The sequence below is a fragment of the Photinus pyralis genome, unplaced genomic scaffold (genome assembly GCF_008802855.1).
Source record: "Photinus pyralis isolate 1611_PpyrPB1 unplaced genomic scaffold, Ppyr1.3 Ppyr1.4_unclustered_Scaffold6073, whole genome shotgun sequence".
In the NCBI taxonomy this organism is placed as follows: domain Eukaryota; kingdom Metazoa; phylum Arthropoda; class Insecta; order Coleoptera; family Lampyridae; genus Photinus; species Photinus pyralis.
Genome location: NW_022171892.1, coordinates 1 through 58656, shown reverse-complemented (window position 1 = coordinate 58656; position 58656 = coordinate 1). Strand labels below are relative to the sequence as shown.

Below are 58656 nucleotides of genomic sequence, written 5' to 3'. Positions count from 1 at the left end.
GTCAAGGGTTGGAATTCATATGAAATTATATTCCAGTTCTGCTCTTCACCTAACATAACCACTTTTTCTGTTTTACTCTATCCACTCATACGCCTTTCGGATTACAGTATCGTCGGATTTCGTATGCATATGAATCCAGCTTAAGGCAGAAGGCAAAATACTGCAAAACTCTTGGCAAACATTTATTCCGCACACAGTAAATAGAAAAAAAATACTCTAACGTAACTCTACATACTCCACTGAATGATGCTTATTAAGTAACCTATAACCTGCCAAAGCGCCAGGTGCAGTGTAGCAGATATATGTAATAGGCAAACACACCACCTTTTACCACCCTATACATTTTCTTAATTTAGATGCCAGTATAATGGCTATAATTTTTGGCACACCAAGTGATATTCCCTCTATTTTGATACATATATCATACCAATTAGGAATTATTAAAAGCATTCAAAAGTTAAGAAGCAACTGCTTACCATTTTGCACTAATGAAACTATAACATAAAAAATTGAAATTCGTACATTTTAAATAATTATATAATTCATTTTTACATAAAGAAGCAGTCTTAAAAACAAATTCGCGTACATGTGTATGGGAAAAATAAACGAAAATCAAATTCACATATACAAGTGCTGGCAAATACATTGGAATCATTCCTTGTAAGAGGGCATGTGCTTTCTATCCTTTTACTAAAATTGTTAATGACAACACTATATGCATTGTAATTTTAGAAATATGAGATTCTTTTAACATTAAGTTGTATCTAAAATAAAGTATTTACAAAGTACCACTCTCTTATATTAACATCACACTATGATATTGCTAAATTTGAATAACCTGCAATGGCATTAATATTTTGGATCCAGCCGTTTCCAAATTTTTGAAACCTTTGATCTATCATCAAATAAACTTCTAACCATGATTACCTGAATAATTCCTACAGTTACCATAACAATAACTTGAAAGAAGGAAAAAGAGTTGATCGTAAAGTAATTTTCTTCCACAATATTTCGATCTCTCGCTTCAAACGATTTAAACACGTCTTGTAGATGCCTCGCTTTAGTTAGATGTTCACGCACATTTCCGATTGTTTCAATAATGTCTTCAACTTTGAGTTCGTAAACTTCATCCTCGGAAACTACATCTGGTATGTTAAAATCGAAATGTTCATTGTTGCCCCAATAATCTTCACTTTCAGCAAACAAATCAAAAAACACAGTTTTCGTGTTGTAGGAACTAAAGGTGTTATCAAAACAAAATTGATAATCTCCACTTCGTTGAGCTGCCATTTGATAAACATTTTCCGATTTTTTTACATCAAGGTGCAATAGACGACCACCTGGCTCTATGGCACTAAACGTTATATCTAAATCACCATGCCCTCCATCGATAACCTGATATTCCAAATCTAGAGTATCATTTTGTTTAATAAATTGGAAAAAACAATCCTTTTTGCCAGGATCAATATTAATTGTAAGTATTTTTTGTAACGACTTAACTTTTCCCACATACAAAATAAATAGACACAAAAATATGCGCTGCCATTTCATGATTTAGGCCTTCTTCTGAATTTCTCATAACATTTTACACAAGAAAACGCATTTTTCAAACGGTGATTGGCGGTTAAATAATTTGAAGTTGTGTTCAAAACTAGACGATAGTAATACATGAACTGAATTTATTTACCTTAATTCTTAAGTTTATACGGGTTTCATTTTAGTTTGATTTGAGGTTATATTCTGGAAGTGAGCATCGAGTGTGGCAAAAGAAACTACATTTGTCAGTGTCTCATATACCAGCATTTTGATGATGTTGCGTTTGTTCGGCCATAGAAACCGCCACCTATCGGAATGCGAAGAACTCTTGGTGTAGCTTATGAATAGTATCAATGTTTATTCATTAATAGTTATTTCACCGACCGTTAAGCCCATCACACAATGAAAAAAATAAGGAATAAGAAATGGAATAAGGAATAGTGACGCCGTTCACGCAAAACACAACAAACAAATAGCAACAGACTATAAGCCAATGAGAACACTCATGCTGTTTGAAGTAAGTCATTATAATGGCAGCTCATCAAATATAATTCCAACTTCCAATTTCATAACTTCACAAAAACAACACCTCATACTTGTTTTATTTTGGGTTAACAATCTAAAATAATGAAAATAGATAACGCGTGCGCGCCTCTTCTAATGTCATTGGTTCGCAATATGAAATAAGGAATAAAAATGTGACTGAACGAAATTATTATTTCTTATTTCCTAGGCTTATTCCATATTTCAGTGTTGTGTGCAAATCCATAAACATCAGTAGATTGAAAATTGTTATTCCTTATTTTTTATTTCATATTTCTTATTCCTTATTTTTTTCATTGTGTGATGGGTTTAAGTGCAATAAAAAATAAGGGTTGCCATTTAAAATAACAAAGTTACTAGCTACTTCCGGAAATGCAACCATTTTGAAAACATTTTACATTGATTCGGCCTTCAGGGTCACTCCTAGTACAAATTTTTTTAAAACCTACCTATTTCACGTTCCCAGAAACGTTTAACTAAAGCTCCCAACAAAATATCCGTAACATATAGTATATTCGCTGTAGCTTTGCCGGTATGTCGTTGGCGCTTAATTTTTTAAGACACGTTCTTGCCTTTTTCTAACTTATGTATATTATTAGGCATTTAGAACGCCCCCAGCAATTCACAAGCAAGGCTATTAACCATTGAAGATTAGATTTGAACCAATCCACGCTTCAAATGGACATACGTTCCAAACATCGATTCCTAATAGTAAAGAAAAAATAGTTATTTATGGTATAAGTGTGTTATATTACAAATAAGTCACCCGAGAAAAAAGTAAGCCCACGAGGCCGTCAGGCCGAGTGGGGTTATTTTCTCAAGTGACTTATTTGTAATTAACACACGTGCACCATACAAAACTTTATCCAACACCTCCTCAAGCTGGTTTAAAACGTGGAAATCTTAAAAACTGCGTGTCCGCGAAAAGCTAGAGTGCATGGAATACAAAAGCAATAATTCGTTGCTATGGGGAATAATAAACAACAAAAAATGTAGTCAGAAAATTTATATGGATTTACTTATGGTTCCTGTACTTTATCTTGCTAGTGAGTTATTTTACGTCCATAACTCATTAGTGGGTTATATTATACCTTACTCGTTTAATTTCGTCATGATAATGACTGGATAACATAGAGGTGTTGGATAAAGTAATTAATTGGGTTGGATAAGAAATAATCGATGTTTCACTAATTGTCTTGTTATTTTCTTATTTCGTTATTGATTTCGGACATTACGTCAATCATAAGGTGATGTTGTGTAGCAGAAACTTCATTTAATTTAATTCAAAATGTAAAGTTTAAAAATACGCGGGTATTGCCCGAATGTACAAACTTGTTTTGCCGTAGTTAAAGCAGGCGCTGGAAATGTTACCTACTGGAAAGGGAATTTGATTTGGATATTGCAACGTAGTCACATTAAGAGCAAAATTTTACTCTAAAACCTTGTGGTTTTGGTTAAAATAATTTTTAATTATTTCACGCCAGCGCCTGGTTTAGGTATGTTCTTTCAAGTCAGTAGTTACCCTAATGTGTTAAAACTTTTAGTTTGTAAAGTCAAAAATAAAGCCAACTCGTCCTGCCATCTTCTTTCACAACCCAACCCACCTACCAAGCTACCGGTGCAGTAAGTAAACATTACATGATATGTAAATGGATGGACATTAGTTGTAAAGCATATTTACCGTCTATTATAAAAACATTAAAGATGTAGATGGTTTGTAGACCGATTGATGGGTGGGTAATGGTATGGTGGAAATTGTAAGCCAATTAACTGGAAAGCAGAAAAATTATTATACTACACCTACTAACTATAGTTAGTAATTCTGGATGGTGCTGTAGTGTACATTGAAAAGCTAAGTGATATGCGCCACATATGCGCGTCGTACCGCGTACCTACGATGAGGGTTTTGTACAGTGTAGTACAGCTCCTATCTATACAGTGTAGTACTGTTAAGGTGTATAAGTAATTGAGTTCCATTGAGTCGATTCATAGGCATATGTCTATGGGTCGATTGAGTAGGCACATTGATTAAATTGAGCAAATTGCGTACATTGAGTAAAGATTGAGTAGATCGAGTGAATCAAATGAATCGAGTAAATCGAATAAATCCGAATCCTATAAAGAAGCAAAGAAATCTGATTTTATTGCTTTAATCTTTGATAGTAGCCGTACAATCAATTTTCACATCCCGTCTCAAGATATGCAATACCAGCGACTATTTGTTTAAGTCACAAATTGTGGCATGCGGTTGCATTGCCTTATCGTATGTATACATACTAAATAAAGATAAGATATTTAGAACCTATAATAATAGCAATCCTGGATATCCGATATATTACTGGAAACGGATGTTACATTTTATTACACAGTATACATTTATAAATAGGGACCGGCCTTATATGCATGAAAACACGTCAAAAATGCACATATATATGCACAAAAAAGCATGAAGATATGCATGAAAAATTAAAATGACCAAATAATTATTGAAACTTTTTTAATTCTAATTATTTAAACATTAGTTGTATTAAAACAATTAATGACTAAGTATTGTTCCAAGTGGTCCATCTTAAAATTTGTGCGCCTATTACGTGGTTATACACAGAGAAACATCTTTCCGCATCGACACGAGTAATTGGAGCGCACTTTAGCTGAGGTATTAGACGAGGTTCTATATTTAAACGTTCAACATTTTCCCCAGCCAACATTCGTCATCTCATTTGTTGAACTTCAAAATTTGCTTGCATTATAAATTAATGCTGAACTGAACACCACTGATGTTTTATAATTTAACAAACTTGGGGGCCATATTTTTTTGTATTTCATTTATTTTTTTATTCTTTCTATTTTTTTTTATTTTTATTTTTCTTCTATTTTTATTGTTTTCTTTTGTTCTGCTTCTATCTTATAATTTTTATTTTATTTGATTTATTATTTGTTTATCTTTATAGTTTATAAATAAAAATATAATTGTTGCAATTAGTACCACAGGGAACTTGTTTTGTAATAAAAATAGTTCAAAAAATTAATAAAATGCTAATCTATCTTAAATATGCACAAAAACCCCAAAAATGCAAAATATGCACTATTTTCTTTGCGCCAATGTGATTCATTTTTGTTAGTTCGTGTAAATTATTGCTTTATTTTAAGCTACATACAATATTTACGTAATGCATAAAAGCATTAAATCCGGTCTCTATTTATAAATATCCAAGCCCGAACCCGGATTCGAACCAGAGACCCTGAGTACCGCAGTCCAGCTTCAACTGAACTGCGGCACACGCCACACGGGCAGACCGTGATGATGTGGCGATTCCGATATTAATTATTAAGCGGCAGAGCAAAGCGATGCAAGCTTTATAGGGAAGTCGATGGTGTCCGTTTGTCCGTGGACACGATAACTGTTAAACGCTTGAACCGATTTGATGCAAACTTTGCACAGTTGACCTATATGCCACAAGTAATAAGCCTATTGAAAATGGGTCAAATCCAATGAACCCCTAGGGTCACGCCCTCGGTCACGCCTCTCTGCCTCTGGCAAACGTTTGAAGTTATTCGGTTCAAACTTTGCATATATACCACATGTAACAAGCCAATTGAAAATGGGTCAAATCCAATTATGATACCGTGGGGTCACACCGAGGTGATCTGCCCCTTTTTGTTATTTGAAGCAAGTGGGAATGAACAACTTGAATCTAGTTTGACCTAATGAAGATGTTTGTTACAGCATTAAATTCGCGATCTGGAACTTCTCGTTCTTCCGAACGACTTTCGTCTCACAACAAAACAGCAAAAATGTTCATTGAGTTAAATAAAAGTACCTATAAGTACCTATAAACGTGATGGCGAAATATCTAGGTATGCTGATGTGTTTTATTTAATACACCAAAATATATAATTATTTAACAAGCGTTTTTGTTTTCAAACACCCATAAAATCCAAATAAGATTTATGGAATATTTTAAAAAAACATAAATTACTGGTAATTTTTAAAAAATGTTGACACGAGACGTCGGCAACTCCGCACTTAAGCATTTAGCAACAGTGTTATCTCCGTTATAACATAACCTAACCTCTATGTTCATGAAATTTGTTTAATCATGATTTCCTGCACAAATAAACTTCTTTATGTAAGAAGTTTGCTTCAAATACGAAAATTGCATACAAAGAGTGCGAAGACTGCTGTTGTCATGCTTAACATGGGCGGACCGCATTCATTGGACGAAGTGCCTAGTTTTCTGCATAAAATCATGACTGATCGCGATATGATACAATTTCCGATCATGCAAGACCGTTTAGGGCCATGGATTGCAAAAAGACGAACCCCAGAGGTTCAGAAAAAGTATGCGGAGATTGGCGGTGGTTCACCTATTTATAAGTGGACTCAAAAACAGGGCGAACTGCTTTGCAAAAAATTAGATACGTTATCACCTTCGACTGCTCCTCATCAATATTATATAGCATTTCGGTACACAACTCCGTCAACTGAAGATGCATTTTCATCACTAGAGAAAGACGGAGTGGAACGTGTCATTGTTTTTTCACAATATCCTCAGTACAGCTGTGCGACATCGGGTTCCAGCTTCAACGAGATTTTTAAACTTTTTAAGAAAAGAGACTTTCCAAAATCTTTAAAATTTAGTGTGATCGACCGGTGGTCTGCACAGCCTTTGTTAGCAAAAACATTTGCAGACTTAATCATTAAAGAATTACAAAAATTGCCCGAAGATAAACGAAAAGAAGCATTAATTTTATTCAGCGCCCATTCTTTACCACTAGCCGCTGTTAATAGAGGCGATTCTTATCCTTCGGAAGTTGGCACAACGGTTCAACTCGTTATGCAAGAATTAAATTACTGTAATCCTTATCAATTGGTTTGGCAATCTAAAGTAGGTCCGCTACCATGGTTGGGTCCATTCACAGATGAGGCGTTAAAGGGATACGTTGCGCAAGGGAAAAAAACCTTTCTGTTAGTACCAATTGCCTTTGTGAACGAGCACATAGAAACTTTGCACGAATTGGACATTGAATATTGTAAGGACCTGGCCAAAGAGATCAATAACCCTACGATTTTAAGAGTGCCCGCTCCAAATGATCATCCTATGTTCATCGAAGCTCTTGCTAATGTAGTGAAATCACATTTAGATAGTAACCGCAGTGTGAGTGAAAAATTTTTAAACAGGTGTCCTCATTGTGTTAATATCAATTGTTTGCATAGCAAGCAGTGGTATTCAAAAGTATGTAACATTTAAATGTAATCAATCACTTATGGCCGTATGCACTGACAAATTTAAGCGAGGCTTAGCGTAAGCGTAGCTTATAATCCCTGGCAACGATTATTGCTACAATGGTTGTCATGGATTTTTAAATTTGTCAGTGCATACAGCCATTAGGGTTTAGGGAGTAATAATTAAATACAGGAATGGCAATTATACTAGGTGTTTATGGATATTTTTTACATGACTGTAGGTATACAATATCAATTCTGAATCTGGCACAGAATGAAGCAACAAGTAGTAAATGTTAAATCTTTTTCATTGTGAATTTTTTCTTCCTCACTTTAACATATTTGAAGAGTACATTTTTAAACAAACCCCTTCCATTTCTCCATATTTTCCTTAATGGTCTTTTTAGTGCATTTCAATCACAATTGCACTAATTAAGTCTGTCTTTACCATGGCGCGTGTTCTCTTTAACTGGTCTTAAACTGGTCAAGCAACAGTGTAGACCCTCGCCAGGTATAAATAGCCTCCTTATGACCTCATATAGGTACTGGTGATGTAGAATTCTCTTGGGTAGAGAATAAATAGCATTTCAGCAAAAGATATTATTTTTTGTTAGGTTTTTTAAGATCTGATGTACATATCACAATGGAGAGTGGAGAAAGATAAAGCTAGAAAACTGGACTATGTATTGACCTTGGGTCCATTTTGCATTGGGAAGTTACTATCTTGGTCTGTTTGGTACATAAACCACAATAGTTTTAGAAGTGATACTTTTTTTCATGAAATTGAGTTTGATTCATGAGGCCAAAGCCCGAGTTAAACATGCAAATTCCTAAAGAAAGACTCAACTTTCAAATTTGTTTGCATAGTGATCCTAAAACCGATAACTGAATAATTATCATAGTTATCATAGACATTCACGATTTAACTGTCACTCAAAAATGGATGCGATTGTTCATAGACAGGGCTAAACGCCATGGAAACGCATAGTAAAAATCGTTCAAAAAAGTACCACTTTCCATACGATTTGTTGACAAAATAAAGTCTTTATAGTTTAGTAAACTTAAATTAATCATAACGCAGAAGTACAGAGAATTATTTATATCGGGTGATCAAAAAGAACTGCAGACAGTTTAAATTGGGCGCTTTAAGTTTTTAATATTTTTTACTTAAGGAATTGGCAACCATGTTTAGAAGGTAGTTTATTTATGCATTAGTGATTAAATTCATCCACCACTGCTTTTACATACATATATGACATTTGGTATGTTACCAACGTTATAAATGTTTAGTTTTACGGAAAATTCAAATTGTCCGCACTACTTTTCGATCACCCGGTATCGAAATTAATATCCTAATTAAAAAGCGATGCGTTTTCTAAAACTAACAAAAAAATAATTGACAATCCTTTTTTTCCTAGCAACAGCGCGCTAGATTTTTCGACTTAATTAAAATTTAAATTGAGCACATAATATTCTTGCACCGAGATTGTTGGGAAAAAGACCAAGAACATTATCCTATCTTAATGACCAAGACATTTAATTTAATTTAATGCCTTTTTAGCGACCACATTGATTTTGATCAAAATATCTCAAAATCGTTATTTGTACTGTACGCTAAGATCGTTGGGGAAGAGACTAAGTAGTGCATTATCTCAATGCCCATTACATGAATTTGATGCATTTTTGTTGATTATAATATGTATATTGTAAAATTAGAATAAATGGTCATTAAAAACGTGATGGTAATGGTAATACTGACGATATTTCGTTGTAACGGTTTATTAGTGCTCTAAAGCATCGGTATTTTTTTGTTATCTCTTTTGCTTTTAGAGGGAAATCCGGTTTGTAGGTATAGTACATATTATGTTACCCCTAAAATTTTGTTGAGAAGTGTTGGTGTTAAAGACATCATTGATTTAACATTATAGTGGTTACTGGATATTATTAACGATCCTCGAGATCGTGTATAATTTCTGTCTGTCTGTCCGTGTGCACGATAACTTTGTGTAGAAACGTCCGATCGCTTTGAAAACTGATACACAACTTCTTCAGGATATAAGAAAGGGAGCTATTGTTTTTCAGCTACGTAGACTAACGGGCCAAAAGCCCAAACCTCAAAAAAGGGTTTCTTTTATAATTCTTGTTACAAAGAACATATGAATGTTCGATTTTCGGTGTTAGTAAATAATTAAATATTCCGTAAACCTCAGGTACCTAACTATGCAGATGAAAAAAAATTGCGCATGTGCAGCCCAACTTTTGTATTTGCGCAATGGCAATTTTTTTATTTGTTAAGATATTTAAATGAAATTTTTTATGTAGGCACCTCACATAAAAGTAAAACTGATGCCGATCAAAAAATTTGTTTTGCGCATGTGCAATTAGATTTTTTGATATCTCCGTTAGTTTATTTTATGAACCGAATTGCATGAAATTTTATATGTAGGCACCTCAAATAAAAGTAAAATCATGCCGAATCAAATAAATTGTTTTGCGCATGCGCAATTTCAAATTTTTTATTTGTTCGGATATTTAAATAAAATTTTGTGTGTACCTATACGGACCTCGAATACAAATAAAACTAATGCCGATTCAAAAATTGCTTTTACAAGCTATACTGATCTGGTGGGACAGAATCAATCCCTTAAGATGTGTTGTAAAAATGATGTATGTGCGAAGATCAAGAGGATCGTTCGGTATTCAGTTACATCAGATTTTTGTATCAAAAATCATTAAAAAACATTTCAGGAAATCCATGTTTAATTTATATGTATAGTGGCGTGCGGCTACCGAGGCGTCTACAGAACTAAGAGGGCCCGAGGGTCGCTCTGTTTAATGGAAGGAACTATATTTAGAATGAACTTTTTTAAAAATGAGAACATATTTTAACAACATATGTTCAAAGAAGTAAAATTATGAAATTAATTAACAAACCATTTTCCTCAATTTGAGTTTTGTTCTTAAATTTGATTATGTAATATAATAAGTTTGTTGCTATATCACAAAAAGTGTACTCTCTTTAAATATATGCTGTAATGAAAACTAGTGGTTGCTAGTACCTCTTCTGACCATGCAGAAGTGCGCCATTGATCACAAACTGAAGGTATGTAGGTTGGTAGCGAACCGTTTATATTTGTGGATACTATAAAAAGCCTCTTTTAAAAAACTGTTGTTTTGAAGATATTCAGTGTTCCAGACTAAATTTCCACCCTTAACTAGGTAAGTAAAACAAGTATAAATTGTGCACAACTCTAGTGCAGATAAAGCGCATTTTTTAAACCGAAATAGCTTTTGTTTTGTCATCACCAATGGATATATTTCTGGCGGACGTCTCAGTCGCCCTTTGTGAGTACCCTATTCCGACAATCCGTTCTTGAGGTATAAGGGAATATACCCGATCACGATAAGAGGTCGAGGAGGAGGGCTATAGTTAGTAGAAATTAATTCCTTTCGTTGAGACCTTTCATTAGGGTACCATGAAGGCTAAAACTAGTTCCACTCCCCAGGGCAGTAGTTGGTAGAAAACGGTTCCTTTCGTTGAGACCTTTAATTAGAATACAATGAGAGATTAAATTAAAGTAAAAGTTATGCACGTTTCACTTTCAAAAACAGCATTTCAGGAAATAATTCGTGGGGGGGGGGAGGGGCCCTCTTAGGCAGCGAAATTTGATGGCCGTCTGGCACACCTTCAAGGTATAGGCTACCTACTGCAAAAATTCCAGGACTCTAAGACCATTCCCCTAGAAGTAGTTCAAAACGGTAGAAGTGGGTCCGGACGGACAAACGCATACAATAGCACATTTCCTTAATTCTTAAACAAGTTAAAAAGTAATCGTAAACGATTTACATAAAGCGCATTTCCACTTGCATTCATTTCCCATTTGTAAGATGCGACTTCTGTTAAAATCCATTTTTAACGTGCTACTTCAATTTCAGTTTATGTGAAGAATTTTATTTCAATGCTTTTCTAAATAAGAAAGTTGGAACTGCGCATGCGCAAACCTAAATTTTAAAACTAATGTTAGATTTTCCTTTGTTCCAAGCGCCTAAGTATCAAATTTCACTTAAATGGTTCCATAGATAAAAAAGTTGGCACTGCGCATGTGCAAAATAAAATTTTGAAACTGGCGCTAGATTTTCTTTTATTCCAAGTGCATATGTATCACATTTCATTTAAATTCTTCCATAAATAAAAAAGTTGGCACTGCGCATGCGCAAAACCAAATTTTGAAATTGGCGTTTGATTTTCCTTTATCCCAAGTGGCTATGTATCAAATTTCGTTTAAATTCTTCCATAAATAAAAAAGTTGGCACTGCGCATGCGCAAAACCAAATTTTGAAATTTGCGTTTGATTTTCCTTTATCCCAAGTGCCTATGTATCAAATTTCGTTTAAATTCTTCCATAAATAAAAAAGTTGGCACTGCGCATGCGCAAAACCAAAATTTGAAATTGGCGTTTGATTTTCCTTTATTCCAAGTGCCTATGTATCAAATTTCATTCAAATACTTTTATAAGTAAAAAAAGTTTGCAATTCGGTTTATAAATGGTCGAGATGCGAAAAGGGCACTGTGAATTTTGAATCGATTCGATTCAACTTTTTGCATTGCGTATTATATGGCTAAAGCTATGCCCATATTGAATTTCATGCAATTCAGTTCATAACTAACGGAGATGTAAAAGCGATTGAACATTTCTAAACAAAGTTATCGTTCACACGGACAGATAGATGGACAGACAGACAAAGGAACAGACGGACAGACCAACAGGCAGACGACAGATAGTAATGCAAAATTATAAACGATCTCTAGGATCGTTAATAAACGGCAAAAGTGTAAAATTATGGAACATGTAAAAAACGGTTTTTTGTTTTTTTTTACAATAACTTTTTTAGCAATAACCGCAGAAAAAATTCCTTCCTTGGTACAAGACTCGACACCATAACGAACCAAACAGCGCAAAAAGTAGAACAATAGCTCTTAAGATAAAGAACTAGTAGCGTCGCAAAACGAGCGGACGGACGGACGGACGGACAAAGTGGCCACAATAGCGCATTTTTTTTTTATTTTTGTGGAAATGCGCTAAAAATATCGACATAAGCTTTTTTCCTTCATCAACTTAACAACTTGCCCCCTTTGCCCAAAATGTGCGGTCACTAAATATTGATTTAGGTGTATATCAACCGCCCACAAAAAAAACATTTGTTGCAATAATCTCGCAAGTATTGCGTCTTTAAAGGGTACCGCTCACTAGAGCGAAGTGAGCGGTACAAGGATCCCGAAATACCGGAATCCCGCAGAATTTTTGCGAGATTAATCCCGTACGTAAATACAGAGCGAGATCCCGCGGGATTGAGGAATTTGTCGACCAAGGGGACGACTGTTTTTTTGCAAAATAATTGTTAAACTTTTTCGTTTGAAATTTATTATGATTTTCGAGGCACTTTAAAAGTTCACCTTTTTTTGCTTTACAGGTAAGGTTTTTTTGAGTTCTAAGTTAGGCTGAAGGTACTTTTTTGTTGAATATTGTGATAATTAGCGATTTATTTTACTACAGAAGTTAACGGCACAAAATTCCGTGGGATTAACACCTAACGATCCCGCAAATACCGGGATTGAGATTTTGCTGCGGGATTGCATTCCCTAGTCCTGGTATAACAAAGAAATGGAATTCGAAACAGAACGATAATAAATATAGCGGGTTATATACGACACATTTGAAGCAAGCATTTTTGCTTAGAAAAGATATCAGTTTCAGGGGATGATTTATTGGGATTTAAGTTGAACTGCATTTGTATGTCATATCTTGTCATTGTGCGCGGTAAACTTTGCGACTACCAGTTTCGTCATCTTATATTTAAATGTCACTTAATTAATTACATACAGGGTGTCACATATCTCTTGAGACAGTCGATTATTGCGGAAACTAGCGGGGTTATAAGAAATGATTTATATAAAATATTCTTCATATTATGCTATGCACTTTTTCACGTAACTGTCCCTTAAGGGTGAAATGTAGGGCAACTTAATTTTTTCTAATAGAAACCTATACTTTTTTGTGATATTTTGTTTTTTCCCTACGCTTACGATTTTTGGAAGATCATCTTCCAAAAGCGTGATTTTTGGTTTGAGCTAGGAAGGTGTTGTGTTACGAATTTGGCACATTTTTTTTAAACACAACGTAGCTAGAGTAAGGGGTCCTACTTTCTTCGTTACTCATACACAGGTTAGGTAGTTTTGTCTGTAAATGCTGTGGTGTTCATTTAGATGGATTTTAAATTTTCAGGGGCACTCGTCCAGAGTCATTGAATAAAAAATGTATTCAATGCCGAAGTGTACCTATGAGGTAGAGAAATGCTATAAACCCTTGACTTGGAAAAACATGAAAAAAACCTTGCCGAATTGAAAATGTGTGGGTAGATAGTGATGAAAACAAATCACGTTAAATGTTACACGTACGTATCTCACTTGAAAAAAAATTATCAATCTTTATATCAATTTTGAGATAAGCATATAGGTATGTACTTAATATATGTGTTCCTTTAACTAAATAGGACACATCATTGTTTTCATTTTCAAGACATGCTCTAAAAAGAAAACACCGGATTAATAAGAGCTAAACTGTGATAAATCAAGTTAATATGGTACACATTTCTTTACAGTTATTTCTGGCTACCTTTTGGTTTAAAGAAGTCGCAAGTTTTTCGCGTGAGATATTCACGACTTATGTTGAACCCGGCAAAGAGGCGTGTTTCTACCAACATGCCCAAGTAGAAGATATAGTAAACTTATTCTACCATGTGATTGATGGTGGAGACAACGGTTTACTAGATATATCATTAAAAGTAGCTGAACCAGGAGGAAATACGGTATATAACTATGAAAAAAAATTGGAAAACAATATCGAGATAGTGGCTCTACAATCAGGTGACTACAAACTTTGCTTGGATAACCGTTTTAGTTATATAAATGTAAAAAAGGTATTTTTTGATCTAACCATAAGAAGAAATAGCACTATCAAGAATCGCATCAGTTGGAGTGATGATGAGAATCCAGTGACAGGAGTACCGGATAAAGAGATCTACGACGTAAAAGTTAAACATATTAGTGATATTACCCAAAGGCTATTTGAGCAATTAAATGAAATCGTAGAATGGCAACACCACCTTGGCGCAACGATGTCCAGCGATATACATGTGCAAATAGCACATCGTAATTTAGTTGATCAAGTTTCAATTAGGAATATTATACTTATAGCAATAATTGGAATTATACAAGTTGTTACAATTAGAAGCCTCTTTGGCAATCCACCAAATGTTTTTAAGTTTTGGAAACGCTACCAAGACAAAAAATAGGTATCTAAACAAATAAAGTACCTACTCAATTAGATTTAGTTGATTTGTATTTTTAGAATTTTTTTGCAAATTTAAGACTTTGTTGCTGGAACATTTGTAAAGATTTGTAAATTTGTAAAGATCTACGAATAAAGAAAAGATAGAAGCGCATTTCGTTTGCACATCACTTGCTTTCTTTCTGAGCCCATAGAATAGACTAAGTATAATCAAACAAGTAAAAAGGTTTTCGCCCTAAGGCGAGAACTTCAGCGCATTTTTCATGAATGATCAGTACCTACTTCCCAAAAGGCCATAGATATGTGCGCTGTGATTTTCTTTACTAGAGGTATATATGGTTAAAATAAATAAAAAAGTTGGCGTCGCGCGATGAGCACAGTTAATTTATGCTATAGGTATGCGATGTTTGTTTTACTAGAAGCGTTGGCATTTTGCAGTCTGCGCATGCGTGGATTTGATTTTTACTACATGTGATATGTTTTTCTTTACTAGAAGCATCTATGGTTAAAATTTCAAAGAAATATTGATAAATAAAGAAGTTTGCACTATCTAATTTTTGCAATATCAGTTATGTTTCTCTTTAACAGAAGCATCTGTGATTAAAATTTCAAAAAGATATCTCGATAAATAACAGTTTATATTGCTCATCCTGCGCATGCGCGCATTAATCTGATGTTAACAATATGCGATAAGTTTGCTTACACTAATGCCCGTTTGCACCGACAAATTTAAGTGGACCTTAACTTAAGCGTAGCTTAAACTCCATGGCAACGATTATTGAGGCAATGGTTGCCATGGATTTTAAGCTACGTTTAAGCTAAGCTCGGCTTAAATTTGTCGGTGCAAACGGGCATAAAAGCAACTTTGGTTAAAATTTCAAAGAAATATCTCCATAAATAAGAAAGTTGCCATTGTGCAGTCTGCGCATGCGCATAACTGATTTTTACTATATGCGGTATATTTGCCTTCACCAGAAGTATTTATGGTTAAAATTTCAACAAAATATATGATTAAATACGGAAGTTGACATTGCGCAGTTTAATTGTCAAGATTTCGTAGGCTCAGGTGCTAGAGCTTTTACGTTATTTAGTATAGGCAAAATGACGTTTTTGGCAGATAACCTGCGCGTTGTGTAACGTAAGTGATACATCACAGTCAAGGTGAATTCACAACGGTGGCGGCACTCCGACTGTTATTATGGGAAGCGCGTGTACCAAATCCTTAGAAAAGGAAATAGTGAGGAGTGATAATAATGATCGTAAAGTGAAGCCCACATTTGTTTGTTATTTCACCGAAAACTAACCTATAATTTATACCTGTGAAACGATATACTTTCGTGTTTTTTTTGGCTATCACTTCCGTGCACTACAATGTACCATTGTCCAATAATGTTTTTAATCGCACATTTCGAGACTTAAGGATCACATATAATCACGAAAATAAAAAATTAAACAAACTTTGGCTCCGAAAATATGGCCGCCCCAGGTTTCAACGCGCAGCATTGCCTTTGATAGGATTATTATCAGTCCCCTTTCTTTAAAAGTCTAAGACCAAATCTGCCCTCGTATGCATATTGCCTACCTTACTGTGTTATTGTAACTTAATACGATGGGAATATCATAATATAATAATTTTATTTTTGTTTTGCGTTTATGTCTTCTTCAGTTTTCAATGGGCCGATACAATTTTAAATTTTTTTATGGAATCTTTCATCCTTTCTCTTTTATGCGCATCCTCTAATTTGCATTTTTCTGTATTGTTTACATGTAAAAATCATTCGAATTGTGATAAAACTGTAAAATGTGAATTACTTCTTGTGTACCTACTCGTCTTTCACAGCCTACTGGTTTGATGATACGCAAAAAATAATGTTTTAAGGATGAGCGTCGGCAGAATTTGGATTGGTTCTATTTTATGCATTGGTTTTGCAAATTAATGTGAAACCTAATTTGCAAATTCGTTTTTAAATCGTTGAATTATGTTTTGAATTAAATAAGTTAAAGAAAGACACCGTCCGTATTACCATTTGGACAAGGCGAAGTTCCACCTTGGATGATCCCGAAAATGAAAACCTTAAAACTGGCGGAATACGTTAAAGAGGATACCCCATTAACAATATACAGAAGCAACTTTCTTGCCTTTATGGAGCATCGGGACTCAACCATCATCTACACTGATGGATCACGCACAGCATGGCCTAATAAGAATTATTACGCCATGACGCACAGAATCAGAAGTAGGATGCGCTGTATCCGTGGACTACACGTCACACGAGTGGACACTTCCGCCTATGACAACTGTATACGGAGCAGAACTGTATACATTGTGGCAGGCTCTGCTGTATTGTCTAATAAATAGAGGACACATGTTTCTGATTGTTTGCGATAGCCTCAGTGTTATGGCCGGGATACGGGCCATTTTTCCCCGTGATCCTCTTATTCTGAGAATCCAAGCAATGTACACAACTGTGACGAAGTCCGGTAAGGTAGTGGAATTTGCGTGGATACCCAGTCATGTAGGAATACAAGGAAATGAACTGGTTGATGCGGCAGCAAAACGTGCAACAAGAGGAACCCGAGTAGACGTCCAGGACCTAAGACCCACGGATCTTAAAGCAGCCCTGAGGCTGGCCGTGGGAAGGACGGCGGAATGGATTCCGCCACTTAAGCTGGATTCACATGCATACGCAATCCGACGATACTGTAATCCGAAAGGCGAATGATTGGTCAACAATTTCAAATTTGCTTGACATTTGAAATTGTTGATCAATCATACGTCTTTCGGATTACAGTATCATCGGATTTCGTATTCATGTGAATCCAGCTTTAAGCTAACACGAACTGAACGCGTGAAAATACAAAGGCTGCGGATAGGACATACTGGACTCACCCACGCTTATATACTTCGCGGAGAACCTCCTCCGACGTGTCATTGTGGTGAACGGATAACGGTCGTCCATATCGTATGTACGTGTCCAAATTTTGTCCAAACAAGAACAGCGTTGCAAATATCACCAGACCTACAGGAGAACTTGCGGGAGTAGGAGAGTGCTAGATTTTCTGAAAGGAAATAACTTATTCAACATGATTTAACTAACATATTACACATACCTAGAGTAGTGATGATTGGCGATGGCGGTATAAGTAAAAAAAAAGGCCAATGACCAAGGATGTCGACGCCTTGGAGGGGAAAAAAAGAGACCCTGTAACTTGTTAGCAGTAAATATTGAATTGCGTACAAAAGGCGATAGGGAATTCGCAATGATGCCTGCTTCGTTTGGATATGCAAGACTTTGGTCTACTGGGGAACCGGGCACAGCTTATAACAAAATATTCATTACTCAGATAAAAAAAGAAGTATTACCGCAGATTATGTTACGCCGTAATGGTGCGTTTTCACACTCATGCAATTTGCGTAAATTGAATTGTGCATGCCAATTTGTGCAAATTCACTGAACTCATGCATCCATTTTCACGGTTCAAGTTTGGTGCACAAATTTGTCTACAGTACAGTTCAGATTATCATTGTAAACGATGGACTACGAAGAGGAATTAATAGCAATAGTTGGTGTTTGTTTAATTAAAAAGTTCAAAGTGCTAAAAGACAAAAAAGAAGAAGATCGCAGAAGACAAGGAAAGGATTTATAAAGCTCAATAACCTGTATCACGAACTCTTTTTCTTTCTTTGACATTATTATCACAAACAAAACAACGTACAACAAACCATGTGCACTCGGAACAACAATTCTGTTTTCACCCTCTACGCATGCGTCCAATTGGTGTGTCGTTACACGTTCATGCATTTGCATCAACCACATGCAAAATATCTGACCATCCAGATTTTACTCAAACCAAATTTTCTGGCTTGCGCAAGTAAATAATTTTCGTTTTCATGCACCAATTTACTTGCACAAATTGGCATGCACAAGTCAATTTGCGCAAATTGCATGAGCGTGAAAACGCACCAACGGTAATGAGAAAGTAATATACATATACCGGGTGAATATTCCAAAGCCGAACCGATATTCCATATGTCGATTTTTGATGTGTCCATTTATCTGTGTTGAATACATATTATGATTTCAAGTGAGTACAGAAATTCATATTTAAAACGTGATTTCGTCTACATTTAAACGTCTGTTACTCTCTATGTCTGTAAGTGCATTATATAAACTATCTACACATAAAAGCGTTCCTTTATTTGAATACAATTTTTAATTCTCACATCGCTACATGTCCATTAGCCTACAGAACGGTCATCTTTCTTAAAATACAACATCCAAGATAGCGTACCTACATATGAAACGAAAAATATTTTGTTAAACTGTAACATTTATTCTTCGCACATTTTGAGAAGTATGCAAAAAATGTATTGCACAGGTTCCCAGTTTTGAATATTTTTTAGAGCAAAACTTTCCACCACACTTCTCTTATTTTTTCCTAAGATTTCCACTTTTTATTGTTTTGTTATTGCAAAACTTTAATACTAAATGTCAATACAATTTCAAATTACTTAAACAGAAAAACCATACTAGGCATGTAAGTTGTTAGGATAAATCTTTGACGTAAAATACTGGCTACACCACTTACAGTTAGTGTGGTGAGGCACGAATATTTCCAAGCGAATTTCCGGTAATGCTCGCATTGCTAAGAACGAATATTCACCCACCGGAAATTTAAGCAAATAATTCTTGAGGACTTTACGAAACATTCTTCCGAACTTTCCAGTTTATACGTTTTTAATCGACCAACTTCCATTTTCATGAGATTACGCGAACGTTAATAAGTTTTCTTTAATTTGTGTGAATTTTTAGTTTGGTTTTGAAGGTACAGTATTTGTTATGGGCATGGCATATAAACTGAAACTGAAAAGATTTTTCTTTTTAATGCATGTTACATAAGCAATTCAAAACCTCAGATGAGTTTTATTGTAATTAAAAACATCAATTTATTAAAACATTGATTTGGTTTTCGTGTTGTAATTAGTATAGAATAGTCTGAATAGTATGGTATATTTTATAAAATATGGATATTGCCATAAATTTCCGAATATTCGCAAAGATAAATATATTACGCGAATTTTACACTACTTACAACTGTGTGATACTGCACTTCCGTTCTGATTGCACATTTGTATTTGTTTTGATGCAATGTAGCAAAGATCATACTACACTAGATAGCCAATGCAAGAGTTGTTTCGCGTTTAAGTAGTTCCATAAAAATATTTATAGGGGGCTTTCAAAATTAAGAACGTAACTGATTCATCCGAAGCCGTCTTCGTACGAGTTCGAATCACATCATAAATACAAAGAGTGATTATTGTCTAAACACGAGACACATAAACATGACCTACTGAACACTTCTCACTATCATTGGGATAAAATTACATTTGTAAGTGGGCGTCATTCAAGACGAGGTAGATTCTATTAGTCAGGACGTTACAATGAAAGAAATAATTTGAAAGTTGTACACAATATTCCCTTTGCTTTTTTTTAACCAGCGCTAACCAATACATTTTCCAGATTTTTGGATTAAATTAATAATTGCAAAAGCGTCTTTTTTCTTAGCATAATTTCTGAAAACTTTTAGTTTCACGTATCTACGATACTTTAGCAAATCTTCAAATATAATATCACATATTTAAATATGTATACTATAAATCTGTGATAATATGCACCTACTTATCCAGGCATATTTACATTGTAACCACTCATTTATCTAATTTAGATTTCTTGTAATTAAGCATTTTATGATTGGGATAAACGAGATATCCCGCTTAGCCTCCTACATAATAAAATTGTGTCCAGCTAAAGTGAGTCGGAACTAGAAGCGTCTGTGGTTAAAATTTCAAAGAAATATCTCCATAAATATGAAAGTTGCCATTGCGCAGTCTGCGCAAAATATGGAAAATACGAAACTGATCGAAATGGGCAAATATAGACCATAACGGCTATCAATTAGCGAAAACCCGAAGTCGCTAGGTGGCCCAGGGGCCGAGATCTCGATGGAACGGATGGACGGACAGACGGAAACACGAGCACATAAGCTTTACCTCAACTTCGTTGTGTTACGATAAAAAATTTAATTTAAAACAAGATGTGAATACAACACAACACAAGGTTGCGCTGAGAAATGACACTGATATCCCATACAATAGCCCTTTATTCTAAAAATAACTGTGCTTTGCCATTTCGCGCGTCTTCTTACCCCGCCAGGTAGTTTGTACTATTCTCATAAAAACATAGCCGCTGGAGGATGCAGTCGACTTATTTGGCGGGACAAATTATGAGAGTCTAAAATTTATACAGCGCTGTCTATCTAGTGTAGTATGATCTTTGAATGTAGTAAATCAAAAAGTGACAAAACCCATTGTACGAAAATTTTCTGCCAAAAATCACTGCTATAGTCATGATTGTCATTACAAAATGATTGATCTATAATCAAGGTATAGACACTATAAAAAAAAATACCTAACAAAGTAGACGATATGTTGTCAATTTTACATGATTTCTTGTTTTTTAAAATAAATTACAAATAAAAGTAGTAAAAATTTCGATCACTACTTTATTTAAGTGAAACATCGAACATAAATATTTCTTATGGTTATGACAAACTCGGCCTGGCGACTGTTGTTTTCCAATCGTCTTTATGATCAGATTTAGTAAACTTCTTAAATTTGCCTTTCTTTGAGTTGCTCTTTGATGACGGGCGCAGTATGTTGCGCCTTTCAAAACTCTTAAAACGATCCAGTAAAATACTACCCTCTTTTTTTACAGTTCTAAGATTGCCCGAAATATCGCGCGGGGCGTTAAATTCAATTTCTTCCGACTCGAACTTACGTCTGGCCAACCGTTTTGGTTCAAGTTGTGTGTATTCTTTCTTCTTGAGTCGTTTCGATTTTAATATCTCCGCTTTATCAGTTTGTTTTTTAATTTCTTGCATCATATTTCTCAAATTATGTATGTCAGTAATTTTTTTCTTGGCTTTCTTGGCCATTTGTATAGCACTTAGAAGCTTACTATGTTCTCGCTGTTTCCGTCTCTGTTTCAAGTCTTTTTTCTTATTTTTGACAGGTGGATTAATGGATTTGTATTCATTGTCAGAATTTTCAGCCTCTTCCTTTTGTAGTCCTTGACTCATTTCAACCAACCAGTTATTCTAAAAGTAAAATAAAGAATGTCAGTAGGTGCCTATCTATCATTCCATCATAAAATTAGTTTAACATCCAGCAAATAATAGAATAGTGAGATGGCTTAAGGCTCTGCTGTAGTGAAAATTATTATTCAAATTTTCGAAAAAAACAAGTCGCATACGATGTCGGGACAATAAGTGATACTGGGAAAAATAAGTAAACAAGTTGTAAATCAGCATATGCATGATTAAAGCGCATTTTTGGTAATGCAGGTCAGTATTTTATTAGAGAAGTTTAAAATTATCGATCTCACGAGTAATTTTGGCTGCGTTAAATAATTAATTTTATTTAATTTCAATTGACGGTACGTCTTCATTTTGTAAAACAAATCACAAGGTAAATAATAAGTTTTTATACTAGTAGCGCTATCTAACGGTAAAATTATAGCACCTCCGAAACCCATATCGAAATTATTTTCTTCAATTATCCATCTCACAAGTAATCTAACTCAAAATAGACTAGTGCCTGCACATCTACACTATAGCAGAAAGCTTTTAGTGAAAATTTGAAGTCTCTAGCTATTGTAGTTGTGGAGATCTAACGCGGACAGCCGGCCTGCCAGCAATAACGAATATAATAGCGTATTTTTTTCAAAAATGCGCTAAAAAATCGAGGTAGTTTCATTCGACAAAAATATTGTATGCTAAAGTAACCAAATCGTTCTTAGCGCATAACTTTGGAACCAGTAAAGATATTGGCGTCAAAATTTTGGAATAGATTTTACTTAACTAACCACATGCCTCTGTGTCTCCAATTTTATAAAATTTTATCTGCGTTCCGAAAAATTGCTTTGCAAACTTTCGTGTAATTGCAGAATTTAATACCACACAGTAGTAAAGTTAAAAGGGAAACTCGACACGTTAAGGCATAGGCAATTGTAGAGAGAATGTTGGACAATTTTTCCTTTTATTACATTTTTATAAACAAAGGAAATGAGCAAATTAATAAAATCTCAATTTCTAAAGATGTTTTTTAAATTTATATCTACCTACCTCACATTATCAATAGATAATGCGGTGTGATTAATTATGAATATACCTATGGCTATGGGTACTTTCATCCAACACAAATAAATAATCACTTATAGAACAAATCTTTTCCTATGTAGTACCTATAATTCAACACTGTTGGCTGTAATGTAATCTAACAATTTATAATTGTTGATTAGGCACGTTGTTATAAAACTACGGGCCGCCTTTTTTAGTGCATTTTCGTAAAAATACAAAAATGTCTGGTCACTTTGTTCGCCGATCTGTCCGCCCGCCCGTTTGTGTATCTGCCCTTACAGCTGTATCGCTACTATATGCTTACCTTAAATTCTACTTTTTTCGACATTTGGGTTGTTAAAAAAGGATTGTGCATGTGCCGCATTTTTACGAAATTTTAACAGATGGTGGTTTTTATATAACTAATATGAGCGTAGGTATACAGGGTGGTGTCTAGCGCGACGCAGCATAGGGATTTCAATGGTAATTTCTTTATAGTCAATTACTAGCTCCCCTAGTTATTTTAGAGCAAAAGTCTAAATACGTTTTTTTTAGAGAAAAAAATACTGCATCTGTTCATACTTTTAGTTATAATTTTCCGTTTTTCAAAACCATCTTCGATTATGTAGGTACTCTGATTCCGGAAAATGATAAACAAATAGTATCTGATGCAGATGCAGCATACATTCTCTACAAAAACATTACCCTAAGATGCCTTTTATTGCGTCGGTTAGTTGAAACAGAATTAAATATGAAAATCGTTCGCCGTCAAACAACGATAACTTAGATGCGATGCACTAGTTGTATGTTAAAGATTTCAAAGCATCACTGATTTATAAAAATGTAATTTTTTATTTTGTCGATTTCTACGGTTTTGAAAAATGGAAAATTATAACTAAAAGTATGAACAGATGCAGTATTTGTTTCTCTAAAAAAAACGTATTTAGACTTTTGCTCTAAAATAACTAGGGGAGCTAGTAATTGACTATAAAGAAATTACCATTGAAATCCCTACGCTGCGTTGCGCTAGGCACCACCCTGTATATAAAACTGAGGTAACACTGAATTGTTTCACAATTTCTGCTGAACAGATTTTCAACCATCTCATACGTACCAAAGAGAACGGGAGTGGCGGCCCTGACGGAATACTTCCTAGATTTTTAAAATGTTGTGCCGAATCTATCTATTTACCTATGTTTCTGTTGTTCTCGTCTATTTTAAAAAGTGGATGTGTTCCTTCTGTGTGGAAAAATTCATAGTTCCAATACATAAAAGTGGTGCTAAGAATGAAATCTCTAATTATAGACCTATAGCAATTCTCTCTGCTATTCCGAAATTATTGGAGGCGATTGTTGCTCCTCAATTAACGGATGCTTTTTCGACTATAATTACTCAATACCAACACGGATTTAGCAAAGGCAGATCAGCTGAAACCAACTTGTTCGGTTACACCAATGACATTTTCGTCTCACTGGACCGTGGACTTGATGTTCACGCGGTTTACACGGACTTCGCTAAGGCCTTCGATAAAGTTAACCACGACTTATTAATATTTAAGCTAAAAAAATATGGTGTTAGCGGAACTGCTTTGATTCTGCTCCAGAACTACTTATGCAATCGGAAAGCACAGGTGAAGATAAGTGATAAGTGGTCCAATCCAATTGAAGTGAGTTCGGGTGTTCCTCAAGGATCCCATCTTCGTCCAGTACTATTTTTGATTTTTATAAACGATATATCATCTGTGTTTGTGTCTAAACATGTCTTATTTGCGGACGATCTGAAGATATATAGACCTATTGCAGACCGAGACATGAGTTTGCTACAATCTGATTTAGTGCGACTTGAAAAGTGGGTGGTTGAAAATGACACGAAATTAAATGTTGAAAAGTGTCACGTGATCTGTTTTTCCAGAAGGAACTCTCCAACTTTGCAAAGTTACTATCTGTACGGTCAGCTGATTGATTGCGTGGATTCTGTTCGTGATTTAGGTGTGATCTTGGATTCCAAGCTTACATTTCGATTGCATTATGATCACATTGTATCTAAAACTACCAAAATGATTGGGTTTATCAACAGGCAATGCAAAAGTTTTTCTAATCCATGCACATTACGCACCCTATACTACTCATTAGTTCGATCGAATCTTGATTATTGCTGTATAATATGGTCTCCCTATCTTACCACACATATCGATAGATTGGAAAGAGTGCAATCCTATTTTCTTCTATTGTTAAAATATAAGCTCTCTTTGGCAGGAATCGTGTTTGAAAGAACCAATGACGTAAGACTATATCTCAATATCATGCGGTTAGAAAATCGAAGAACACTACTTACCCTACAGTTCGGCTTTAAGTTATTAAACGGCCACATAAACTGTCATACTATCTTGTCTGACATTTACTTTAATGTTCCTCAAAGATTCGTTCGATCTTCGAGGCTTCTTTACATGAGACTTAATCGAACTCTTTACCTTCGTAACAGTCCTCGAAATCGATTGTTGGAGTTATTGAACAATTTTAATGATAAAATCGATTTATTTAGTGTATCTCTCCCGATTTTCAAATGGAATACTATAATACTTTTAACTGAATGACGTTACGTGTTATTATATCAATATTTAAATTTAATTATTTCGTGTCATCTACTTAGGTACACGTAGTTGTTAGCTACGATTATTTATTATTATAGTATATTATATTGTAAATTGCCCTAGGCGTAAATAAACATTATTATTATTAAAAAGAATAGATTGCACATGCGCAAATTCAACTTTTTTATTTAGGGACCAATTTTTCTGCAATTTTAACAGAAGATGCTTCTTGTAAAAGAAAATTGAAAACGTGTGTCCGAAAATGAATTGGACGTACGCAGAGCCAAGATGTTAGCGCAAGTCTACAAAAATTAAAAAAAAACTACTGTGGCCACTTTGTGCGCCCCTTCGTGGGTCCATCCGTCCATACGAAAGCTGCGTCGCTTTCAAATCTAATGTTCTACTTTTTTGCCATTTGGTTCGGTATTGGTTTAATTTGATTACAAATTTTATACTATTGTTACATTTAGTTTTTGAACATCCGTATCTATCCGTTTTCTAAAATTATAAGAGAAAGAATAAAGGCATTAAATACACACCAAAAAATACATTGTATCTAAATAGGCCGACTAAAAACGCGCAAAAAATTATTGCGCATGCGCAAACCTACATTAGGTATGTATGTGAACTACTTCTTCTGAAATTTCGCGTAAGATGCTTCTTATAAAATCAAATTGAAAACCGTGTGAAAAAAGAGGATTGCGCAGTGCTATCTCATTTGTAGCCGATTTTTTCCGAAATTAAAACAAAGTTATAGATGGGAAACGAGGATACCTATAATTTTCATTATACTTGTAGACGACTTTTTCTTTCTGACATTTTAACTGTGAATACCAGGGTGCCACTTTCTGGGGGCAGCAAGATGTGCGAAACGAGGTGCGAAATTATATATTTTTTCATTATTTGTAATTTACATTGGGCTTGTAATTTTTGTAGTATAGGACTCTCTTGGTGCACTTTGTTTCAAAAATGTGGGCGGATTTTCCCGAAACTAAAAACCAATTGGGGTGGTGGGTAACTATTTTTTTCGCAAAAAAGACTGCTAACGTGGAAATACACCTTTTATAAATCGTTTTTTTACTTTTGAATGTTGATATTATACCTGCGCATTATTATTAGGTACATAAAATTCAGATACCTATCAAGAAACTTGCATCATGCAACGAATACCTTCTTTAGTTACTGAATATGTAATCATTTATTAATTGTTTTATATCGGTTACTTCTTGTGTACTTAGTTGTCTTTTAATTTTGGTGGTTTGTAAGAAATGGTAAAAAGTTGTAAGTGTCCATTCCAATAAATCGGGTTTAATGAGAAATTTAAACGTAAAAAAATAAGATAAGGAGCTTCATATGTTCTAATAAATATTATTTAAAAAAAACTTTTTGTTGGAGGTATGGGGAGTTTTGGAGCTACAACTTTTTGATTTGTTTTCCTACGTGTCTGAAAATAATAACCTTTCTGTTACCCTCAGGAACATAACCAATTTTCAAAGCGGCCGGACGTTTCTAAACAAAGTTATCGCGCACACGAACAGAGGAACAGACAGGCAGCAATATAAAATTATAAATTATAAACGATCGCGAGAATAGTTAATCTCAAACGAGGACGGAAAACGCATATGTAAAATTGTCGTAATTAGCCAGATATCATTTATAGCGAAAAATTGGTTTATTTTCAGATGAATAGCAAATTTTGTTTTAATTTATAGCAATGCCAATAAATACACATGCTTTTTTCGCTTCTTTAATATTTGTGCGTTATGCAATACACATCCAATAATTAATTTCGTTCAGTAATGTACGAATTTACATATAAAATATGTGTGGCCAAACTAAAAGCTAACTAAGGAAATATTCTTTATTTCGAATAGAATACGAGGAGATTTAGCAGAGAATTGTAACGTTGAAATATCTGTGCAGTAAAATATCTGCCTTTGAGAGTGAGTCAAATGGGTGGAGCTATAGTTATTCTTATTTATATAAAGTTGGTAACTTAGTAGTTTTGGTCAGTTTTTCTTAAGTATTTAGAAAACTATGCGGTTTAGTCAGTGGTCGAAGAGGCTAAAAAAAGCAGGGGTACGTCTGATCGGTGCCAAATCCTGTTGTCGAACGAATGTAGAGGAGGGGGGGGGGCAAAACATTGTCGAACAGAAATATAAAAATATTTATTTATTTTGAAATTGACATTTAAGATTTCATAAATTTGTGTACTCGTCGAAGTATCACAACTATCACAGTAAAAAAATTTGACAGCAACTTTCACTTCGTTACAAATTAAAAGAAATATGTACGCCGTAATTTGCTAATAAAATTTTCAGCGGTCACTTGAGCAGGCTAAATAACTTATTACTATGTACAGGTACACAAAAGTACAGTTTATAGTACGCGGGAGAGGAGTCATTTTACTAATACAAAAAATATGCAAAAGCCACTGACAGTGACGATTTTAAATATGAGACCGACAAGTATTAAGAAGCAGAAAATTGTTGTATTTACCAAGCACGTAGTACATACCTAGATACCTTTAATTTACAGCTACAAAACATAATCTGTTTGATACTTTGCGGCTGGATAGAATCCTTTTTTGGGAAAAAATTCTGAAATTTAATTTTTATGTTTGGTCAACAATCTTCATATACTTCGGGGTACGTTTTTGTTTCATGGTATATGTGGGGGTACGTTTTAATTATTTATAAAAAAGTGGTGGTACGCCATACCCCCGCATACTCCCCCAATTCGACCACTGGGTTTAGTGTGAGAACTGTTACATACAAAAATAATCTACATTAAAGGGAGAGGGGGCTGGGTAATTGAGTTTTCTTTTTATTATAAAACTTGTTGCAAGAGCACTGAAAGGGCCGACATAATGCATTACATCCTCGATTACATCTTCAGACTGCAAACCTCATATAATAACGATCTACCTTCACAGGTAAGTTCAATTGAATTTTGAATCAGACACTGTACAAATTGGACGTTTTTAAAAAGTCCATAGAAATTCTCTCACTATTCTATTCTTTACACTATGGCTTAGATAAATACTCACATCTCTTTCGGATTCGGTAACCTTACTAAACATTCCCGTAGTAACCCGTTCCAAATGTCTCTCGTCTTTCATTATTTTTTCTTCTCTTTTGGCCACCTCTTCTAGAAGCTTTTGATGATCCTTAAAATCAGGATTGTACGATGTTCCAGGATGTGGTATCTCAATTGAAGGCAAGATACTGGGTCTGGTGAGAATAGACTGGGGAGCCGATTTGCGATATTGGCTGGTACCGTGCAAAGTATGTTCCTTTGTATCATCTTTAATCCATTCGCCCTCAACTTGATTAAGCGCTACAAAGCAACAAACTGTATACTTACAAAACCGACTTAATCGCTACCTTCACAATTCCACACGTTAGAATTAAAACTAACTTTACGTTGTTCACTCTTTAATTTACTTAATCGCCGCACTTTTCCTCTACTATACGTGGGAATTTTTTGGAATTTGTGTGCATGTTTTTTTAACTTCTTTTCAATTAGAGACTCCAACGTCGTCTTTCCATTTTTTTGGTTCCTACAAATTTAAATTGATGCATTAGATAGAAAACAAACAAAACATACTTTTTTGTCATTGGAGCAGGAACTGCACTGTGCGGTTGCAAAATAGAAAAACATTTAGGAGCCTTTTCTCTTAGTAATAGACGACGTTTTTGCTTAGATGTAACAACCTTTTTTGTTTCAGGTGTGGCATCAACCAAGAACAACTCTTCATTAGATTTCTCAGTTGCGGGTGTTCTGAAAATAGATTATCTTCAGTTAAAGTATATGAGACAGGGTAAATATAACTCTCGCCAGGAAAGATCGCCGGTCACAGCACACCTTGTGTCGATTTACAATCTATGTTTTTTTTAAGATGCGAGCGACTTCCGGAATAGGATCGTGCCAATGTTGAGCGAAAAGACTTTTCGTTCAACATTGGCACGATCCTATCCCGGAAGTCGCTCACATCTTTAGAAAAACACAGATTGTAGACCGGGATCAGGTCTTCTGTGACCGGCAATGTTTCCTGACGAGAGGTTTATGTTTTAGAGAGAAACTCCGATATGTAATTGGTGTTACAATCAATTATCTTTGCTACACCACTGATAATGTTATGTACCTACCCTAAACGTTCCTGTAGCCATTTGTCTTCCAAGTAGTGCTCCAAATCAGTAATATCAACATGTTTTCTCCAAGACAATTTGGATTTCTTGGACACGCGCTTTTTTTTCTGTACATGGACCATCTTAATACAAATTTATTAGGAATTTGTGACACAAAGTACGTGCCTTGCAAAGCAAAGAAATTGTCACCACACACCCCAAAGCTTAGACAACAGTCCACAAAGTTATAAAATAACCTTAAAAAGTTGACAATCACACCCTCACGCTTAAGAAAAGGAAAGAGTCTCACGCACCGAACTATCATTAATTGCTAACTTCCTATACGAACTGTTAGTGCTCTTTCACACGATCCGGCGCGCGCCGTACGGCGCTCGCCTGATACGGCGTTGGGCTATGGGAGTAGTGTAGATGAGTTTTTTCACACAACATCCGGCGGGACGCCGCGCGGCTGGCAAATTCCCGCCGGCCTCCTCTACGCGGCTACGCCGGACATGCGGCGTCCAGCCGGACTACTCTGCGAAGGGCAATGGNGAGGTCGGAGAGCTCGTGGAGCAAATTTTCAAAATAAAAGTGCGCCAATTTGAATTTGTTTCTTGCGTTGGAGAGTTTTTTGTTGTCATCTAGCGATAGCGAAGATGATGAACTAGCCATATAATTTCTACTTTACAAAAAGTTGCATTTACTCTTTAAAGTGAACGCCAAAAATTGGTTCTTTACAGGAATTTCAAATTTATATTCCTCATTGTTTATCATAAATAATAGTGAAATCGTTTCAGTCATTTTTTAGAATACAGATTTGTCGATTACCTAAATCATTGTATAAATACAAATCTAAAATGAGGTTATGGACAAATGCCAGCAAATATTTACGAATATTTATGTTCCATTGAGAGCAATTTTCACATGGATTTCTTCAGTTTCTCGTGCAACACTCGTGCAGTACGAGTTTTGCCAATCGAAAACGCTATAAAAATTACTAATGCTACTATATTTTCTTCAAGTTGGCATCGTACGACGACTGTCAGCTAATTTCAGTGAGGTGTATCTCTCATCCGGCAACTTTGAGCATTTAGAGCACATCTTTAAGTTAAAATTGAAAAAGAATTCTTAGGTGTGGGATAAATACAATATTAAGCTGTAAACATGATGGTAAGTATGTCTTTTTTATCCTTAACTTATTTACAGTCGCTTCTAAATACCACTGAAATGTTTTTTTTGAGGTTAAGAATCACATGTTTATACTTTCCTCATTTTTGTTTGCTAGCAACCACAAATCGTTCTCCTAAAAGAAGGAACAGATACCTCTCAAGGAAAGCCACAGCTTATATCAAATATAAATGCCTGTCAATCGGTCGTCGAAGCAGTACAAACAACATTGGGTCCTCGTGGTATGGACAAGCTCATTGTTGATAACAATGGGAAAACTACAATATCTAATGATGGTGCAACCATCATGAAGTTGTTAGATATTGTTCATCCTGCAGCAAAAACATTAGTTGACATTGCAAAATCTCAAGACGTTGAAGTTGGTGACGGTACAACGAGCGTTGTGTTATTGGCAGGAGAATTCTTAAAACAAATTAAGCCGTTTGTAGAAGAGGGTGTCCACCCGAGAGTGATCATTAGATCAGTCCGTCGCTCCTTACAACTATGCTTGGAGAAAATTAACGAACTAGCCGTAAAAATCAGTAAATCGAATGCGGTTGAATTTCGTTCCTTACTCGAGAAATGTGCTGCTACTGCTTTAAGCTCTAAGTTAATCCACCAACAAAAAGAGTTTTTCTCAAAAATGGTCGTGGATGCGGTGCTTCTTTTGGACGATCTTTTGCCTCTTAACATGATTGGAATTAAAAAAGTGCAAGGGGGAGCTTTAGAAGATTCACAGCTGGTCGCCGGGGTTGCTTTTAAGAAAACATTCTCATATGCTGGTTTTGAAATGCAACCGAAAACATATAAAAATTGCAAAATTGCTCTTTTGAATATAGAGTTGGAGCTAAAAGCTGAAAGAGATAATGCTGAAATTCGCATCGACAATGTTAGTGAATATCAAAAAATTGTCGATGCAGAATGGAATATTTTATATAATAAACTCGCTAAGATCCATGAGTCGGGGGCACAGGTGGTGTTGTCAAAACTTCCGATTGGAGACGTTGCCACACAATATTTTGCAGATCGGTAAGATATTATGTTGCTATTTTCTAGATTATAATACCATCTATTAAGTAACAAATGACAATTAAAATTTTATTTCGAATTTTGACGTTTTGAGTGCACTGTTCATAAATGGTAAAGTGTCTTTTGAAGTTTCTTTCAAATTTGAAGAGTATGCATTGGAAAATAACAAGTGTGCCTTGCCTTTGACAACAAACAATAGAGATAACAATAAAGGGTAGTTTATACAGGATAGTACTTCTGAGAGTAACTTACGCTAACGTTTACATATAAGTAAGTTGTAAAAAGCAATTTCTCTCAGCAAGTACTCTCAGACACAGCAAGTGTCGGAAAAGTAATATTATTTTGTTATGTAGCCCAGAAAAGAGAAACAGCTTTTGGTTTTTCCAAATAATCAAGTCATCAAAAAATAAAAGCGAAAATTGCTTTTTTCGTCTTCAGATATCTCCGAAAGTAAGAGTAATTTTTTAAATTTCATTTTAACAAATTATTCAGAATTAAAATGTGCAACTTTGTCTCCATTTAACCAACAATTTGTAACGCCCTGTATAAACTATTAAGTAGGTGGGCGAGTGTGTTGCTACTTAAAAAGAAGAGGGATACTAAACATTTGTATTTCATTTGGGAATCGACCTTGTATTATTCAAGTTTGCAATGTATTTCTTAATAATTCCATAGCTTGCTTATAATTATTTGTTATTGAAATGCCACCTCTACCTCCCAATCTTTTTTTATGTAGTTGTATGTTACGTGGTTATATTCTGTATGCTACCAGGTATACCATGTGCTCTCCACAACAAAAGTGTTGGTCTTAAAAATAGTTTTTTGCACTCCGTCGTTTTAAATCGCGTTTTCCCAATAGAACACGAACGTCGGGAACGTCAATTTTATAATTAACTATCTACTTTCGCGCACTAGTGCCTAAAAATTCAACGAAATTATCTATTTAGTGCGGATCATAAATTAATAAGTAGTACAATGCGATCAAAAATGAGTTGCTGTCGTGTCACCTTTGGAATTTTTGTTTGCATGGGAAATCATACTTAAATTGAACTTCCAAAGGCGACTAGACAGCAACTCATTTTTGATCGCCCGTTATGATGGAAGAGTAAAAAATAAGCTTAAACCAGAAGTTTTGAACAATAAATTGACATTTTAAATTTCTAGATTTCTACTTTATCGGCATAGAGGACTTGATTTTTTCAATAGAATTATAATGTCGCAAAAATCTCGCGAAAAGGATTTGAATTTATATAAATTCGATTTAACTAATCCGTGCAAAAAATAGAATACATGTTACGTGCGTGAACAGTATTTGCTTGATTCGCACACATCTGCAAAATAACTGATCCCGCACTAATAATGTAAATAACTATTGCACGTTTGAACAGTGTATAAGATTAATTGGGAATAGTAATTTATTGTTTTGTATTTCAGTGACATGTTTTGCGCCGGACGCGTTCAAGAGGATGATTTGAGACGTACAATGAAAGCGTGCGGAGGAGCAGTATTATCAACAGTGCATGATCTGAATGACAAAGTCCTTGGACGTTGTGCAGAATTTGAAGAGTGTCAAATAGGAGGAGAACGCTACAACATATTTAAAGGGTGTCCAAATGCTAAAACTTGCACTATGATCCTACGAGGCGGAGCCGAACAATTTTTAGAAGAAACTGAACGCTCTTTACATGATGCGATTATGATTGTGCGTAGGACTATTAAGAACGACGCAATCGTGGCCGGTGGGGGCGCGATTGAGATGGAACTCTCGCGTATGTTACGAGATCACTCCCGTACAATTGCTGGAAAGGAACAACTATTAATTGGGGCAATCGCAAAGGCTCTTGAGATTATTCCGAGGCAATTGTGCGACAATGCCGGTTTCGATGCCACGAATATTCTGAACAAATTGAGACAAAAACATGCTCAGGGCAATTGTTGGTATGGTGTTGACATCAACAATGAGGATATTAGCGACAATTTTGTCGCATGCATTTGGGAACCTGCAATTGTTAAAGTTAACGCCTTAACAGCAGCCTGCGAAGCAACATGCTTGATACTTTCTGTGGATGAAACCATTAAAAATCAAAAATCCGGCGATGCACCTCCACCTGGAAGAGGCATGGGCCGACCTATGATGTAATAACATTCAAGCTGCCTAGTATTTTTTCACGCACTTCGTTTAACCATTAATTTAAATTTACCACTTTTGATAAATATCTCAATGTAATGTGTTTGCAATAAAGCTTTATTTAATCTAAATAAATTTTCCTCAGCATGCAGTTATTTTACGAAATACAGATTCTATACTATATAACAAGGGTGGTCAAGAGGTCGACCGGGTAAATAAGGTACAAGGTTATTTTATTTCAAAGGTTATCTGGTAACTATATGGGCGGAAGCGGGAGGGACGGAATGTATACGTCATCGAGAATTCAGACATTGACGTTCAACGTTGTTTGTAGTCGCGCGGGTGCTTATTTTTCTTGAGTTATAGTTTATTTGTTTAAAATTTGTTGAATTTTGAAGTGCATAAGGACATATATTAGCTGTAGATACCTGTTTGGTGCAATATAAAGACATTTAGTTTGTGAATTCTGTGGGTTTTCATAGCCGTGATTGAAAGGTTAGTTCATCAATTATATGCACTTTTGTATGTTATAATTAAGTATTTTTTTAGATGAGTGGCGGTAACACTAAAATTCCTCATCCTGGTGTAAATAAAATCTCAGTTTTTACGTTTCCCAAGGACCCTACCTTTCTTAAAGAATGGGTAAGAAAATGTTTCACATCCGGCACCAAACTAAAATGTACTGGGCTCCCATTGGTCAAAACGGCCAACGGATGAAAGCTTAGCGTCCCTGGCCGCAAACGTTTAAAAGCAGAGCCACGAACTCTGCAAAGTGCAACGCAATTTCTGCTTCGACTGCACTTCAAGAAACAAAAAGCTTTTCCACCTGCAGAACCAGGTCGCCTTGCCAGCTCGACCCTCGCGCCACACTCCATCAGTCAGAAGACCTGCATCTGGGCTCACCCCAACGACAGAGCTCACCGTGTGCACCTCGGTTACCATTTTGTACATACTATAAATATACATATTCCATAAAACGCAAAAGCATTTTATTTGGCGTCATCTGCTAAAGAATGTTTAGAGTTTTAATTCTCAAAGCCTAGGTATTGATACATAGGGGTGGTTCCTATTTTGTAGATCGCGGAATTTTATCCATTTCCACCTCTAAAATTAATTTGATTACATTTTCACAAGTCCTCGTGCAATGTAAAATAGCTTACGCACAACACTCATTTTTTCAATACTTTGCTTGCTTTCAAAGGTTGAGGTCGATAAACATCCAAGATTTCCAATATAAGATCCACCCTAATATAATATACCCATATACTCGTAAATCCAAAAATATACTGCAAAAACTAAATTTTTTACCCCTTTTATTAGCATTGTAACCTATGAGCAATTTTAAATGTGAATTCTGGATGACGTTTTCCCGCCTTCAAAATGCAAGCATTCTATTGGTTTAGAGTTACCAGACAACCTTTCTAATAAAACAACCTTGAATAAGGTAGCCCTCGGATGATAAATGAATTGATTAGAAAAAAGATCACAACATACAAAGGTAACAATAAGGGTAAGTCATATTTCTGAAAGATGTTTAGTAGCACAGATTTTTGTAAACTGAAGTTCTCGTGTCTAGGGAAGGTAGCTTTATAGTGACATCATTTTTTCGTTCTACCTATCTTTGTTGGTGTACAATTCTATGCTAGAAAAAGAAAAACCAATCATCGTTCCCATTTAACAGACTCCCATTCATCTTGTTTGTGCATTGCAGTACTCTCCCTAATAAGAAAATATTGTGGAGAATATGCAGTGTAAAACATCTACCCAAAAATGAACAAATAATTTCTAATTTTGAAACCATTTTTAGTAAATATTTATTCTTACAACAGTATTTTATTTCTCTCTTGTAAACTCCCAGCTTACAGTCGATCTCAAGTTTTTTTTTGTGAACACAAGTAAGACGTTACAGGTCAAAAGTTTGACCACCCCTGCTATATAATTACTCTTAAAACAGCCCCCAAACCAAGCATAGTTCAAATCTATACAGGGTCATTCTTAACGAGCGTCAGTTAGAAAGATATGGAGAACCTTTGAAAATGAAGCTAAAGTTTTTTTTGGCGCATGATGAATTGAACTAAAATATTTTCAAGATGGCGCCACTTCCGCAAATATCGGAAGTAGCCATCAACTTTGTTATTTTAAATAGGGGCCCCCTATTATTTTCTACATTTTCGGATTCTATGTCGAATTTGGAGTACAAAGATACTTAATTTTTGTATCAATTTGTTACAAGAAGTAATTAAAATATGCAATATTTCGGAAACGGTTTGTAGCAGCCTTTGACATATTCTATCAAATTAAAGGTCTCGGAAAAAGGAAAACAACAATGAAGGGGCTATTTAAAAAAATGTGGTTATGGATATTTAAAAGTTGAGAGCTTTGAAAAAGTGACGTAGTCTCACTTTTTTAGACGGTTACGCATAGGTACCATAAGAAAATTCGATCTTTCCTTAATAAAGCAGTGAAAACTTTTGCAATATCTCTCACCGTTTTCGAATAATAAATTTTTAAAATTACTTCTGCAAATTCATTTTTTCTTTAATATCGACGAAGCCCTTGGAGGAAAGGGCCAAGTGGGGTATCGTTGTACTCCAAATTCTACGTAGAATCCGAAAATGTAGAAAACATAGGGGGTCCCTATTTAAAATAACAAAGTTGATGGCTACTTTCGATATTTGCGGAAGTAGCGCCATCTTGAAAATATTTTAGTTCAATTCATCATGTGCCAAAACCACAGGGTTGTATATACAACTCTGTGGTCAAAACCCATATAGGATTTATAAGTACAGTTTCATTTTCAAAGGTTCTCCATATCTTTCTAACTGACGCTCTTCAAGAATGACCCTGTATGTATTACATGTGCATTACATAATTTGTACCAATATTTGGACATTTTTTTATGAAAATCCACTGTATTACTTTTGAGCAATACTTTGGGCCTGCCATGGGGGCCTACGTAGTAAATGGACCCTTGCCCTAGACTTATTTTCTTTTTGCAACTCCCAGTAATTTACAGTTCTGAAATTCCACGTCATCGAAAAAAATAAATTGACTACCTACTTCAAGTAGGGTGAACATAAAGCGTGTTACTGTGGTTTGCTAAAAGCATCAGCTTTCATTCACCAGGGATGCGCAAGGGCACGCGGTCTTCACATGTAGGAGACTTCATACCAGTTGAAAATTCAGGGGTGTAACGTGTAAACTGTAAAGGTAGCACACTACCTCACCCCATCCTATATCTATCGCATTTTTACATCAGAAGTGGGATGTACCCAAATAATTAGCCTATGAGACAATAAAATTTTAAAAAAAATGTCAAAGGAATCTCGTTCGCACTGCGACAGTACCGAGTTAGAAAAAAGTATGACCTGTGAGGTGCAATATGCTATGAATCTCCCTTCAAAAGACAACAAACAAACAGTGAGCTTCAGAAAAATTTTGATTAATTAAGGGTAAGTGCAACAACAGTTAACCGAAATTGTAACTAGTAGGAACAATTTTTGTTGCTATCCTCGTGTGAATAGGTGCGTAGTGAAAATTCTCCCTCCATTTCCCTTTTCAACCACGCCTCATGTACACATGCTTCATCTTTCGGGTTCGAGACGACTGTTTCGTCCTCATTTGAGCTACCAGCAACCTGTCGTTAAAATTAGCCATTCCGCAAATGTATGAATACACGTCTTATCTCAGTTGATATATTTTGCTTAATTTGAAGAGATTTTGAAGAAATGTTTAAGAAGTTTTCAAGGAATTTACAGAGATTCTGAAAACATTTTGAAGTGAGCTTTTGTAATGTTTCTGAAGAGAAATTGTAGAGATCTTGATTTTGAAGACATTCTGAGGGATTATGAAGATTGTGAAGGATTTCAGAAAAGATATTCTGATTTTAGAGTTTTTGTGCAAATTTTGAAGAGATTTTAAAGAGGTTCTGAGGGATTTTATTGAAGAAGTTCTGAAGGATTTTGTAGAGATTTTAAAGAGATTCAGAATAGATTTTGAAGAGACTCTAGCGAGGTTTTGAAGAGATTTAAAAGAGCTTTTGAAGAGATTCTGCAGAGATTTTGAAGAGATGTTGAAGAAATTTTGAGAGGTTTCTAAGAGCTTCTGAAGAAATTTTGAAGAGATTCTAATGAGATCTTGAAGAGCTTTTGAAAAAAATTTTATTGAAGAGATTTTTAAAATATTTTGAAGAGATTGAGAAGTTACAGATTTTGAAGAGATTTTTAAGCGATTTTGAAGAGCATTTGTAGATTTTGATGGTTAGGTCTGGCTACTTCTACACGAGGGTGCGCTTTTGCAATCCTAGCGGGCGAATTATAATAGCCTACATCAGTTCATACCATAACGCTGTGGGTACTCTTTGGTGTTACCTTCAGAACTATACCCCCTGATATTAACTCTCTCCCTTGCTTTCTTCAGAAATAAAAAAATTCCTCCCACTTTATTCTAACAAGATAAACAATTATTGATTATGAACGTTTATTAACTTTGACTCTCTTTGAATACTTCTAAATGTCAAGCTTTTATAATATATAAATAATGTAACACACTATATTTTCTTAAACTATAAAATGACACATTCATCGCTTATAGATATGATTTTTTAACGGTATTTATTAATACTAGATTAAAAACAAAAACTTAGCTACAATGTAAACATTTGAATGACTAATAACAATGCTACACCCTAAGCTACAGAGAGGGAGAGAGAGATTTAATTACAAATATACTATGTACCTGAAGGACTGCATTTTTCTCGTTATTTAATTCAGCGAAGACACCTAGAAACTTATTACTGTACAAAAGTTTAGGAAAGCTACCGAATAAGACTAAGAAAAAGCTAGTTATAAAATAAAATCACATTGAAATATCTCACTTTTAAGCCGTTTGAAAGTGGCAGTGCAAGCAAGATGCCGCTTAGTCCACTGTTGTTCATGAATAATTCGAAAAGTATGTGCAGAAAGGCTGCTTCAATTGCGTATTTGATCTTGCATCAATTAATTAATAATAGCTTCAGACTCCTTATCAGGCCCTAAATGTTATTAACACCTGCTAAAACGGTATAAGTAAAATGATTTAACATCTCATAAATTAATATCTTTACAAATTTATTAACAATAAATTACTATCAAACCGAATATGAATAACTCAATGAAACTAAAAAGCAATTATCTACAGAAATTAGGGTATATAAAAAGAAACTTTCTTCGCGTTGTTCTAGCCTCCTAACGTGGCCAAATCACTTAGAAAAAGTTCAGGCGTAAGTATGTGGGACGAACCGATGATCACCTCCCAATTCTTGACAGCATTTGTTACCTCGTATGCGCAGCGAATTTCCGAGAAGCATATTCCACCGACGACAAACACCAACAATCTAGGTACATTCTTTACTGTCTGTTGACCTTTGTCCTTATGCCAGTGACCATATCGTACACTAAAACAATATGTGTATTAATACTAAAAGTGTGACAAATTTGGTTAAATTTGATGTGTTGTGTTGCCAGTGTGATGTAGAAATTAAAAAAAAACTGATCAGAAAGAGTCCTCTCAAACTGATCAGCTAATAGTTAATAAGGTTAAAGTTAAAATCATTTTGGGTTACTCTAGTATAACTACTTATGGTTTTCTGCATGTGTTGCTTGAAAAAAAAATGTAAGGTTTGGTAAACTAGCCAATGGCTAGTTAGTAAATAGTTAGTAAATGGCCAGTTAACTCAACCTCATCTACTAATCCAACAAACTGAGACCCTGCTCCATCAACTGGACAACTCATGGATTGCACAGAGACCTATGATACTTACAGGGCAGAGCGCTCGAAAAAGTCTCAGTTCGGGACACATTAAATACATTACGGCTAATGGAAAATCCGTGCGCGGCTCCACTATTTATTTTTTTACTCTGAATCCGTTTAACATAGAGCCACGAAATTTCAATGAGAGCTGGTCAATGGTACAGGCAATTAAATTATGGTGTTTGTTAATTTTTAGTAAAACTGGAAATAATGAGTTAAGGTTTAAAGTGTTTGAAGATAAAACGACGAAGTAAATCCGTGTTTTTCTATATTTCCACCATCATATTACTATTTCTAGGAACGATATCGCTATAATACTTTCGGTGTCTTAAACTAGAATGATATGCGCCTCCAATTATGTGTATATAATGCCTTATCTGGTATTAGTGTAGATTTAACAGGGTCTACAAAATCGCGCATTAATTATCCGCGCAGAGCAAAATTCCCCACGCGAGAAACTTTTTTATTGTTAGTACAATTGTATCACATATATCGAATGAATTACGGCCATTACGACGCAATAACATTAAAATATCATGTCCGCTATTACTGATATTTTTTGCGTATCTACCCCCAAAATCCGCTTGAGGGGTACGCGTACCACAGATTGGGAACCGCTGGATTAGATTATAAAAAGAACACTCACTTATCTTGAATGGTTAAAGAGATATGAATTTTTGAATGGGCCCTAGCATATTGAAATTTTTATAGGAAAATGGGCATGTCAAAAAGTATGAAAGATCGGTACTTAAATCTTAATTGCGTTGAATTCAGAATAAAATAACGCATTAAAATAATAGAAAATAGGATGTTTGTATTTAAAAAAAACAAGAGGCCGCCACTTCTGCTGTATCCTAAAGGCGCCATCTTGAAATTATTTTATTTCAATTCGCAATGGACGATAAAACCGCCTAACGAACGAGCAGCGTGAATCACCATGAATAATAAATGAAAAAAACAGTTTTCACCGTTCAGAGAAACGGTTTGGAATCTGTCACAGGGAGGTAGTATAACGTGTCCGAATTTGAAGCCAAGTACACAAAAGCCTCACAACGTAGCTACCCAGCAAACGCTCAGAAATGCTGTGTAAACAATGTCATAAAAACGTTATTTCGATCTAAACATCAACAATAATGACAGGACACGCTGTATATGATAATATTTCAATTTACTAAGTAATTCTAGGCGGATTATTTACGAAATAAGCACAAAGTTGGTTTATTGTATATGAATATGTGTCTCAGTGTTGTTTTTCCTTTTGGAATTGTTTGTAATTGAATAATTATTTTTAATTTGAATTTTATCACTTTTGCAAATTGTTTATTTAGATTTGTGTATTTAATTGTATAAGTGAAATTGCGTGTTTAAATGTAGGGACATCTGGTCGTTTGCGAAAAGGAGCTTTTTCAGGCGAAAATTAATTAACCCACGGTTTTATTGCTGTCAGGAGATAACGAAGAGAAATGTGTTACAAAAAAGTTTCATTTTAGAGAAGTGGGTACGTTTGGCGTGTTCCGTTGTGATTGGAGAGTTGTTTGTAATTTTCATAAAGAAAGGTGCTTATTTTACGGTGGAAGTGGTGTTTCTTTAAATAACGTAAAAACGAGGCTGCAAGTTCCGCGACAGTAAAACAGAGTGTAAATTTGTTTTTTTGAACACGCAGTTCGTCGGTTTCGAAATAGTGTGCAGAAGAAGTTGAGCAATCTTAATAAAAGATTTAAGTTATCCTCAAGTGAAGAAGTAAAAATTTGTGGAAAGGTTTTAAAACGGTCTGTCTGTATTCAGAAGTTAGTTCGACTGTGAGTAAACAAAACAGTTGTCTGCTTGTTGAAACCTTTCAAGAAGGATAGTCTATCATTAAAAGTTTCTACCGTCCAAGCAGCAATCAAAACATCTTATTTATAAAGTTCCAGTTTAATAAAGTGTCCTGAAGATGTCAGCGAGTGTTTTTGTTGTTTGATATAAGTACGCCTGAATATCGCAAATCTTGGACGACCAGATTGTTTAGACTAAGAAAAAGAACTGTAAGTAATTTAGGGTTTTCATATTTTATTTTTCGCCCACTTGCGTGTGGGGTAATATGTCAAAACAAGCTTTGTAAGCTTTACTTTCTTGCAGGGTTTTTGTTTTATTTTTTGTTTAGAAATAAATGTCTGTCATTGTCAATCAATTGTGTGTTTATTAGAATCCATTTTGGGACACGGACAGAATCTTTCATGTCAGATTTTTCTTTTTGTGCCCAACAGTGTTAATCAAAAGTTGTGTAGTAAATTCTTTGGAATTTTTTGGAAGTGTCAATATTAGAATTTTTCCTCTAGCAGATTCCAAATGGAACATGGAAATACCTATAATATGCAGGGTGTTACATATAAGTATGTAAAAAAAATTTGGGTCGTAGAGGGAATCAAAACAAGCACTTTTTCCAAATAAACCCAGGCTCCACCGTGTTTCAGAGCCACTCCCAAAAAAGTGGCGAAATTTGCATTTCTTCATTAATTTTTTCTCAGCAAGCATTATAGTTTGAAAGACTGGTGCCACATCTTTGAATAGGTTTTCGGGTATGTCCTTTCCGATTTTGCAATTTTTTTTAAATTCCTACCACGAAATGGTTCACTCCTAAATGGGAGTGCGAAAAAAATTCTGACTTCGACCAAATTTGATCTGGGGGTTTTTTTTAACATGAAATTAGTTTTTGAAAATTCGGAAAAAAAATTTCCATTGCATTTCTTGACCAGATAACTAAAAATGCAGAATTCCACGAAATTCGTTGTACCGCCAAAACCCGAATTTCCTAGGTAAAACCAGTTTTAACTATCTGCTTTAGTCAATTCTAGTTTACACTAGGTAAAACTAGAATTGTGTAAAGTAGATAGTTAAAACTAGGATATTTGGGTTTTTACTGATATCAGGTTTTGCTTTAATTTCAATGGGTTTTGACGGTAACATATACACACTTGATGAGTTAAGGTTAAGTGTCCCACGCCTACTAGTGAGTGATGTAATTTTGCATATAGTTAATTGTAAATATCGCAAATAACGAAAAATAATAATCTGAGTCAATATTATGACACTTGGAATAATGCTTCTTGATTGTAATGGAACTCTACTTTCTCACCACCCGCAGCCACGCAAAATCTACATCTTTTTGGAATCGAATTTGCAGACTTCAATACCATATATCGAATTTTTTATGTTCATTTAATCATCATATCGACTTAAATCGTTATTTTTTTGTTATTTGCGACATTTTCAATTAACTACATGCGAAATGAAATCACTCACTAGTAGGCGGGGGACAGTTTGTGACCCGTAGGCCCAAACCTCAAAGTTTTGTTTGAAAAGTGATTTTTAAAAACTGTTCAAAAAAATTTTGTTCCTTAACTCATCAAGTATGTACACAACGAATTTCGTGGCATTCTCTCCATTTTCGTTGTCCGGTGAAGAATTGCAGTGGAATTTTTTTTTCGAATTTTCAAAAACTAATTTCATATTCGTGATTTTTATGTTCAAAAACCCCCAATACCAAATTGCGTCAAAATCAAACATTTTTTAGCACTCCCATTTAGGGATGCGCCCTTTCGTGCACAGGGGCGGCTCTCTATCCAGAGCCAAGGAGCCATGGCACCACCTCAAGGAACCTGCTAATTATCAATTCTTAAAATATAATTAACTATTATTAATTGTGCTCACTAGAGTACATAATTGTGCTTTAAAACTTAAAACAAAAAAGTAAATGATTTGATAAATTAGGTACCAAGAAGAATTCATTTGTGCTTATCCGTGGACTTCAAATACGGTCGAGCCGTGCCAAACTGAAACTGGCTTGTATTTTCCTACAAGTGTGGACTTCCGCGGGGAGTAGAGGGGTGGGAGGAGCGAAACCGAAGTAGCGTTTTATACATAGAACTTGAGCCATCAGAAGTTTGGCTCATAAGCACAATAATACAATAACACAAGAATAATGTGTACGTGTATTAAGTATGCTTTGCGCCGTTTTCCTTGTTTCAGTCGTGATAAGTCAATTTTTTTTACTTCTGTGTAAGATTACACTTCCCGGATTAATTGTTACGTAAAATACACAAATTAAAAAATCATTTAAATAAACCTTTTTCCATGCATTCTCTGGAAGATAGACTTTAAATAAAGCAATTAAGCAGGCCGTTACCGGACTTAAATATTGTTAGAAAACGAAATGCGTCTGAAAGAGGACAGGACAATAGCGATAAATCCGAAAATAAAGGAGTAGGGATTCAGAGAATTAATAAATTTCAGTACTTGTTTAGATAAAGATTTGAATAGTTATTTGTACAACTATTGTTGAAAATGATACTTCGGCCTCATTAATAAAACTGCAAATAAAATGTTGCTATTGTTTATAGATCGGACTAAACGCCATGGAAACGGATAGTACAAAACGTGAAAAAAGTAACACTCCATACGATTTTTTGTCAAAAAAATCCGCTAATTCTCATCTAAAACAACACAAAATGAATTACTGGAATGCATACTTGAAGTATACTTGAAACAAGTCTCCAAAGAAATTAAAGGGGCTAGATTTGTTTCCGTCACTTGCATTATAAATATTCGAATTATACTCAAAATCTAAATAACTGGAATAATATGAAAACAAAAATTTGTAACTATTACAATAATGGGGAGGGGGACACAATTTGGCACTACCTTCTACGCAGCTTACGAGCCGCCACTGTTCGTGCATACTCAAAAACCTATTCAAAGCCATGCCACCAACTCTTATGGTTACTGAGAAAAAAATTAAAGAAGAAATGCAAATTTCACCACTTTTTTGGGAGTAGCTCCCAAACGAAACACGTTGTACCCTTGGTTTATTTGGAAACAATGCTTGTTTTGATCCCCTCTCCCATTCAATTTTTTTTACATACTTATATGTAACACCCTGTATATAATGAGGGATCCATTCAACCTTCTTTTAAACATGACTAGGATTTGGTGCACACTGCTATCAAATTTCACAGGTAAGTTCAATTGCCTGTCAATTATTTGTAAGTAAAGTATCTCAAATAATTGTTTAATTATATAACCAAAAATCAAAAAGATGATCAATTAAACAATCAATTGATTTTAAAGTTATTCAAGTAATTAACTAATCGACTGGTTTCTGCATATTTTACAACAGCACACACTTGAACCGACTTTGCCAATGCATTAACAATGCAAATTACCCTAACTGAAAATCTACTTGTTTCAGATTTGGGTTGTTACCAAATGTTGATGATATTGTGTGCACATATTTACCTTGTGGGCGCATGATACCCAGAAGTTTGAGCTCTTCCGGCCAAAAATGGGAAATGTTTATGATCAAGTTTGTCCTCTATACAATCTTCCATTATATCCTTAATGATTGGCGTCCATCTAGACATTTGGTATGTTTGCTCGGTGATGCGTTCCTTGCGAGGAACCGTATACTGCTTTCTGCGATTACTGCCCTACAATAACGGCTGAAATAAAAGTGACAACAAGGATGACTTACATCTGTAATAACATTCACGCCAAGATACTGAAGATTTGCAATCTTCTGCTTGTCTTTAATTTGCGCATGTGTAGCTAATTTTGACAAGTTCTCCTCTGTAATTCCATTTTTGGCGAGTGCATATAAAGCGATTATACGCATTTTATCGTATTCATTCGTAATTTTGGGATCTAACAAAATTGGCACGATATTACGCATGTGATCTCTAATTCGTTCGCCTTCCGCATCTGTTCCCATAGCGAGATCCTACACAAATAAGATCAAACTTCCGATTAGAAATATTCACAACTAACCTGTTCAACTTTGCATAGCTTGTCAACATAACCTTGGTATGCTTTCATGCAATCTTCTGCCAAATGCAAATGAGTAGAATACTTGGACAGCTCCTTTTGATATTGAGGCATCTTCTTAATCATTTGGGACAAATCCTTTAGGGATTGTTTATCTGTTTGTGTCATACGTTTTGAATCGGTAAACTTCTTTAAATTCTTTGTTACACTCTGCGACACTACTGCAATGTGTTGATGACGAAGCTCAACCCAAAGTTCGTCATTTTCGTCCAATAGCACCTCTTTTTTTTCAACAGCACCAGCGGAAGCCTCATAGCTGTGTCATTTGAATAATACACTACGTAATCCTTAAAAATGTATTTAACTTACCGATATACATCATTTTCGATAGGTAATAAATCATAAGCCATTGACTGGAAGGTGAGCTCATGGAGTAAAGGCGAAACACAATCAAAGCCCCTGTCTAAAATAAGCAATTGAGATCTGGCTTTTTCAGGACCTTCACCCATTGTCGGCTCGTCGGCTTTATACGCATCCAATTTCTGTTGAATCAATTGTGCCAATTCAACATTTCGTTCCCAATCACTAAAAACGATGACTTTCATTATCCCACATCGCAGTAAGTGCAAACAAACCTTCGATAACGGACTGAAGGGTACTCGCCCAACGTAGCACACAAAGTAGCTATTTGTTCCGCCATCCTTTCCATATTCGCATTTCTGGCGGCGGCAAGTGATGGATCATAAAAGCATTGAAATGTTCCCGGAGAATCCAACGAGAATACCTATAATAAAAATGTGAAAATAGACAATATCATACATTACTCCACTACTACATAAATAAAGAGAAAAGAATAGAAGCTAAACATGCAAACAACTTCACACACCTGTGATTCATAAGGTAAGAAGGCTATGTTGATCTCCTTTAATGTTTTTATTTTCTTAGCGGCGCAAGATTTGCACAATTCATTGAAAAGTTCCTCAGGGCAGACTATCAGAAGAAATAGAAAAGATTAAGAAATGACTCATCCACAATGACAATATAAAAGTTGTCATCTTAATCCCAGGAGCACCCTTCTAATGGAAACGAGAAATCAATATTCAAAATACACTCACACTTTGGTTTTTGCAAACCTATCTGATTCATTAATTTTTTCAAGGGTGTTTCCGGGTTCTCTACATACACTGCATACGTAATATATTCATCAATTAAAAGAGAGTAAAAGTATGTACGCAAAATGTTTCATAGTGGGATCAAATTATAATTGCAGTATTTGGACCATAAACGTGCATAGAAATGTGGATAAACTTAAGCGTTAAAATAATGTAATAAAAATAATCAGTTTGAATTAAAAAGTGAATCGTTGGTTTGCACAAAACCTCTGTGAGTCACCATCTACAAGTTGTAAGATTATTCTTTTCATCAATATTATGACATGCAGTTTTTTTCATTATTGCGCACAAAACCATCCATGAAATAATACTAAAAATTGGCTATCGTTGTGGTGTTATTGGTAAAGTTGGTCGTTATAACGTCTGACCATCTAAAGTAGAGAGGGACCGTGGATGGCGCTGAAGTTATTCATGGAATTATCTTCTATAGGAAAAATCAAGGTACTCTGCCTATCCTTACGTGGTTAGTGTTAAAATTGGTTATAGAAAAAACATTAAATGCACTTTTTGAGGATATTGTAGGTCTAAAGCAGAACAACTTGTACCATACATGTAATTTGGGCATGCGCACACCGAATTTTGAAACGCATGCGCATAACGCTTGGGGTAATCTTTTGAATTCATTTTCATTGGTAATATGGCAATAAACATTTTAAGTATTAATCTTACTAAATAGAAACATTGAAATGCGTTTGCGCAGACAGGGAGGCGTTTTTCATAAATCCTTCCTTTTCCTCTTAGTCCAGGGAATAGAGGGTTTTAACTTGCAAAATGAGAAGTAGTTCCAATTTCTTTTGCATGTCATAGACAGTCATCTGGTGGTTAAGAATCTAAGTTTTCAACCTCCCACCCCTTGTGCTTCCCCCGTACCACCCCCAAAACCACTGAAATTTGGTTGGTTTCTTAGTTTTTCAATCATGTCTTTTTAATGGTTCACTTTAGAAAAAAATATTGTTATCAGAACTTGTTGAGCATAAAATTCTACATAACTTTGATATACGCTACTTTTTTGTGAAATGTTTATTAAAAAAGATATAGAGCTTGAGAGTTGGTTATATTTTTAAGAATTCTGAAATTTCTATGTAGATGTTTTAACCAAATTTCATACTTTTATCTCTATAATTAAGAGATTTACGACAAAATATCTTGAATTTATTGTGGTATAAATCCCTCTACTCTGCACCCTTACCAAAGGGGATGCATAATAATGAAACTTGCAACCCTTGCTAGTGAGGATATTTGAATCACTGTGAGATTGTAGCACTTTGTAATATACTTTTGAAATTAAAAAATTTGTCCCACTTCAGTTCAGTTTCACCCCCCCCCCCCCCCCGCGCGCGCGGTAGGAAGGTAGGAATAGATATTTCAACGCTCTTTATATAACGATAAGTTCAAGATATTTTCTCATAAAACTCTGAATTATAGGGATAAAGTATGAAATTTGGTTAAAACATCTACATAGAAATTTCAGAATTCTTAAAAATATAAGCAACTCTCGATATCGTTTTTAATAAACATTTTTCAAAAAAGTGGTGTGTATAAAAGTTGTGTAGAATTGTATAGTCTACAATTTCTGATAAAAATATTTTTTTGTAAAATGAACCTATAAAAAGATATGATTGAAAAACTAAAAAATGGATTCTTAACCACCAGATATTCTTTCATGACATGCAAAAAAAAATTGGAACTATTTCTCGTTTTGCAGGAAATGGTCCATTTTCAGTCTCTATTTCCTGGACTATCTACCATACATGTTAAATCCTAATAGATTAAAAAAAACTGCATATTATTTTTCACGCGGGATTATTTTTCATGAAAAATATGTTGATCACGTAATAATGCAATACGCAATAATCTTCAAACCAATAAACATACTACAGGGTCCTGCAACTGTGGGTCGGTCTTTCCTAGCTCATACCTGGTAAAATGTCAACTATAGATAGTTGTGCTGTGAAATTATTTGTAATCTGTTTGGCAAAAATTGACGAGAGCATTTTAGTAATTTATAAATGTTATAAATCTTTCCTATTGACATAATTCATTCTTCCATATTTCGACAGCAAGTGAACATGCGCATCTAGAGAAATTATTTTTGAATGCACAGGGTGTTCCATTTGTACGGTTTAAATACATAACCAATTTTTTAAAATAAAACACTGTATATTATTTAGTTGTTTCAATGTCATTTGTTAACTTCTGCATGGAAACCCATTTACTGTTTGATTTTTTGTCAATGTTACCATCTCATTTATTTTTTTCGAATAATTTGAATAATAATGTTAATCCGAATAAAGGGCAACACTGATAACGAGACGGTTGGATTTAGTGATACAGGGTGATCACAATGAAATGGTAAAATTTCCAAATTTCAAAGTGCCATAACTATTTTTATTTCAAATAGAACTACTACTATTTTATTTCGCTATTCGATAGTATTTTGAGGTCCCTTCACTTTTTATAAAGGACATTCTGTGTCTAAACCTCGTAGTTTAGCTTATTCAATATTTTTCACAAAAGTACGTACTCATTAATTAATTTAATTTTTTATTTATTATCCAAGTTGCTCTGCGCCCTCACCAGGCTTGCGCCCAGTTACAGATATGATAATAAAAAACAAAAGAATGTCCAAAAGTAAATAAGTGTTGCAAATTAATAATTTGCTGCAAGTGAACTCTCTGTTTTGTAGTAAAATTAATTAAAAGCACTAATTCAATCTTTTTTGAAATTCACTTTTTTAATAAATCTTATTGTAATATGAAACAGAGAGTATACTTGCAGCAAATAATTAATTTGTGACACTTATTTACTTTCGGCCACTCTTGTTTTTTATTATCACTGCCTACTCTGTTGCATAAACATGTAATTAATTAATGGGTAAGTATTTTGAAAAATACTAAATATCCTAAAATCTATGTGGTTTAGGTACAGAGCATCCCTTATGAAAGTAGAAGAAAATGGAGAAGACTATTGAAAAACGAAATAAAATAGTGGTAGTTCCATTTGAAAAAAGAAAAACTTTTGAAATTCGAAAATGTTACCAGTTCATTGTGAACACCCTGTATCACTAAATCCCACTTTCTCATTATCAAAGTGTTGCCCTTTACTCGAATTAACATTATTACTCAAATTTATTTCGTAACTTCAAAAAACAAGGTAGGTATAATTCATCACAAAGTGGGGCTTGCTTAGTGGAATTATTCGGAAAAAAATTAATAAGATGGCAACATTGACAAAAAATTAAAAAGTGAATAGGTTTCAATAATGTAGACTGTAGAGGTTAACAAATAAGATCGAAACAGCTAAAAATATACAATTAAAAAAATCAATTATTTATTTACACCGTAAAAATGGGATTATGGGATAGTGATTATCTGTATGCCTGTCACAATTTTATTATGATATGCAAGTTGCTTACATTAAAAAATTTAACTTTAATTCGGGTTAGATTTTCTGGCTAATCTATTCTGTGACAACTTATATAATGAGGCTCCTAATTAGGTGAAAAGTAAAAGTACCTAAACACAAAGTTATGTTATAACTGTGCAAGTGCAAGTTGGCTATTGGTACTGGCAAAAAAAGTTAGGTAAATGGTGTTTTCTAGTTGCACATATCTACCTAAAGGGAGTAGTGGTAAAGGAAGAGGTTATAAAGCATAGTATGCAAGTACCGCCACCACAAAGAAAAAATAGAAAGTCAAGAAGTTGTCTAAGCCCATGTCTAGGAGGTAGGTAAAAAGTCAGACGCAGATTGGAGTAATTTGAAGTAAAAACACTATAATTGCTTCAATATGGCACATTTTACTAGTGCAACTTTGTATAAAGATTGTACTACACTAGATAGACACCACTTCTATAAATTCCGAACGCTCAATTTTTCTGCAGAAGACTTGTTCACAGTGCATTTTTACTGCCTTGTGTAGGTGTAATCTGAGTCTGACTGTTTTTCTCTCCTTTAATAAATTAATAGTATCACTAAAACAGTTGACAGTCAGTCTACCTGTTACTACTTATGGTCCGTTCACTTATACACCCATTTGACCCCAAAAATAAACCCAGTGCCTCAATTGTGCTCTATTGTGCATTGATGCTTACAGGTTGCGCCTTTTCGGTTTTAGACAAATTTCAAAAATTCAAATAGGAGCTAAGAGAACGCTTAACCCTCCAAAAAATTAAACTTTATCATAATGAAACGATGGTACGCACAATACTTCGATTGTGCTTAATTGTGCTCTTATGCTCACAGTCTGTCTTTTTTGGATAAGCGCCCACTTGGCCCCTCCTTTCATTTTTTGAAATATTTTTTAAACCAAAGAAGCACAAACCGTGAGCATAGTAGATACAAAAAAATTGGTATATCCTTGGGCTAATGAGGTGGGGCTACGAGAACGGGTCCAGATCCAAAACCAGAAGTCCCATAACGCCAGCTAAAATGTTTCAAATATTCTTCTTGTGGAAACAGTAACGTAGACAGGGTGTAGAAATGGTTTAAGCACCATAGAGATTTCAATGCTATATTCTTTATATCGAAATATTTTCTCCCCTTATTATTTTACACCAAAGTAAGGAAATCATAAATTGGAATTATAGCTATAAATCTAAATTTTGTTTCAGTAATTTCATGGTACGAGTGATTTTACTAAGAATCACTGGTGCCACGAAATTATTGAAACAAAAATTCGATTTTTACGCAAATACTAAATTAGGGGAGAAAATGTTTCCATCTTGGTTTCCATATAAAGAAATTAGCATTGAAATCCTTATGGTGCCTAAACTGTTTCTACACCCTATATAAATAAATTTCCTGTGGCTAGAACAGATACCACTCGCACGTCTACGTATGCGCGATTCTGGCCAAAAGCTTTTCAGATTTTCCTTTTATATCTAAGATAATGTGTACCGAGTTTGGTTCCAATCGGTTGTCGTTTAGTCGGAAATAAAAATACAGACAGGCAGACAGACACCATCGAGATGTTGTTTGATTCAAATTCCCAGTGTTGCAAAACGTGTTATTTCCTCTAAAACTGGGGGCCATTTTTCACCCCAATGCAATACCTCCCTTACTAACATGCAAGTGGTATAAATGTACTATTGGCTATTGCCCCCGTGATTTTTGTCAACCGCAATATCAGACGGAAAGGATGCGCGGGAAAGTAGACAGGATGGAAAACTTGCCTAGAACACTGAATCTGGTCTGGTCAGTGGTGTACGTTTGTGGAGTCAAATGGACATGCTGTGAGCAATGTATAATAATAATAATAAGATCGTTATTCTTGAAACTGTGCATCACAGCCATTGAAACGTCATACAGAGTGAAAAAATAACAAACTGTACGTGCAGGTACGAACAACATTGAGTGAACATATAATAAATAAATTAGCAAGTGGATTGCTTAAGTGAATCTAGCCGTCATGAACTCTGTGAATTCCTTGACAGAATAAAACGTGTTATCCTGTAGGATATTTTATTTTTAAATGATTGTTGGTTGCAGGTGGTGAACTCTAACGGCAACAAGTTAAACAATTGTGAACCCATCATATAGGGGGATTTATTATAGAAAGAGTGGTGGTGCTTCCTTGTGGAAATGTTGTCCTTACCCCTCGTATTGTAGGTGTGGGTATCTCCCACTTTAATGATGTCACTATACACTCAACGGACAATTACCTAGCTGCCTAAAAGTATACAATTAAGTTTTTTTTTCCGTTTTAAATTCTCACTCAGACCACAAACTGGGCTCCGACACAACAAGATCCAAACTTCACTTAAAACTTAGACCAATTATTTCCTCATTCTTGATAAACACAAACTTTTTAAACTCAAAATTCCAATAGTAAAAACTTCTTCACAACATTAAACTTGTTTTTACATTCTTTAACTAATATGAGAAGGATTACGTTTTCTATGTTCAAAATTGTACAGGCGGCTCGGCTACTGATACCAAATTTAGCGTCATAGACAAATACGCTCTTTCAAAATAAACCAAAACAGCTCTATACTCAATTTTTGCTATTTAAGCAAAAACCACCTCCTCTAATAAAATCAACATACAGTTATTCCGGACGATACTCAAAATTCCATTTACGCCACCAGAACTGACAACCACTTGCGTCGCTTATTTCATATGTGACATTGTTTGCCGAAGAACCACTTAATTCTTGTCCAATAACAACTTCTTATAAACATCTAACCAGATAAAACTTTAAACTCACGCAAAAAGGTCCGAAGATATGCCAGAAATGCAGATTTAGTTTTTATTTTTTCTGGCGTTTTTGAACAGATACAAAAAAATAAAATGCACTTTCTTATTGCCACTATTTGAGCTCTACAAAGCGGCGTTGAGTGATTTTCAAGACAACATTTGATCTAGTCTTTTTGAAGATGTATTCAGTGTTCCAGACAAAATTTCCACCCTGTATATCTATGAAGAAAGTATATTAATGGAGTTTTTCACATATCTGCTTAAAGTTTTATATCTAAACACCTAAAACATTTGTATACATTTCATAAGGTTTATATTTGCACACTTGGCGTCTCATATCCCAATGTGATAGTCATTATGAGACATCGATAATATAAATTGTGAATCAGGAAAGTGTTTGTTAATAGAATGTAGCTTTGTGTAAACAGTAATGTTAGCGTCCGCCTTTAACACCATACAAAAGTATTGCATTGATTAGTAATTGTTAAAATTTGGCAAAGCATGACAAGAATTATACATTTAATAGCAAAAGCTTCATTTTACCATTAGTAAATAGATACCTGTTGCTCAGTAGGAATGAATGCTATGTTGATTTCTTTTAGGGTCTTAATATACTTGGCAACGTGAGCATGGCTTAGCTCATTAAACAAGGTATCAGGACAAGCTGAAGAAAACCAAAATTAAAAAAAAGAAAAAATGTCACGTAAAGAATTTCGATGCACAAATACTTACCCTCTGTGAAGAATACGTGGGCGCCACGATACATAGGGCGGGGGGTCTCGAAATCATTCATAAGTAAATGAATTGACTTTTCGCAGGGTGTGATTAAGTAAATCGCTTCCATCGATGGAAGCGGCTCTCTTTTTTTGGCAATATCTTCAACCACTATCGGTAAAGCATGAAATTAATAAAATATAAAGATAATTATGGAAATTGCAAATGGAATTAATTTAAAAAAAACGTTATTGGAAATGGAGTTCTTTTGTATGGAACTGAGCACTGACTGTATATTGGTGCTACAAAATATATCACCAAAATAGTAATATGCAACATCAATGATATCAAGAAATTAATTACATACATGTGATTCCCTCGGCAGAAATATCATGCATTTTACAACAAGCCGAAACCATTCTCATTGCCAATTGATCAACTACTAACACTCTCCATTCCGTAGTTCCATGCTTAATTGGTCCATTTTTCTTAGGCCCTTTGTGTTTGATCACTTCTTGCATTATTTCTGAAATAAATGAATTAAAAATAGCTCTTCTATATAATACAAAGTAGGTATCATGAGCTTATGTTTATTGGAATATTTAACAATGATATGCAGAGAAGCATGTAAAAAAAATTGAGTCACAGTGGGGATCTAGTTTTTTGTTACATGCGCTTGCGTCGCTTAAAAGTGGTCGTGTATGCATTGAATCAAAGTAAAGTCATATTTGCCATACGTTCTACGCGCCAGACTAATTTGAAATCTTTCTATTTCTTTGATGTCAGGTAAAAAGTACAGTTTACATTTGCATTCAAATTTAAGTATGTATTCAATATTTTTAAGTTGAAAGGTACCAAGATCCCAAATGCCAACTCCATTTAGGGGTACGCCATCTTGGAGTAAGAATTTCTGAAAAATTGTACAAACTCGTAAGAAAATCCCCAAAACCTAGGTAAAATCCTTAGTCCCATCCTTTTATAATAATAATAATAATAATATTAACATATATTTACCCAACAGCATAAGACCAATAACAGGACAAAACCTTCATAAGCTATAGCATGCTAACCATAATGCTTAAGAAAAATTAAGTATATAGTAAATTAAATCTAATTAATTTTAATACAATTGACAAAAACAAAAAATTTGAAAATTTCAAAAAACTCTAATGAAGTACAAATACATTCTTAGCAGATTCTATAAAGATGTGACTTATAGAGTCGTTGTGGGTATCAACTAAATCACAGATAAGATTGTATCTAGAGCACATTAAATCGACAGGAGCTCTAGGTAGTAAATTTGTACGAGATTGGGAGACATAAAATGCATCAAACTGTCTACTACTAAGCCTAGGCACACTAAAATTAATACATGCTAAGTTGAGGACAATCAGTAATATTGTTTAGTAATTTATATAAGAAAGTAAGACAAATTATAATTCTCCTAAATTCGCAAGATGTCATTTTAGCTATTCAATAATGTTCCATGGTCAAAGCCTTGACAGGGGCACGCACCAAACTGCTTTAACCATAAATATTTCAAAAATTTTCTTTGGATATTTTCAACTAAGCTTTTATAATATTTATAGTGGGGGTACCAAATAATTGCGGCGTATTCCAGTCGAGGACGAACTAAGCTAAAATACAAAAGCTTTATAACATCTATATTATGGAAGTCTCTTGTGCTTCTTATTACAAAGCCTAACATTTTGTACGCAGAAGCAACAGATTCTGTAACATGATCATTAAATGACAAATCTTTATCAAATAACACTCCCAGAACGCGCGTACGTATACATTGGGATAAAGTAATACAATTCCCTGTATACTTGTAATCAATTTTATGTACTTTTGTCGTTACCGACATAGATTTGCATTTGTCTATATTTAATTGTAATTTATTCGACACCAATTGTAGATTGCAAACAAATCATTTTGAAGAGTAATACAATCAGAAATTGTATAAATTGATGAGTAGATTTTTACATCCTCGGCAAACAGTAGTACAGTCGAGGATATTACTTCACATAAATCATTAATAAATATGGGAAATAATAGAGGACCCAAGTTAGAACCTTGGGGAACTCCAGAGGTAGCTATATACTTGTTGGACTGGTAGCCATTGTAAGTAACATACAAAGTTCTATTTGTTAAATATGACTTAATAAGGGCGACAAAGTGATCAGTGTACTGCACAGAAAAAATGAAACAAAAAAATTAGTTACATACGCCAAACTCGTTTTTAGTTTTCGACCTAAAATAAATTAATCAAGTTGGGTAGTAAGCGCATGCGCGGCTCATGTTTTTTAGATGGACGCACAATTTGCTTTTATAAATAATAGTAACAGCTTCTGTTAAAATTTCAGAAAAATTCGGCCACAAACATGAAAGTTGGATTACAATTTTTTTACATGTGTACATAAATAGTGGCCTGAGTAGTGTCCATGATTACCAACAAACGCAATTTTCTGTTTATCTATCAATGCATTTAATCGCTTCCTAAATCAAACTGTGGTGTAGATCAAGGCTCAAGGCCGGTTCTTCCTAGTCCAAAATGACCGCTAAAATTGAGCAAACGTTGTGTGAGCTTTGGCTAGTCAAGGATCAAAGTGTAAAACTAAGAAAAGCGAAAAAAAGGAACACAAATTTTAAAAATTTTGTGTGCTGTTGGGAGGTGTGTTCCCTGGTGATACACTTTATACCCTTGGTACAGTACTGACACCTTGTTCAGTGCAACTGTAATAAAAAAAAGAAAAAAAGATTTTCACATTTTCCATGAATTCAGACTATTTATGTGTACAAAGAAAAATATGTTAAGGTATACCTAAATATTCTTATAAATTAAAAAACGTAGCATTTCGCAGTCTGCGCATTCGCACACACTTGATATTTAAAATATGCAATATGTTTGCTTTTACTAAAGTTGACATCTCGCAGTCTGCACATGCGCACATTAATCGTCAAGATTTTTTTTGGTTGGGTTGCCAAAGCTATAAGCTACCGAATGCAAAAAGAACGAATTAAATCTCTTGAAAACTGTAGTAGTTAAGGTTGAGGTTAAGGTCTCCGACGGGCAGACAGTGGGAGAAAGTGGTCATAATAGCGTCTTCCCACATGAGTTGGAAGATGCGCTAAAAAGTTACAATTTTCTGCAATCCTACGTCATTAATTCCAACGGTCGCCAAATTGACTAATGTATCTTCCGGGTCAGTTCACAAAATTCTAAAAAAAAACAAATTATTTCCATACAAGGTACACGTTTTACAGCAATTTGGCAGAAGACAATAATTAGAATAGGAGAGTTGCCTTCTGCGAGTTAATGTCCCAAAGAATTAATAAATATCCTAATTTTGCAAAAATTCTTTGAAGAGTCAAGTACATGACAAAGGGGACATGCTGGTAAGACGAAGAAAATGTACACTTTCAACAAGATGGAGTTCCGTAACATTAGAATTTGGCTGGCTCATTAGACGTTATCTTGGTAAATGGATTGGCAGAGGAGATGCCATAGAATGGCTACCATGGTTTCCCAACTTGACTCCCCTTGATTTCTTTGTTCGGAGATATTTGAAAATGGTAATGTATAAATGTTTTGGAATAAATCTTTCTTTTTGTGAATAATAATTATAATTTTATACCTCTATATAAATAATAATTATTACTATAAAAAAATTTACAAAAAATATAGTAAGTAAAGTAAACGCTTTTTACATTTTTGAAAGTTTATAATAATGTACATACCAAAAATAAATAAATGAACTGTAATAACAGTTTAAAATAACATAAAAAGTAAGTTTATTTTCATTTACTAAGAGGCCCTTTGGATACATTCAACACTTATGGAGTAGACTGTTAGCACTGATTCTTCATAAGAGTGTTGTCAGAAGGTAACAAGAGCATGAGAACGGTGGAGGTCTAAATATGTAGTCACTGTAGGGTTAAATTTTGAAATGTATGAGGCGACCTTTTCAACAACCTATTGATAGTAATGATAGTCTTGAGTCTTCTATATTTGTATGGTCAAACTTGTATTAATAAAATACCTGGCAGTCCGTTAAATCTACTTAACCAGCACTAGTCATGGAAGCGCATATATATAAGCATAGGAAGTAAAGTTACTAGTCCAGTAAATTTAACGGAGGATAAAAATATCACACCTTCGTTTATTGTAATTAACAACATTTTGCGAATTAAATGCCTGTCTAAATAACATGCATTGATACGATACATGTCATGATATTTATGTAGTTACTACCAATAAATGAGTCCAAATTAAAATTAGAAAGTTAGGTTTGATTGAATGTAAACACTTTGGTTGCACGCCTCCCGGTTAATATTGACATATGTGACGTCAAAATTCCCCTTTAACGTAAAAATGGTGTAGGTAAATCTAAATACACCTAAAATCGATAACTGCTCATTGCTTTAAATTAAACATAATCGTATTAGAAACCACGTGTTTAAAATATTCTCAAATATGTAAATATATATGAATAAATATTCACGAGGGCAAGATTTCCTACTAACGATTTGCCCTGTGAAATCACCGAATCATGAATGAATCGAGATAACAACACTGTTACAAGTGTGGTTAGCTTATGGAGATTATAAAAAATGTACTCACTGTGGCCCACTTGAGCTTTTAAAGCCATTTTTGCAGTTTTTACTATTTATTTCACCAGCCCAATCAAATTAAATCGACGGAACCTTCTTATTAATGAAGGCCGTCAGTTTACAACCGCATGCGTAATCAGAAATTTGGCGTTAACGAAAACGTTAGAGCAAGAGAGACGAAAAGAAAGTCTGGCAAGGAACTGGGAAACTCGAAACAGAGCACGCACAGGTTGGCTTTTATGCACTGCGCATACCGGCACATAGTGACTCATTTCGCATTTGTTGAATGTGTCCGGTGTCGTTGTATCGTACGGAAGCTGGTATTTCCCATATTTAGATCATATTAAAGTAACGTGGGAATGTGCAATTTAAGGAAAATACGACCTAATTTTGGTGGTATTTATTTAAATTGCACTTATACACACTACACAAGTTGTGTAGCGGAAGCTAATTGCAATGGGTCAGAATAGCATCGCAGTCCTTTTCGAGGTATCC

General features: G+C 34.7%; 6 protein-coding genes across 7 annotated transcripts; 3 read left to right on the top strand and 3 right to left on the bottom strand.

Moving 5' to 3' along the window:
* Positions 1 to 168: 168 nt before the first annotated feature.
* Positions 169 to 1768, bottom strand: LOC116182587 (transmembrane emp24 domain-containing protein 5-like). The gene has a single exon (XM_031503126.1). The coding sequence runs from the start codon at positions 1549 to 1551 to the stop codon at positions 850 to 852; it is 702 nt and encodes a 233-aa protein (XP_031358986.1). The 5' UTR covers positions 1552 to 1768; the 3' UTR covers positions 169 to 849.
* A 4344-nt stretch (positions 1769 to 6112) lies between these two features.
* On the top strand, positions 6113 to 7612 carry LOC116182589 (ferrochelatase, mitochondrial-like). The gene has a single exon (XM_031503127.1). The coding sequence runs from the start codon at positions 6180 to 6182 to the stop codon at positions 7329 to 7331; it is 1152 nt and encodes a 383-aa protein (XP_031358987.1). The 5' UTR covers positions 6113 to 6179; the 3' UTR covers positions 7332 to 7612.
* Positions 7613 to 13945: 6333 nt separating this feature from the next.
* On the top strand, positions 13946 to 14659 carry LOC116182586 (transmembrane emp24 domain-containing protein 5-like). Its single transcript, XM_031503125.1, has one exon. It carries the CDS (start codon positions 13946 to 13948, stop codon positions 14657 to 14659), a length of 714 nt encoding a protein of 237 aa, XP_031358985.1.
* A 6537-nt stretch (positions 14660 to 21196) lies between these two features.
* LOC116182592 (ribosome biogenesis protein NOP53-like) lies at positions 21197 to 29859 on the bottom strand. The gene is made up of 5 exons (XM_031503132.1): positions 29575 to 29859; positions 29033 to 29206; positions 28810 to 28985; positions 28473 to 28762; positions 21197 to 21813 (listed from the first exon to the last, which is right to left on the bottom strand). The coding sequence occupies exons 1-5, from the start codon at positions 29694 to 29696 to the stop codon at positions 21259 to 21261; spliced, it is 1317 nt and encodes a 438-aa protein (XP_031358992.1). The 5' UTR covers positions 29697 to 29859; the 3' UTR covers positions 21197 to 21258.
* Positions 29860 to 30575: 716 nt separating this feature from the next.
* Positions 30576 to 34028, top strand: LOC116182591 (T-complex protein 1 subunit eta). Its single transcript, XM_031503131.1, has 3 exons — positions 30576 to 30723; positions 30839 to 31749; positions 33184 to 34028. Exons 1-3 carry the CDS (start codon positions 30718 to 30720, stop codon positions 33887 to 33889), a joined length of 1623 nt encoding a protein of 540 aa, XP_031358991.1. The 5' UTR covers positions 30576 to 30717; the 3' UTR covers positions 33890 to 34028.
* A 5066-nt stretch (positions 34029 to 39094) lies between these two features.
* LOC116182590 (protein ROP) lies at positions 39095 to 58199 on the bottom strand. 2 transcript variants are annotated; one of them, XM_031503128.1, is made up of 10 exons: positions 58172 to 58199; positions 53915 to 54073; positions 53566 to 53718; positions 53394 to 53497; positions 46102 to 46250; positions 45836 to 46051; positions 45470 to 45782; positions 45177 to 45422; positions 44942 to 45132; positions 39095 to 39311 (listed from the first exon to the last, which is right to left on the bottom strand). In XM_031503128.1, the coding sequence occupies exons 1-10, from the start codon at positions 58197 to 58199 to the stop codon at positions 39095 to 39097; spliced, it is 1776 nt and encodes a 591-aa protein (XP_031358988.1). The 2 variants fall into 2 exon arrangements, with proteins under 2 accessions (XP_031358988.1, XP_031358989.1); XM_031503129.1 differs by lacking the exon at positions 53394 to 53497 and adding an exon at positions 46353 to 46456.
* Positions 58200 to 58656: the final 457 nt, after the last annotated feature.

Coding starts and splice junctions, on each gene's coding strand:
- LOC116182587 (XM_031503126.1), bottom strand. CDS start 1,551: ATGAAATGGCAGCGCATATTTTTGTGTCTATTTATTTTGTATGTGGGA.
- LOC116182589 (XM_031503127.1), top strand. CDS start 6,180: ATGATTTCCTGCACAAATAAACTTCTTTATGTAAGAAGTTTGCTTCAA.
- LOC116182586 (XM_031503125.1), top strand. CDS start 13,946: ATGGTACACATTTCTTTACAGTTATTTCTGGCTACCTTTTGGTTTAAA.
- LOC116182592 (XM_031503132.1), bottom strand. CDS start 29,696: ATGGTCCATGTACAGAAAAAAAAGCGCGTGTCCAAGAAATCCAAATTG. Junction 28,986..29,032: donor CCTGCTCCAATGACAAAAAA/GTATGTTTTGTT, acceptor TTAAATTTGTAG/GAACCAAAAAAATGGAAAGA. Junction 21,814..28,472: donor TTACCGAATCCGAAAGAGAT/GTGAGTATTTAT, acceptor TTTTACTTTTAG/AATAACTGGTTGGTTGAAAT.
- LOC116182591 (XM_031503131.1), top strand. Junction 31,750..33,183: donor ACACAATATTTTGCAGATCG/GTAAGATATTAT, acceptor TTTGTATTTCAG/TGACATGTTTTGCGCCGGAC.
- LOC116182590 (XM_031503128.1), bottom strand. CDS start 58,199: ATGGCTTTAAAAGCTCAAGTGGGCCACA. Junction 45,423..45,469: donor AGCTATGCAAAGTTGAACAG/GTTAGTTGTGAA, acceptor TTATTTGTGTAG/GATCTCGCTATGGGAACAGA. Junction 39,312..44,941: donor GGGTATCATGCGCCCACAAG/GTAAATATGTGC, acceptor ATATTGTTTTAG/TGTACGATATGGTCACTGGC.